At 36.3% G+C, this 68538-nt stretch overlaps 2 protein-coding genes and 3 long non-coding RNA genes across 7 annotated transcripts; 4 read left to right on the forward strand and 1 right to left on the reverse strand.

Annotated features, from left to right (window-relative positions):
• The first annotated feature begins 24899 nt into the window (after positions 1-24899).
• LOC147517943 (uncharacterized) lies at positions 24900-26669 on the forward strand. The gene is made up of 3 exons (XM_086593758.1): positions 24900-25143; positions 25204-25478; positions 25542-26669. Exons 1-3 carry the CDS (start codon positions 24900-24902, stop codon positions 26667-26669), a joined length of 1647 nt encoding a protein of 548 aa, XP_086449884.1.
• A 12201-nt stretch (positions 26670-38870) lies between these two features.
• Positions 38871-41324, forward strand: SAUR21 (ARM repeat superfamily protein). The gene has a single exon (XM_086589975.1). The coding sequence runs from the start codon at positions 39206-39208 to the stop codon at positions 41219-41221; it is 2016 nt and encodes a 671-aa protein (XP_086446101.1). The 5' UTR covers positions 38871-39205; the 3' UTR covers positions 41222-41324.
• Positions 41325-41894: 570 nt separating this feature from the next.
• Positions 41895-52425, forward strand: LOC147517945 (uncharacterized). 3 transcript variants are annotated; one of them, XR_015211642.1, is made up of 4 exons: positions 41895-43378; positions 43465-44246; positions 51730-51933; positions 52060-52425. It is a non-coding gene; the product is annotated as an uncharacterized LOC147517945 (long non-coding RNA). The 3 variants fall into 3 exon arrangements; XR_015211643.1 differs by having other exon boundaries at positions 41897-43378; positions 43567-44246; XR_015211641.1 differs by having other exon boundaries at positions 41913-44246.
• On the forward strand, positions 45234-45608 carry LOC147517946 (uncharacterized). Its single transcript, XR_015211644.1, has 2 exons — positions 45234-45402; positions 45529-45608. It is a non-coding gene; the product is annotated as an uncharacterized LOC147517946 (long non-coding RNA).
• Positions 52426-57010: 4585 nt separating the features above from the next.
• Positions 57011-59971, reverse strand: LOC147517947 (uncharacterized). The gene is made up of 4 exons (XR_015211645.1): positions 59811-59971; positions 58790-59019; positions 57389-57491; positions 57011-57227 (listed from the first exon to the last, which is right to left on the reverse strand). It is a non-coding gene; the product is annotated as an uncharacterized LOC147517947 (long non-coding RNA).
• Between the last annotated feature and the right edge of the window lie 8567 nt (positions 59972-68538).

The raw sequence follows: 68538 nt of genomic DNA on the forward strand, positions 1-68538 counted from the left end.
ACCTCTCCACAAACGCGAGACCAACACAAGATCCCGATGCTCAGTATACACCTAAGACCCAGAGCACATAAGCCGGTCCTTTGAAGCTCCACGTGAAAAGTAGAACGGTCGAACACTCTCCGATGATGATATTCCATTGTACCAACTTGTTTAGGTGCCCATGGCACTTCAACACCCCTCGCCCGCCTAAAACAACAAAAACTTAGTATTAATGTATGCACAAGTTTCAGTAATACAAAATTTAAATACTAATAGACACTATATGATAATATTACCCCCCTCCCAAACATCGCGAGAGCCACGCACACTACATAGTCATACAACGGATGTGACACACAAGGGCCACCTCCATAAACACCTCTCTTGAACTCCAAGTCATTGTTAGACTTTCTCACAATATTCACCGGAGGTGCAGTACATGGACTTCCTCGTCATTCTCCTCCTCCTCCTCCTCCGTCCTCTTCCTCCTCGTCGGGTCTCCTCTTACGCATCATCAACACCCTCTTCTTCACTATCATCATGACTTAGAACTACACTCTTCCCACGATCCATATGTACGTCATCGTCATCGTCATCGTCATCTACATCTACATCTACATCACTCAGAATTGTCCTCTTTCTTCTCTTTTGATTTCCTAACTCTACACCACTTACAACATTACTGGGATCATCCGCTTTCCGATCCCCTCTACGAACTGATGCCGAAGTGGTTGTTCTCCTTCCTCTCTTTTTCTCAGGCTCCTCATCACGACCCGAACTACTACTCCCCCCACCTAACAACTTCTTAGCACCCGTGAAAACACTTTTTGCTGCATTTTTCACATTCACATTCTTTGTTCGAGGCATTGCTACAAAATAAATAGGAGTTAAAAATAAGATATTCAACTAATTCAAATTGTTGCAATACCAACGTGAAAAAACAAAGAACGAAATAAGGTGGTGTGCATGCTATCTAGGCAAACTATACTCTATTAAATCCCCCCTCCACACACTAACAAAAAAAACCCAATCTAATTCAAGCATGCGAAATCGACTAGGAAAACTTTGCGAGAACGACTCATGTAAAACTTTAAAGCCGCCATGGAGATAATGAACATCGAAAAAAGAAGCACATTTGTAAAACGAAAATAGTTGACGCGGCATAAGAGAAAGACAATATAAGAGCTGAAGCTCGATGGGGAAAATGAAAGGGCCATAATCTCACGAGTGGAGGAACGAAGAAAGATCAACATCAAAGGGGAACAACTGTCGATACTCGATCTTAAGTCTCTAACTCAAAAACTAATGAATATGAACTGAGTGTAGAAGCTATTAAAGTCACAGTTGTATACATAGCACATCAAGATCAAGAAGTCAGAGAAAACTGTAGAGTCGAATGCATCTACTTTGCATATATATATATAGCAGGAGGCATTATAGAAAAATTGCTATCAGTTATTAAGTTGGATTCGAGTATATGGCATAGATGCAAGTTAAATGCAGCCACGTGGTCTTGAGTTTGAGGCAAGTACAGTGTCGGCGATACACATTAATGAATTTTGGCGTCTTTCTTGCTAGTTTGGGACGTCCAACATAAACTAAAATGTCAAAAACTTTTAATCTTTTAGTTAAGCGTCACACTCCTACTATGATTTGCATGTACAAAATGGGTGTCTAGAATTCAAAAGAATTAAATCAAACATAACATTATATAAAAAAAAAAAAGATAGAAAGATAGAACAGTTACCTAAAACAGAGCTATATATTTATTTTGAATCAAGCAAGCAGTACTCCAGTCGATATGGCCTCAAATAAAAATCTAGTGATATCAACAAGAGAGACAATAAGTTCATAACTTCATTGCTTGATTTAATGATTTATTTATTTTGAACTTGGATAAACATAACATTGATGTCTCTGTCTCCATTTCTATAAATCGAAAAAATTAAAAATATAAATAACTTAAACAGTCAAAAATCCCAATGTACATAAACAATGTAAATAACTTAAACATCAAAACTCTGACAGAGTTCAAAACTCTGATAGAGTTCAAAACTCTGACAGAGTTCACCGAATATGCTACTTCACCGAACTCTGAAAGAGTTCAAAACTCTGATAGAGTTCACTGAATATGTGTTTGTCACCGAACTCTGATAGAGTTCACAGAATATGTGTTTGTCACCGAACTCTGATAGAGTTCACCAAATATGTGTTTGTCACCGAACTCTGATAGAGTTCACCGAACTCTGACAGAATTCACCGAATATGCTACTTCACCGAACTCTGATAGAGTTCACCGAATATGTATTTGTCACCGAACTCTGATAGAGTTCACCGAACTCTGACAGAGTTGACCGAATATGCTAGTTCACCGAACTCTGATAGAATTCAAAACTCTGACAGAGTTCACCGAATATGCTACTTCACCGAGTTTTCAATGTTACAAAAGCAATTTTGTCAATAGTGTTAAACTCTTAATGGATCATCGAGTAAAACCTCTAGCGATCATCAAGGTAGTAGTAAGTCACTACCTTCTATATTTCTAGCCTAGCAGGTGTCGTTGAAAATTGGCATGGGATTGATGATTTTATTCACAACCAATAGAAATGGCATTTAGAGATTGGCTATAAACACCCCACGGTATAGAAGAACATATTGGAGTTTTAAACAAGCAAATTGAGGGAGATGACATTACTTGTTCTGCTATAAACACCTCTAAGTTGTCGAATGGCTTCAACTTCAACTAGAAGTTGAGAATTTGCATAGGAAATCAGAAGCAACTTCCACGGTTAAATGCACGGCTTATTCATACCGCTTCTATTGCCTTGAGTTCTTGGAAAATGATGAGATCATTCCTCCGTAACTGTAAAGCTAGGCATTACATGCCCATAATAATTCCTTAGTACCCCCTCTATAGCCCACACTATGTGAGTTTACAAAACCATCGGTGTTTTATGCGACACCACATAAAATGAGCAAATGCAATAGCATCTTTTGAAGGAGGAAACCATGTGTTGCTCACCGATCTATTATATAAACCACGGATCATCACTAAAATCATTCTTCGTCATTTCGGGCCGATAAAGAAAAAACATGTGCACTTTCAACATTTGAGATCCTAACCGATGTGATCAAGTCTAGGAGTAGGACCCAAAACGGTGCTATTGCCATACCAAACTTGTACATATAAAGAGTAAAAGGAATATGAATAAACCATAAGCTTAGGCAGGTAGGACAGAGAGAAAGAGAGAGAGAGAGATTGAGTGAGTTAAGGTTTGGTTAAAATGATAACTTATAATGAAAGCGAATGAGTACATATTTCTAAGCGATTGATATCATAGATTAGTAGCGAGACTAGCAAAGATTGATATCATAGATTATCACCGAACTCGGCGAATCACGGCATGAAGAATAATAACGAGTTGAAAGCTCGACAAAGTTCACGAACTCGACATAGTTCAAAACTCTGACAGAATACGGCATGAAGAATACGACAGAGTTCAAAACTCTGACAGAGTTCACCAAACTCTGATAGAGTTCAAAGCTCTGACAGAGTTCAAAACTTTGACAGAATACGGCATGAAGAATACGGCAATGAAAATACCATTAAAGCAAAGTTTACCTCAAACACAGAAACTTGTTTACTTCCAAGTTTCGCGTTTTAAACAACAATATAAACAATTTCATACCCAATTCATACTTGTTTACTTGTCTAAGTTCATAAACAGTTGAACCAAGCGTTTTAAACTTGTTTACTTGTCTAAGTTCATACCCAATTTCGTGTTTTAAACAACAATATAAACAACATCCAAGAATAAAGTTTACTACTAGGTTAGTTCATACCCAATTTCGTTTTAAACAACAATATAAACAACATCCAAGAATAAAGTTTACTAGGTTTATTTCAAACGAATCCAAGCTAATTAAATAAAAAATCAAACGAATTAAAAGAGGAAAAATACCTTAATCCAGAAGCTTGGTTCAAACTGGAGAAGAAGAAGCTGAGAGAGAGAGAGAACCCAATTTCGTGATTTTTGTGATTTTCATTTTTTTTATTTTTATTTTGAAATACCTCTAAATTTTAAAATATCGGTTTTATCAGTGGTTTAGATCTTCAGATCTTGAGGGCGAGATCGGACGGCTGAGGAGAAGAGTGAGATAAGAGTGTCACTATAAGAGTGGCACTCTGAAGACAAACCGTGATATATATATATATATATATATATATATATATATATATATATAAATATATCCCCTTTAAATTTCCTATAAATAAAACTCCCCACCGGGACAAATTAGGAAACGAAAAAATCAAATGAAAACGTAACTGTTATGTTTCCATTGACTGGATTTTTTCGTTTCCTAATTTGTCCTGGTTGCTCTTATCTAATTACATCAACCAAGACAAAATATAATACATAAATTGTTGTCTAACAAGGACATATGTATCATTCAATACGTTAATGATTATTTATTATAGTAGGCCCAAAAAATAAAACTCAAATAGCAACTTTCGTAGACGTTGGATAATTGTTGTTTATCTTTATCAAACTACCTTTAATTCACATTCATAATTACCAGATGTGCCTTCTCTTCTCTTTTTCATTTGCAGTTCATAGGGACACACGTGCACTATTATTGGGATTCCAAACTTTCCTTACGGCTCTGTTTGGCAGTGTGAATAGAGAGTCCATATTCAGAAATTGGTGACGTGGCAGTCATGTTTATCTTGTATAGGTGTTTTTGGTCCGTCAAAATGTGGATACTCTAGTAAGCCTTGAATTGCAGGAACACAAAAGTGTGGATAAAAGCAAATCCAAAGGAAAAGTCCAGATTCACTAAAAACGTGTTTTTCTATCCATGAAAGAGAAAAAAAATAAAAATAATAAAACACATAAAGAATGTTTTTCCCATCTCTTTCTCCTCCTCCTCTCTCTCTTTTCATGGGAATCTTATTAATGGAACTATAAATCTTATGTTTTTTTTCTCCACCTTTTTTATTTTCTCACATTAAAACTTTTTTTTCCTCCAAAAGTAGTGTTTAAATCTTCACATTATTAATCAAATTGGGATTTTTTTTTTTTTTTGAGATGTTTTTGTATAAATCAATTGGGTGCTTATGTATTCAATATTTAATTAGAGTTTTTTTTTTTTTTTTTTTTCTTTATTTTGTTTATTAGTTTTTAAGTTTTATTTTGCAAATTTTGTATATGATTTTTTTTTTAGTTTTTCTTTTGTATGATATAAAAAATGAGTATATAGGTGTGAATGTCAACCAAACAGTAGCCAAGTAAAACATGTGATAGGATAAGAGGCAGACACACAAGTACTCCATCTCATGACTTGTATCACCTAATCATAGTTACGTAATACAATATCTCTTGCAGCCAAACAGAGCCTACACCAACTCCACCATTTATCAATCTCATAACCTCATTCATTGGTTGATGGGTTTAGGGCCGGTTACTTTTCTATTTTATATCCGCCTAAAATTTTTGGAAGGTTTTATGGACTTGTTTTGTTGAGGAGGTTTATGGGCTTGGCTAATTGAATTGGGAACTGCCATTACTAAATTTGGATCGACAAACCCAACTACCAATTCCAAACTCTTCCACAGCCTATTTTTTCATCTCTAATCACACAAGTCACTTTGACTGATAACAATAAAAAAATTGTTTCCCACCATTATATAGATAGATATATATATATTTTTTATTTTGGAAGTACAATATATTGTCTTTGCTTACATTGTACACTATTCTCCTTTTTTTTAATTTGATTAGTTCGGTAAGAAAAGTATAGAGATACACGTAATCTATGTGGGTATTAACAGCTCATGGTTAATTTCACGCTCATCAAGCGTGCACAAAATGCTAGTAGTAATAATATACCGTCCGTAGTACTGTACATAGAGTATAAACATGGGCTCAACTACATATAGTAGAGACAGGCAGACAGTCAACTTTATTGTTTCGTTGTTGTCAGCAGTGTACAACCTATGGCAGTTCATAATTCATACACATGTGAAGACGCACGTAGCCAAGCCAACCACAGTATGCGCGCCCCGTATGCGCGGGATGTTGTCTTCAGAAGTTTCATCCTTGCAGCGTAGCTTTATACACGTTTTGCATTTTCCGCGCCTTCCAACTTTTTCCACTTTTCCGCACTGGGTTCTTTATTCTTTAATAAACATCTACAATTCTACATTATATACACTGGTTGTTGCTGTTTAGGCGTTTAGCATTATATATGGTGCAAGTGTGCAACGTCCCTTGCTGTACACCAAATAAAATAATCCTCATTCCGATCCTCTAGAGATTTTTGTACGCATGCACTAACTAGTAACCACAATATGCTTTTGGAACAGCGAACAGATTACCGAATATGATTTGCGTCCAACATCCTAAATCCACACCTCACAATTAATAATTTGGTGGAACATGTATCCACACCTCGCAAATCCATGTCCATGTATTTTGATGAGTAACTGAATTTGAAGTGGGATGGATATTGTTCAATGCCCTCTGGGGAAATGGAATGGGTTTAAATACATTGTAACTTGTGATTTTGTTGGAACGGGATTTTGCATCATATGTACAATATCTAGAGATAAATCAGACTTAAGTAGCTGCCGTGATTGATTCTGAGGATAAGCAACAATATTGGGACAACAAGCACTTGGGCGGCATTCATAATGTACCTAAAGTAGTGTTTTCTAATTATACATAAATGATAAATCAATAATTTTCATTCTGTCTTCGACACCCTTTAATGGAGATACGAAAATATATGGAACCCAAGCTGGGAACCTCATGAAGCAACTAAATAGGTAATGTAACTAAGTACTGATCCTAATACAAGCTATAACCAACGCTCAGCTGGTACGCTGAAGACTAAGGTATAGAAACTCGGAAAGAAATTCACACTAATAATTGAACACCTAAGGCATGTACAACTTGTTCCCACATTTGCATCTCCAGGCTTCTGGATAGTACTCGGTGGGGGCAGATGTTCCTGGGGGGACTGGGACATGAACAGGTTTGCATGGAGTGCATCTCCCGCATTTCGACGTACATCGAGGAGGATAGGATCCAAGCCCATTCAAATGCCTCCTGCTCGTCCTCAATGTGTTGAACCAATTCCTTCGGCTTATAGATCTTGAGCTTGAAATCACCTCTTTTTCTCCTGATTTCTTCGTAGACTTCTCTGTTCCCTGCATCATATTTCATATATATGATTTCTTTAATAATCAGTCAGGGTCACAATGCGTAGTATACCAATATATGTTGGCAGTGCAATGCTCAATGTCCAAATGAATTTGAGAAATAAATAACTATGAGGTTACAAAAGCTTCCGAAAATTTGCTTTACACTAGTATAGAACTGTAAATGATCATACATGTATCAAAAAATGTATATCAGTCGCGTTAAAGAAATACATCATATACACAATTCATCTTGCAACATAGACTCCATCATAAAGCATAAAACGATAATTGGGCATGACAATTTCCATGAATTTTTGTCAGATTCCTATTGGATTATCCAAAATGCCACTGCGTACTTCTTTCGCACTTCCATGGTCCATGGACGATTCATAGACACCCCTAAAACAAAAACAAAGCTTCCAATAATGTTTTATTTTATTTCTTCTTTTTGCACTAAAATTTTGTCCATTTCGTCAAACCACCCTTACTAATCCAATGACTATAAGTACTAAGAAAAGTGTATGATATGCTGCACTTGTTTTCACTGTTTTATCTGATAAAACAGTAATTTAGTTCAGTTTAACAGTTAAAACTAGCTATACTTCTACAGTTCAACTTCACGGGTTTGGAATTTGATTAAACACAGTTCCGGTCAAACCGCTGACTATGTAATCCGTAAAACTACCGGTGCCAAGACCCCACGTACGAAAAAACTCGAAATTGCAAGAACCACCTTATCGTTTCCAACAGTGAACCCGGCACATTGTAGCATGAACTAATATTCATTTCGAAACGAAAATTTGGAATTTAAGCTATACCTTGATATAGCCATGTGAGTCTTTAAGAGATGAACTTAAGATATCTGCAATAGATAAGAGAGAAAGTGAGAAAGAAAGAAACGAGAAAATGATGTGAAATTTTGCATTGAAATCTGCTAAATATTGCTGAAAATCAAGATGGGAAATCTTACATTTGCTTATAAATGACTAAACTTAGCAGAAGCAATAAATGGAAAAATAAGATATTTTGAACTTACCAAGACGCACAGTTCTGGAACCAATAGTGCAGAGTAGAAGAACAGAGATAGTCAATAACAGACATGTGGATAATACACAGTAGAAAAAAGGTGTTCTAGAAATGAAACGCCTTCTAATTCTTTTCCACTCCATGAACAAGTAAGAGAAAGAGAGTTGAAACAGAAGAACAAGTGTTGATCAGGTTATGAGCTATGTTTTGCCTTTTTTAGCTTGAGTTCTCGAGATCTACGTTTTGGGTTTTATTCCAACCCCCCATGCAAGTGTCAGTGCTAACCATCCCTTCACAACTCACTTCTTCTCCAAACCCAAAACCCAAAACCCAGTCCTTTTTTTACACTTTTTGGTTTGGGGAAATTTCGTTTGATGAATAAAGAAAGAAGAGAACAAGTACTAGAGTTTTTTGTGAAAAGAACCTTTCAAAGGGTTACAGATATAGAAGACAAAGGAAAGAATTTAATAAATATTGTTGCAGTGGAACCTATCCTTCTCTCTTCCCCTGCTTCTGCTTCTGCTGCTGCTGCTTCTTCTTGGCGTCTAACTTCTCTGTTGTATGGAGTTGTCTGTCACCAAGTGAAGAAAATATACGTAACTTTCTTGGTCATTGGCTTATAAACCTGATTGGCTTATTAACTGACGAAACTGCCCTCAGGTTCTGTAAAATAAAGTGTGAAGGTGTGATGTCAAAAGAGAATTGGCAAATTCTTTCTAATATCATTTTATACAATTTTCTATCATTGATTGATGAGATCAATTATTCACCTCGAAACTTAATTTTGAGCCGAAAAACTTCGACAAACTGACCAATGTGAGCATTTTAACTTATATAATAAATAATCAATGGAAAAAAAAAATAGTAATAGTAATAATAACAATAATAATCTGAGCCCTAATTGATTTTAGAGCTCGTGAAATTATAATCATGTATGCCTAGTGATGCTACAACTTTTATTGTCCTATCAAGCAAAAGATGAAGAGTTCTCAAATTATATGAGATAATGCAGAGTTTTCTTTTTTGAAAGGTTTGCTTTTATTTTCTAATTACATGCTTGAAAAAAAAAACAAGGAAAAAGTGCAACTTTCTATTGCCGCGATATGAGTAATAAATTATTGAAGCTTTATATTTGGCTTGTACTAGTTCATTTAAAACCACTTTTATGTTATGCGCATGCATGCGACACTAAAATACTAAATGGGCCAAAGGATCACGGTTCTTCTATCTTCACGTCTTCTAACTTAATTGAAGTACACCAAGCCAATAACCCAATCACTCGATGTACTATGTGATCTAAATTTTGGCCCACACTAGTCTTAAATTAAACAAGATAATTATGTATGGTACCATGTACAAGTTCATCAATGTGATGTTGCATTCATTTTATATATTTTGGTCAAGAGGGGTAGCATATTTTCTTAATGTCTTATTTAATTGGCTCTTTGCTGCTACAGGAACCAAATTTTGTGCCATTTTTACGGGCGAAAAGGATTCAAAGCTCACCAAATTCGGCCTTTGTTTTAGGAGATGAAACATATGATGGAGAAAGCTTATAAAACTAGAGTGATTTAAGGAACTTGTAAGGAAGAATGTATCCAATTATGAAGAAATAATTGAGTACGTGAAGGAGAGAACAGACACATTGTTTACTGCTGGAAAACATGTAGAAGTTCTGAAGTCTGGAGCATCTCTAGGCAGCTTGTCGGAAACATGTCCTCTACTATTTCCCTGAATTCATCTACATGGACATCGTCAGCTGTGACTTGATCAAATATTTTACCCTCATCGAACAACTTATCGTCTTATACTGGGTCGATCTAAAACAGATGCCTAAGAGCACCGATCAGCATTATGAATTTATGATTAAGACCGTCAAATTATAATTTGGTAATGAAATTGGACCACTATTGTTTTTTTCTCTTTTTTTGCGGCATTGGAAAGGGATATATATTTTTCCCTCGTTCTGAAAGGCCCTTTTAACATTGTGCTGAATAGCATTGTTAAATTTCACCATGCATGAAAATTAAAGTGTCCTCACAGCAGTTTTAATATTGTACGGTTATGTAGTCGTTCTTTAAATTCTAAATGTAACTTGCGTAGTGTTTTTTGCTATTTCGGAATTCAGACATCTACTCGATCGGTCTTGTACAAGCTACACTAGCATCTGGTCGACTGATTTTGTAAATGCCAAAACTGATACTAGCTAGTGCTAGTCCTATTATTATTATTATTATTATTATTATTATTATTTTTTCCTGTTTTTTGGCCTGGTGAAGGTGGTGAAGGCTAGTCCTACTCAAGAAATTAAATTTTGTTTTTGGTTATTGTTTTAGTGACCACAGAAAACAAAAATATAAATTTTTTCACAAAAAGTAAGAGAGAAAATTAAATATGCGAATACATCAACAAAAATAAAAAATACTAGCTTGTAGGCCCGTGCATACGCACCGGTTCTTTTGAAAACATTTAGATTTTTTTTAGAAAATTGGGACTACTGTTTTAGTTGCTAATCCGTTTTAATTTTCTAACAAATTGTTTTAAATGAAGTTTTAATTAAATTTTAAAAACCCGTTTTTTCAATTGGGAGAGAGATCCTGTTTTAATAGGAGAATAATTTCTATTTTAATTAGATATGTTAGATTTTCTCTTTTCAATAGGGGATCAATTCTTATTTTAATTGGAGAATGATTACCGCTTTAATTAGAAGTGTTAGGATTTGTTTTAATAGGAGAAGAATTCCCGTTATAATAGAAAATGAATTCCCGTTGTAAAAAAAAATTATCGTTTTTCAAATATGAGAGAAATTCTCATTTTAATAGGAGATGACGTGGAATTTTAATAGAGCTCGAAAAATACCCCTTGTGGGAGCTTTAATATTAAGATATAAATAGGTAGCAACTATTTTTTCAAATTTAAATGTCTATACACAAAAAATGACCAAAATAAGACATATATGATATATCCATAGTCACTTTCTCAAAATTAACAATCTTATCAAATATAGACATATATAATATAATATATCTTAATAATCAAATGTCCATCAATAAAAAAATAAAATTAAAAAATTAAAAGGAAAATACAAAAAAGATAGCAAGGTGGACACTAAATTCTAAATGTTTGTTTGAGAAAAATTAGGTCTTTAATATTTAGTAACTAGTAAATACTAAATACTAAATGCTAAATTGACAAAAGTAAACTATATTTAAATTATTTATTGCACTTGGTACAATTTAAAATTTTATGTAAATTTCGTGAAAAACTGCATATTACTATACAAAATGAACTAAATCGAAAAAATAGTTGAAATTTTCGTGAAATTACTTTGAAAACTTGCAAACATAAAATGTAGGGTTCAAAATATTTCTATACCCACCAAAAACGAAAATTTTTGTGAAAATTTCACAAATTTTTTCGAAATTTAGTTCCTTGGCCCTACTTGATCAAACAAAATCCACAAACTTGCCACAAGCTAGAGTGCCAAAGTATATCCGCTGAAACTCAACATCTTTTTGATACATTTTCGTACTTTTCAATAGCTTTCTCGGAAACTAGAGTGAAATTTTATATATTATTGCTAATGGAGAAGAAAGTTGAGAAAGAAGAGAGTTTGACTTGGTTAATCTTAGACCTCCTATTTCTTTTCTTATATAGGAAAATACAAAATAGTATGTTAGTTTACAATATAAAAAGCCCAAGTCCCACCTGACCTGGCACGGCTTACATTAACTCTAACAACTAGAAAAGCTAAAAATTTCAAGCTAATTATATAATGATGGGACCTAGATTGGATTAATTATAGATGAGAAATGGGCTCTCGATCTCAATCTCTCTCTCTTTTGGAGGGTTTGCAGGGGAACACTACCTAGCTCACAAGCTGTCAAACAGATATGGTCATATATTTTGATCCAAAGAGTACAACTGTACAAGTTGTTGCAGGAATGGGTGGTGAAAAACTTGAAAGTTAGTCATTCCTAGTAGCACGGTTGATCAGGGGAGTGGGTCGTGCAATGTCTCTTCCAAGCATTCCTCCGGTTTACTATGTTTGAGTCCCCTGCTGTAATGTAGCTTTGTTGTGTCTTTCATTTCTTTCCATACCTAATAAAGCTTGAACCTAGCTCATACAGTACTACTACAACTCCACCCTTACATGATGTAACTATATGTAAGCATCTAAGCATCTTATCAAATCTATATGGTGTTTGAGGACTTGAGGCCCTTATGGCTGGATGTATATGGCTTTGGAAGTTTGGTGGATGGCCAATGTTAATTAGTGGGAAAATAAAAAAGGAAAGGTAGGGACTTGGCTTCTACGACCAAGATTCAACTATGGGGTATTTTAGTCTAATGAGAAAAAACAGGAAGGTTAAAGTACGCCAAAGCTTCTTGAATTGAAAGAAGAAATTTGAAAGAGATTGATAGAGAAAGATGAGCTTACTACGCTCTTTACTTCATGTGGGGAACAAAGCTAAGCATATTACAGTAGCACTTACAAGCCTTGTTATGCCAATTTGTAGCAAAGAAAATGATACATCTAACCTATTCACTTGTTTGTTGGCTCTTGTTTGTATATTCCCTTGGCATGACACATACACACCTAATCCATCCTCGACCTCTTTATTCACATAGCATATTACATACAGAATCAACTGTTGTAGTGTTCTGGCGATAAACCCACTTCCACTTTGAATTTTGACAATGATGTTGTGGTGCTTTGAAATAGAACCGCACATGGTGCATGAAGCAGATCGAAGTAAGCCTCGAAATAATATGTTGTTGGTTTGTTTTTGTTTTCTCCTACTACTATTATTATTATTATTATTTTAATTTTAATTTTTAATTAAATATTTAATATGACAAGATTATTACAAGGCTTGAAAAGGAATTTAAGTTATCACTATTCAGAAAACTGTTATTAGTTGCTTCTAGTATGGACACTACTCCAAAGAGACTTACTCCTCACTATTCCTAATTCCCTAGGGAAGGCCACTCTTCGCCAGCGTATGTCATCAGTTCAGTATCATGCCACTCTCTCCGTCCAGAATATAAATCCAGAGTCTTAAAAGTGAGTTTAGAGGTTATAGATAAAGAATCCTGTCAGTTGGTAATACACTAGTACTATCTGTTTTAGTTATTTGGGGGACATGTGGAGCTCACATTCTCAATCAATGCTCTAATGAAGATGGCGCACCTTGGGTCAAGTGTACTTATAAAACGTCATTTTGAAACTATGGCCACACTTTAGACTATGAATGTCGTTTCATTGTTGGTGTCCTTATCATATTGATACTGTATAAATGTTTTGTCTCTATCGAATTTGAGTTTAAAGGTTCGAAAACACTGTATTTATACTTCTGCTATACGTTGATATTTGGTTTTGAAGATCTAGCAGAATTGGATGTAGCTATTGACCAATTGCGCCATTGTGAGGTTGTGCCGTTGTGGGTGCGGATATTGCATTATAAGTTCAATACCTCATGTCTGTCAGTGCATTTGAATCTGAGATCACATGAACTAATTTGTATGTAAGTGTGTAACCCATACGCACATGGTCTTAAGAGTCCAACTATAGTTCTTTGCAAAATTTACTGTACTGACGGACGTGTTTTGATCACAACACCAGGCCCATAGCCTTGTCAAGGCAATTTTTTTTTATAACAATGTATGCAAGATCCCCATTATGTAGATTGTTTCAGAGGTTGCTGCTAAAACTGATTGCTACCTCTATTTCTTAGTAATTCGGAATAGGAAAATTATTCGGTACGGAAATAATTTGAGTTTCATTTATTTATATATTAGAAAATTTTGGTTAATAATTCGGTCAAAAATTCGCAATATGTTAATAATATATAGTATGTTTTATACGAGTATTAATCATTTTGAAATAAAAAATTTGGATTTCAAAAATTCGGTACACTTAAGGAAAAATTATAATATACTAGGGGTTGTCCGTGCCTACGGCCCGACGATGAACAATCAAGGCACAGACCCTTTAAACCTTTTACCTAGAGGCCCAAAACCCAACAGCCTTTGTTAACTTGTAAGTCTGATCCATTGTCACCCAACAGTAAGGTTGGTCATCGAGTCGAGTTGTTCGTGAATAACTTGAGCTCGGCTCGACTCAAACTCGCTCATTCAATAATATGAGTCGAGTTTGAGCACATTTTAAAACTCGAACTCGAGACGCTCACGAACTACTCGCAATTCGCACTTTACATAGTTATGTTAACGTTTATTTGGGATAATTATTTATGTTAGTGTATTAGATTATAATTACTTAACACATATTGATTGTATTTATACTGTGCACACCTTGAAATAGTTGTTTGATAGTGGTTATTGTAGTATTAGTGAATTGTGATTGCATTTTAGTATTTTATTTAGTTGAGTTTAGCAAATTATTTTGGTCTTGAGGTAAAATTTAGAGTCTATTTGTGTTTAATTATCTCTAATTTGTGGTTGAAGTCGAGCCTATACATAATACAAGTCAAATCAAACTCTAGAGCCTATGATCGAATTCAAATTTGTAGTCTAGAAGAATATGAATCTAGGCTCATTGAGCTACTCGAATACTCGATGAGTCGAGCTTGAGCACAAAATAAAGCTCGAACAAAATTTGAGCTCGACTCAAGCTCGGCTCGTGTGACTCGAGAGATACACGAGTCGAGCTTGCATTGAGCACCCTAGTACTTGACATGAGTAGCTCGATGACTAGCCCTACCCAATAACCTTTAGCTAACCATCATATCACACTACTTGAGCTCACTTGAAAGTGTCATGTCACAAGTCACAACTTGTGAAATACAATGTTAGCAGTCATATGGGGCCCTACATGGCCCCACATGCACCAAGCCTTTTTATTTGATAGATATTTGTCAATATAATTAAAATGTTCTACTGATTTTACTCAACTTATTATAATTTTACTCTAACTATATATAATATATATTATAATGTTCTACTTATAATTTTACTTATAATTATATATTATAATGTTCCACTAATTTTACTCTAGTATAATTATAATATGGGTTATTTAGGCTTTGGTCCTACTTATTATGGGGTATTTAGGTTTTAGTCATAAAATTATCGATTATTAGGTTTTAGTCCTATTTCTATCTATTGACCGTGAGTCATCTCAGTTGACCGTGGTCACACCGTTTTCTAATAATATATTTTTCAATTTTTTTTGCAAATGGCCAAACGACCTTTGAGCATGCTTGATACGTGTCCTTCAAACTAGAAGACGGTGACTGAAAATGTGCTGACAATAAGTGGGCAAGTCCCTGTTGTTAAATCAACATCTATTTCTATGCCGAGAACCTTAAATGTTCTTAACGCCTCATACATTTTCTCTAAACTGGTGAATAAGAAAAACAAAATTAGAAAATAATGCAAATTAAAATAACTACTTAACATCTCAAAATTAATAATTAAAAACCTTTGAAGGAAAGATCTAGTGTTGTTGAAAACTTGTAATGCATCAGATCGATAGATTTGATTTGTAATAGGTTGATGATCCGATTACAAGAAATGATGATCCGATTATTAGATGATGATAAAATAATCACAACAACTATCATTAATGAAATCAATGTATTAGCTTGGTTCAAACTTAATATCCGGAACAATTTCGAAAGGTTTGAATAATTGTACTAAGTTGACTTACTTGGATCTTTCTATGAATTCATTTAGTGGAGTGGTGCTAGATTTTCCTTCTCTTACTGGACTGACTTTCTTGAATATGAATAATACTGGATTTTTTGGCGTTTTTCCATGGAAATCACTTGAAAATATCACGGGTCTCCAGTTTTTAATCGTTAGGGATAATTTGTTCAAGAATAGTTCGTTTCCTGTGGAGATTCTAAAGCTTGAAAGGCTTTACTGGCTTTATCTCACAAACTGTAGTCTAGAAGGGAGAATTCCACCAGAGATTGGAAATTTGATGGAGTTTACCAATCTAGAGCTCTCTGATAATACTTTATCTGGACCGATACCACCTGAAATCAACAAACTCAACAAACTGTTGCAGCTTGAACTTTACGACAACTATCTCACCGGAGACTTCCCTGTGGGTTTTGGAAATCTTTCTAGCCTTATAAAATTTGATGCTTCGAATAACAATCTTAAAGGAGATCTCTCGGAGTTGAAATCCTTTACACAATTGGTCTCTCTGTAGTTGTTTGAGAACAAGTTTTCTGGACAAATGCCAGTGGAATTCGGTGATTTCAAGTTCCTACTTAATCTCTCGCTGTATACCAACATGCTCACAGGTAATTTGCCTCCATTGTTTAACTTGGTGTTCCAACAGTCCAATATAAAGTCACATGCCAAGCACGCTCAAGGGTAGTTTGGCCATTTGCAAAAAAATCAAAAAATATATTATTAGAAAAGGGTTTGACTACGATCAACTGAGACGACCCAGTGTCAATAGATGGAAGTAGGACTAAAATCTAATAATTGATAATTTTAGGACTAAAACCTAAATACCCCATAAGAAGTAGGATCAAAGCCTAAATAACCCTTATAATATATATTTGTCAATATTTATCTCTATTCTATATTTACATCTCTTTTAGAATGTAGATTTGTTAATTGTATAGGAAAATAAGAATTAGAAACAAAACATTCATGTCTTTATGTTAGTTTACTCGATCATTTGATTTGCAAAAAGAAAAAATAATGCTCTTCACATAGATATACAAAAGTTTTTAAGTCAAGGTAATAATCCCATATCTCTTTTCCCTTCTATTTTTTGTTTCTTATTTATGTTTATTCTTGTTACTCATCCTTATAAGATTTTTTTTTTATGAAGTATTTTTTAAATGAATTTTTAAATAATTTGGTAATTCGTGTTTTATACGTTAATAGTGAAAAAAACGTGAATTATTGAAAGGTTTAGAACGAAGCATTAAACGTTTAGGCCTTAAAATTTTCGATTCGTGAATTATATGCAAATTATTTGGAGTATTACTAACAAGGCTCACTGTTAATGTAGGAAGAAAGGCAAGCTCAAATGATAACTTGGTGGTGGATGTTTGTCCTTGATGGATGCATAATGATAATCTTAATGAAAGAAATGTTAGGGAAATTGCAAGTAGAATGTGCAATTATCGAAATAGTGACGACTTTCGGGATTGGATCAAATATATGGTTGTGCCTTTAGCAACCAACTTGGGGATATCATCAGGTTTGGAAGGTACTGGCATGGTCTTGAAATTTTTTTGGAAATTACATAGAAATAATGGAAAGAAGTGTGTTGGGGACAACGAAACCAATCAATCCCCACTACTAAGATAACTTGCTCTTGGACCAACTACAATCTCTAGAAAAAAAATCTAAACTTTCACTACAACTAACCTAGCTCTTGGACCAATTACTAAGTGCCCAAAGCAACCTCCCAGAGCAACAATTCCTTCAGTTGCTTTAAGAGTAACACCACCAACAGTACCAATGGGCAGGCAAGAAAGGACTAATAAGACTACTGTGGCTCAAGGTATGACAAGGGAGACTCAAGTTTGGCAGCAAGTGAGACAACATAGAGTTGATACTAATCCCTTTCCAGGCATCACGACAGCAGAGGCCCACCCAAATGTGGTTGTAGTAAACAATATGGAGGGATCATTGTCTATTGTTGATACTGCAAATGAGGAGACTGTGGTGACAACTATTAACTGTGCTCCAGTAAGCATTCCTTTAGAACCGGTTCATATCACACAAGGAACCTTTGAGATTTTACTTTCTCTTGAAGAAAATACCCAAGAACCAGTGCAACAACAAACATAAATTCATTCATGTGGTAATGAAGGACAGGTTCGAGAAGAGACCATTTTAACAGATGAAGTCCAAGGTACTGAGATGGTTTCGTTTATTCCACCTGAAGAGCATGTAACACCCTCATTTTATTAAATGTCCAAAATTAATTATTTTGCAAAATAATAATAATAATAATAATATAATATTAACTAAGTCTTAAGTTAAGTGGAGTGAATATGTATGTTTGACTTTTTGGGGAAAAAGAGGGAAAATAGTTTGTTTGGTTTGAAAATGATTTAATATGAAAGTTTTTAAGTTTTAAAATAATGTGTAGAGATTGTATTAATAAGGAAACAGAGAGAATAATTCCGAAATTTATGGGAGAAAATATGAAAAGTTTCTTAAAGTAAAATATGGCAGAATTCTTTAGAATGTGATGATTTTTAAAAATGGAGGTTTTTAAGAAAAACTAATTTTTCATTAGAACTAGACAAGTTAAAACAAAGAAGAACACATATTCTAGCTGGCGCGGAATCGATTTTTCTTTCATATTCTAGATACGTTTTTCGCGATATAGGTGAGTAGTTATTGTTTTGTTTTTATTCACCGAACCTAGAATTTTATGGGTATGAAGAAAACTTTACTGTCAAAAAGTCTCCGTTCAGTTTTTGTGTTATGTTTTCTTTTTCTCTGTCGTGATTTTTCTCATACTGTCGAATTTTCAAATTGGTTAGATATCTTTATATTCATTTGCTTAATTAGTGAAACTATGGAAATTTAATCTGTTGGAGCTCGGACGAGGCTGTTAATGGCGGCACTAAGAAATCGCCAGTAAAATTTATGTGAACTGTTATTGTTGTTTTTTTTGTTGATTGAAGATTGGTGGTAGTAAGGGAATGAATGTTGGGTTGTTGTGGTATATTGGTTGAGTGATGGAGATCGGGGGTTGTCGAACCTTTAAAAAAGGTTGTAATGGCATCGAGATCAATTGGTGTAGAGATCAATTGGTGAGGAGTGAGGATGTTTGGGTTTGATTAGAATTAGGTGTTTGGGTGGAGATCAAAACCCGAACCGATTGGTGGTGGTTGGAGGTTGGTAGTGGTGCGGATGAAGCTTCGACAGGCGTTAATGGCGGCGCGATTGAGTTTTGGAGCAGTGAGGGTTTTGAGTTTTGATGGTATCAAATTGTTGGGTTTTTCATCATGACCAAAACCGCTGGGATGAAAGGGGAGGCGGAGGAGAGTTGGTGGCCAAAATTCGAGCTGGTGGTGGAGGAGAGCGCTGGTGAGGTGAGGGAGACGACCTGTTGGTGTGGTTGGGCTTGGGCTTGGGCTTGGGCCGAAGCCAATGGGTTTTGTTTTGGTTGGGCTTTAGATCTGTTTGGTTTGGGCCGGACTAAGTTAGTTAGTTGTTTGGGCCACTTTCAGTTTAGTCTTTGGGCCAATTTTCTTTTATTTCTTTGGGCCGAACCAATTAAAGTTTTGGGCCAGTTTAAGTTTCATTTTTTTAGTTGGCTTGGGCCGAAACCTATTAGCTTTCTTTAGGCCAGTTTCAAGTTTGTTTTGAGGCTGGTCCATATAAATTAAATAGATCCAATTGGGTCTTTAAATGTTTAGACTTTTGGGCTTTGGTTTTGGGGCTTTATCTTGTTTAATTGGATTAGGACAACGGGTTGAACTGTTTTAGACATGGGTTTGGGTTAGGACCTGTTTGGAGAAACACTGGTTTAGGACTGGTGACTGTTGGGTTTGACCCTTTGACTGTCTATTTAATTGTGCTACGTTTTTTTATATTAAATTGTATGGACAAATCAAATGCTAAAATGGTGCGAAAGCCTACATAAATTGATTCGTCACTATCTAAGAAAGATTTGACATTGATATTGTGCAATTTTTGACACGTGACGAGATAGAAATCTTAGGAGACATAATATTCCTAAAACGCTATAAAAATGTTATGCGGTACGTTTGGAGAAATTGTGATATTATGTGGTATGTGAAAATTGTTGTTATGTTAAATGATATAATATGTTAGGATATCTATTAAATGCAATATCTTTGAGAAATTTATATAAACGCTCCATTATTATATATGTGAGATGCTACTATGAGGTAGTATAGTATTTGTAGATATTTTCCACGGATTGTGGCTTAGTACAATAATATATTTGGCACGTGAAAGAATGAAAGTTGTTATGAGATATATTGAGATATTTCCAAATATGGTGGCTTAGTACAATAATTTATTTGGCACGTGATAGAGTGAGATGGTTATGAGATACTAATGCATGACACCTGAATAAATTACGTAACGAAAATCCTAGAACCTAGCTACCACAACTGTAACGCCCGTATTTAAAATATGTAATTATTAATTAATTGATTAATTTAATTATTTATTTAAAATTGGTTGGATTGGATTTGAGATATGTGGGCCTGGTTTCTGGGCTCGAGTCTGTGTTGGGCTTGGGTTTCAAACCCAAGTATATAATCACATTGTTCTAGAGAATAGGGTTTTTAGAGAATAAAAAAATAATAAAAATGGAGGCAGAGCTAGAGCGTTGGAGCGCGACGATTTGGACTAGGAGGAATTCGTCGGGCTTTTAATACAGGTGAGGAGCTATTTTGCTATTTCACCAAATTTCTAGTTTTCCGTGTATCGGTGTATACTGTTAAAAGTCTCTGCTCCTGTTTTCGGTTCATTATTATGTTATTATCATTCGTCCTGTCATTGTTAAAATTGGGTAAACTGTCGAAACTCTGTTAAGGCTAGGAAATCCACATTTGACTGTCCAAGATTTATAAGCTAATGGCGTCCTGCAACAGAATGAACGAAATCCTATTGGCTTGTTTGAACTTTCTTTACTTGTTGGGGTATGGTTGGTTGTTGAGGTATGATGGAAATGTTATTGGATGGGGCTGTCGAAGCGTTGCATCCGGCACTAATGGCGTCGACTGTCGTTTTGATTGTTGTTAGATTTGTCGGCTTGAATGGGTTGTTGGTGAGGGGGTAGCTAGTGTAGGGTGTGAAGGTTGTTAAGGGGTGCTATTAAAGCTTGGGAAAAGCTTGGAAACAAGCTGTTAATGGCGGCGGTAATATTTCCAGATCTAGTTTTGGAGAAGATGGTGGATTTAAGAGTTGGGGTTTTAGCTTTTGTTAAAGTGGTGGGGGTTTTTACCCTCTCCATTTTCGGGTATGTTTGGAGGGGTGGCGATCGGAATAGATGGTGGCCGATTTTGGTGGCTGGAGGCAGAAGAAATTTGGAGAAGATAACTGTTGGTCGGTTTGGGCTTGGGCCTAGGTCGGTTTCAGTTCTTGGGCCTTAGCTTGTTTTGTTTGGGCCAGACCTATTTGGCTTAGTCTATGAGCCAGTTCATTTGTTGTTAGGCCCGATTCTATTTTGGTTTTGTTGGGCCAGTTTTGATTAAGTTGTGGGCCAGTTCAGTTTAAGTTTTTGGGCCTAAACATTTGTTAGTTATTGGGCCGGATTAATCCTTCGTTTCGGACCAGTTTAGTTTAAGTTGTGGACTAGTTTTAGTTTAAGTGTTGGGCCGGTTTTAGTTAAATTCTCCGGGCCGAACCCAATGGTGTTTTGAGCCAGTTTCTAATTTTGGTTTTTGGGCTGGTCATATAACTTAAAATATATCTAATTGGGTCTTTAAATGTTTAAACTTTTGGGGCCGGGTTTTAAGGTTTGGGCTTGGCCAGTTGGGTCCGAACCATTTCCTTAGTCGTGAGCCCTTGAGCCAATGCACCTTTGCCCTTAGCCATGAACCATGGCTATGACCCTGAACTTGTCGAACATGGAAATGATAGTTTGACTTTGACAATGATGTGTTGACTTTGACTTTGACTTTGACCATTGACCATGGAATATTGACTTTTTCCAGTTTTTCATATATTTAAGAATATGGACAAATATAGTAATAAAATATTGTTGAAAATTATATAACGTTGTTTGTCATTATCTAATTAAGATTTGACGTGAGTAGTGTGTAAATCATATATATATTGGGCTTTGATTGTGGACTGTTGACTGTTTAATTGTGTTACGTTTTTATATATTAAATTGTATGGACAAATCAAATGCTAAAATGCTGTGGAAGATTGTATAACTTTAGTTGTCATTATCTAATTAAGATTTGACGTTGATATTGTGACCTTATATAATATGTTGGGATATATATATTAAAGGCAATAGTTTTGGAGAAATAAATGTATAAACACTCCATTATTATAAATGTGAGATGCTACTATGATGTAGTATAGTATTGGTGAATATTTGCCCACGGAATTGTGGCGTAGTGCAATAATATATGGGCACGTGAAAGAATGAAAGTGGTTATGAGATATAATTGAGATATTTCTAAATATTGTGGCTTAGTGCAATAAGGTATTTGACCTGCACATGATATAGTGGAATTATTATGAGTCATAAATGTATGACACCTGAATAAATTACGTAACGAAAATCCTAAAACCTGACTACCACAACTCATGTGATTTGCCCTGTGTGGGCGTATGTGATATGATTGACCCTTGTGTAGGGTGTATATATAAGATGTTGATTGACCCATGTGTTGGGCAATCGTAGCCGAATAGTGGCTTGATTATTCCGTTCGAAATATTAGAACGAGACTCGCGATATTTTATGCCGAATAGTGGCAGTACTTGCATAATGGCTTTCGTGTGAGGGTTACCTGGTGTGCGGCATCCCGCTCAGGGTAGTTACGCACGGAGTGGTTCATTATGTGAGGGGAGGCATGTGGATGTACATGTTCGGCGTTGGAAAGCGATTGTGGTAGCTAGGGAAACTAGGTAAGACATAGATACGACGTGATTTTAGGGACACGCAAAGAAAGCCTGAAATAATCTAATTATGGTAATATGTTGGTTATTGGTTTAGTTAGAACCTAAAAACTCGATGGAGGAACTATATGCCTTATTTATTATCGTATAGTTTGTTGTGTGGTTAGTGGGAAGTTAAAGGCTTCGATTGGAGGAACTACCTGCCTAAATTATTGTACTTAAGGATGTTGTATTAGTCGTTGAAAGTTAAGGCGCCTCGGTGGAGGAACTAACTGCCTTATGGATTGTGTATATATTTGTATAAGAATATGTTGTATTTTAGAGCTACTCACACCAGCATTTTTATAATGCTGACCTGATTTGCATGTTTGCTTATCGGGTGTGTTCATTAAATGAACATAGTTGATAAGTCTTGACAGGTTTAGTGTTGAAGAAGATTGGTTGCTGCTTGTGGTTTGCGTTAGCGTCGCATTTCAAGATAGGCTTTGTTTTCCTTTGAGGTGATATAGATTTTCAGTTGAAATAAGATTATTTGCATTTTCATTTGTTAAATTTTTGTAATGAAGAGGACTTTTGTTTAAGTTAAAATTTTTATTGGTTTTTAATTATCCGCATATTTAAAACTGTTTATGGGTTTTTGGAAGTGGAGAGTGCGTCACACCTCGGAGATCGAAGAGTCGGGAACAAATAATGTTTTTTCGAATTCTGTCGAAATTCGGGGTGTGACAACAACTTAGGTGATTTGGCCCTTGTGATGGGTGTATGTGATATGATTAGCCCTTCTAGCGTTTCAGTGAATCTGAATGACCCTTCTAGCGTAAGTAATTTGATTGGCCCTTCTGGTGTTTCAGTAAATCTGAATGGCCCTTCTGGCTGTAGTCGAATAGTGGCTTGATTATTCCGTTCGCAAAAATTAGAACGAGACGCGCGACATTTTATGTCGAATAGTGGTAGTACTCACATAATGGCTTTCGTGTGAGGGTTACCTGGTATGCGATATCCCGCTTAGGGTAGCTACGCACGGAGTGATTCATTATGTGAGGGGAGGCATGTGGATGTACATGTTCGGCGTTGGGTAGCAATTGTGGTAGCCAGGAAAACTAGGTAAGACATAGAGACGACATGATTCTAGAGACACTTGAAGAAACTATAAACAATCATTGTAATGATATATCAAAGTTTACGTTAAATCTATAATAAATAATTGATGGTGGTTGTGAAATTTGGTTCAATGAGATGATTGGAATTATGTATATGATATGTTTGTTTTATTGTAATTTATGTTGTATTCACAAAGGTTTTGTAGAAGGGTAGGTTGAATTGATTATTTATGCAGGTGTGACCCACTCTGTGATTTGGCTTACACCAGTGTAAGTATAGAGTGAATTTTAGTTTGGTTATTCTATTATTAGATACAGTTGATCTAGTACGGGTTGAAGTTAAGGCGCCTCAGTGAAGGAACTAAATGTCTTATTATTATTGAATTGGAAGCTAAGGCGCCTCAGTGGAGGAATTACCTGCCTTAATTATTGTACTTAAGGATGTTGTATTAGTCGTTGGAAGTTAAGGCGCCTCGGTGGATGGAATTAACTGCCTTATGGATTGTGTATATATTTGTATAAGTATATTTTGTATTTTAGGGCTACTCATACCAACATTGTTTATAATGCTAACTCAATTTGCATGTTTACTTATCGGGTGTGTTCATAAAATGAACCAAGTTGATAAGTCTTGACAGGATTAGTGTTGAAGACGGTTGGTTGCTGCTTGTGGTTTGCGCTAGCGTCTCATTTCAGGATATGTTTTGTTTTCCCTTGAGGTACAATAAATTTTCAATTGAGACAATGTGGTTTTGTATTTTCAGTTGTAATTATAATTAAAGAGTTATTGAAATGAGATTTGTAATTTAATCATATTTGTGAGTTTTTGGTAATGAAGAGGACTTTTGTTTATTTAAAATTTTTTATTGGTTTTTAATTATCCGCGTATTTAAATTGATTATGGGTTTTTGGAAGTTGAGAGTGCATTACACCTCAAAAATCGAAGAGTTGGGAACAAATATTGTTTTCTCGAATTCTGTCGAATTCGGGGTGTGACAGAGCAAGAGAGAGATCAAACAATGGCACTGTATGATGAAGAGCAAGCAATGTTTAAAGACATGGAGGAGAGTCTGATAACTGAGATTATCACAGAAACAGAGAGTAATCAAGTTTTCAATGATCATATTGAGAAAGTTGCTGGCCTATCACTTCCAGTTACTCATAATAAGAAGCAGACTCAAGAAGCAAGGTCTGAAGCTGGAAAGAGAGATAAACAAGTGGCAAAGTGTAACCAGCCACTGCAGAGTTCTTCAAAAGGAAGAGGTTCAGGACGAGGGACTCACAAGAAGCATTAACACTCACTTTATTCTATGTCAAAACTAGGAGTATGGAATGTTAGGGGAATAAATGAAGTAGTGAAAGCAAGGGAAGTTAATAAAGTTAGAAGTGAAAACAAGCTATACATGATGGGGATTCTCGACACCAAGGTCAAGATTGGTAGCTATGATCTTATTAGGAATACTTGTTGTCCTTTTTGGTCTCATATGAATAATTATAACTCTGATCCTTCGGGGAGGATATGGTTTTGTTGGGATCCAGGTATGATACAAGCAGTTTGCATCAAAGAGACATCCCAGTTGATTCACTGTGAGGTTAAGGTACTCCCTACCAATCATAGTTTTTACTTAACTATTATCTATGCAAGCAATTCTATTGTGTAGAGGCAGAATCTGTGGCATGATCTGGTTACACTAAGTGCAGGCATTACTTCACCTTGGTGTGTTAGTGGAGATTTCAACAACATTTTGCAGTCTTCAGAGAGAATTGGCAGTAATCTAGTGCTTCCGAGAAAATTAAGAGACTTCTCAAACTGTGTGAATTCAGTTGGGCTAGTAGACTTACAGTTCAAGGGCAGCTTCTTTACTTGGTCCAATAATTTAGACGGAGTAAGGAGAAAATGCTCTAAAATTGATAGGTGTATAGTGAATGTACATTGGAGTGCTCTGTTTCCTGCATCAGAAACTGAGTTTATACCTCAAGGTGTTTTAGATCATACTCCAATGATTCTCTCTTTGTACACTATGGTGAGACAAGCATCTCCTTTTAGGTTCTGTAATGCTTGGGCATTACATCCGAAGTTCAAAGAAACAGTGGCAACAACATGGGCAACCCCTATCATAGGTAATCCCATTTATATTCTTGCACAGAAACAAAAGATGTTAAAAGGTGTTATGAAGAATTGGTCGAGACTACATTTCTCAGACATAAGCAAAAGAACAGAAGAAGCAAGAATGAGAATGTTCTCAATACAACAACTGCTGAGTTCTGATGAAGGTAATACAAATCTCATATCACAAGAAAGACATGCAAGAAAGGAATATACTAATCTCATGAACATGGAGTATGAAGATGTTAGACAGAGAGCAAACAGTCAGTGGCTACAGGAAGCAGATAGGTGTATGACTTTCTTTCACAACATGGTGAATGAAAGAAAGCTAAGGAACAAAATTCGGTCTATTGTTGACCAAAATAGGGGAAAAATCACTGAATCATTTGAGGTGATTGAAGATATTGTTAAACACTATAAGAATTTGTTGGGAGAAAGTGACACTATCAATCAAGACATTCTGGAGGGTCAACAATTGCAAGCCACAGTTCAAGCACAAGAAGGCATAAATCTAGAACTGGATGTGACTCCGGAAGAGATTACGGAGGTCTTATTTGCTATAGATAGCTCCAAAACACCAGGACCAGATGGATATTATGTTTGTTTCTATAGGACTTGTTGGTCAGTGGTAGGAGAGGATTTAAATACAGAAATATGCAACAACGTACTTAGGCCATATTAACACTTGTATCAACATAATTTTTTTTTCACAAACGTATCAATGTACTGTGCCCGATTTCATAAAAATAGCAATTTGTTAGCATCCGTCAGTTAAGTGATGATGTGTCCATTTTTTTTTCAATTTCGTTTTTTTGTATTTTCCACTCGGCATACCACCTTAGCATGGCCCGAAACTAACCTATATAACCCGACCCATTTGTCCTTCTTCTTCACCCATTAAACCTGACGATGATATCATGGCTCGAAATACTCTTGTGCTTCTAGAATTGTAGTTGTTCTTAACCAAGTAATAATAATTCAAGTGACCCCAAACAAAGTGGAAGACAATTAAAGTTCCTAATTTATTATCACCCCCTTCACATCTACCAACTCATGTGCAACCGACCATCAATTGTTTAATTCACTTCAGTACATCTTCTTCAAACAATACCAAAAGCTTATTCACTCCTTCAACCTCCAATAGCAAACACACTTTCAGTCACAAGTTAAATATATATATATATATATATATATATATATATATATATATATATATATATATATATATATATATATATATATATATATATATATATATACATGAAGGACGTCATGTAGCCTTTACCTAGTTCTTTCTTCTATCCTGATTATATATATGTTACCATTTCCACCAAAAAACTAAATAAGAGCAAGAGAACCAATGAGCCTTGCCACCGATTACCAGCACCCACATGAACTAATGAACCAATGAGGTGTATTTCTTCACCCATTTGTGATTGTTGTTATTTTTAGATCTGGTCGTGTTCACTGATTAAAGAAGACGATGACATCATCATGTTTTAATTGTTGGGCCTTATAATAAGTAATTGTTAAAGCCCAAAAGTGTTATTATTTTTGGTCCATAAGAGTTATCAATCCAGCCCATTATATTAGGTGTATTATTTTCGCCACATCACGACTTAATATTATGCCGGGTGGAAAATGCAAAAAAACGAAATTGAAAAAAAAATGGACACATCATCACTTAATTGACGGATCTTAACGGATTGCTATTTTTGTTAAATCGTGCATAGTACATTAATACGTTTGTTAAAAAAAATTCTATGTTGATACAAGTGTTAAATGGACCTAAATACGTTGCATATTTATGTATTTAAGCCGGAAATATGGTGCCAGCGGGTTTAAATTCCACCTTCATTAGTCTCATACAAAATATTTATGTACCATCCAAGATAACAGACTTTCGCCCTATTGCACTTTGCAATATTACATACAAGTGCGTTGCCAAGGTTATCTCCAATAGACTCAAGCCTTTAATGTCTAATTTGGTGGATATTAACCAGTCAGAATTCATAGAAGGGAGATCGATTCAAGATAATCTCCTATTGTCACATGAGCTGCTTGATAAGAGCCAAAAGTTGTAGTTTCAACCCCTTAATAGTATTACATTTAGACCAATTATATGTATAATAAATAAGAGTTAGTACTGTTTACGTGCTTTTATGTATTTCAGGTATTATAGTCAAATATGTGAAGAAATATGTCACTTTTGCGAGATAAAGGAGCAAATGTTGGTTGCTAAGAAGTTCTATGATTAAAGGCCAAGATTCAAGGAGAAAAAGTCTTTTTAAATCCCAGTCAAAGCTGAAAAGTCAAAGTCAACGCGGGTAGAAATAGAGGGGAAAAGTCAACATAACTTCTGTAGACCATATCTTTGGACTCAGACCTCGGAATTGGGCCTATTATATGTTAAAACGATCGAATCGGAAAGAGCTTTCTAATGGTCTAGAACTTGACCCAATCAGAGGAGCAAAAAGGACAAAAATGTTGTTGCAGTAATTTTAGTAGAGAATCCCTTTTTGGACATATGTAATTAGGTTTTGGGCTTGATTTCATGGCCCAAAACATGGCTCCAAAGCTCATGCATGAAATTGTAGACCTAGCCTTCTCCTATATAAAGAGGACTAAGGTATAACTTTTAATAACTTAGTTATTAATTTATAGACTTAGATTTAGACTTAGTTTTAGTTTTTAGAATAAGTATGACCTAGGTTTTAATTCATATAGCTCTTTCATTAGTTTTAAGTTAGTTGATTATTCAATATTTAGTCTTTAATATAGTTTCAATTCTTAAACTCTCTTCCATTAGATTAATAAAATCCAAGTTATTGTTCTTCATTATGTCTTCTTCTTATTTCTATATTAATGAGAGTCTAATGGCTTCTAGATAAACCTCCATTAGAGGGGTTTGATGAAGCTTTAATGAGGACTTGATGTATTAGTTAGAATTATTGCATTTAAGAGTTTTACTCTAGTAGGTTAGTTGATTCACCATGAGAATAGGTTGAACTTCCTCACATGCTAATTATTAGTTGGTAGAGATTGCCATGAATAATTAGGGATCAATTATTTAATCTTTATTAGTTAGGATTACAATAATCTATACTAGCATATTAGGAATTTATCTAAGTGGAATAAAATCCCCCTAATTCCTTCTCCATATTCACATCTTAGTATTTAGATGCTATAGTATAAGTTAAAACATCTTAATTAGTTCAATCACCATATTAGTATAATTATAATCCATTACTCTCATTGGTTTTGTTAGAATAGATTAAACTAGTGAAACTTATGTCTAAGGAACTAAGAGTGGAACGAATTCTCTACTCCACATATTGCATGATAATCGAAAGTAGATAACTTTGATCATAGAGTAGTAAATAGCTTTAGTTTTACTTATTCATAGCATAACTAGTTAAAAGTAGGTAAAACTATTGTTTTACATTTAATCACTGCTCAGAAGCTATAATAGGAGTGAAATATCACCTAGATGTTCGTTGAATGTGGATATAAGGAAAGCTTATGATACTATGCATTAGATGGCTTTAGAAGTGATGATGAGGAGAATGGGGATTCTGTTAAAGCTCCAAACCTGGATTAAGATGTGCTATTACACACCTCAATACTCTATCTTGATCAATGGAAAACCTGAAAGTTATTTTCATGGCAAAAGGGGTTTTAGACAAGGAGATCCCCTTTCACCATATCTCTTTGTCATGGTCATGGAGAGTTTGAGTTATTTGTTGAAGGAGAAGTTATACTCTAACACCATTAAAGCCCATCCAAAATGCAAAAAAACACAAGTCATCAGTTTGTGTTTTGCAGATGATGTACTAATCTTCTTCAAAGGTGAACAACAGTCTGCAGAAGTAGTTATGAGTACCTTAACTAAGTTCTCAGAAGGAACTGGGTTGAGGATAAATGTGCAGAAAACTACCTTGATTACTGGAGGGCTCTAGGAAGATGAAAGCAAGCTCATGGCAGAAACCATAGGAGTTAAGCAAGCCTCTCTTCCTGTAACTTATTTGGGATTGCCTTTAACTTCGACAAGGCTTGGTATTAGGGATTGCCCCTAATAGAGAGAATAACAGCAAGGATACAAAATTGGAAAGCTAGATGCCTCTCTCACGCGGGAAGACTTCAACTCATCCATTCAGTTTTGTCTTCTTTTCATGTATATTGGGCTCGAACTTTTGTTCTACCTCTCACCGTCCTGAAGCAAGTTACTAAGATTTGCAACAAATTCCAATGGAGTGGAGCTGAAATGGGAAGTAAAATGCATCATGCTAGTAAAAGCTGCATAACACTCCAAAAACAAGAAGGTGGCTTAGGGATAATAGGCTTGAAGCTGTGGAATAAAGTCACATACTGTGGGTTACTATTCAAGGTGGTATCACGAGAAGAAAGCTTATGGGTGAAATGGGTTTGGAACCAACACAAGCACTAAGGACCCAAAGGATTTGCATGGGTATGGAGAAACATTCGTGGCAATTAATGCAAAAATTCACTAAATATGTTCATGGGTATGGAGAAACATTCCTATGGTATGATTTGTGGTTAATGCAAGAGAAATTCACTCATAAATATGTTATAATTGATCCAATGGAACAAAGTTAGTAAGAGAATTGACACTCAATGAATATGTAAATGGTATGATTTCTCCAAATGGTCTCTTTAGCTCTAAAGCCAGTGAGAATTCCAAGGAGGTGCAGTGGTGCAGTTTAGTTTGGGGGAAGTATGTGGTACCTAGGTACTCCTTTACCACATGGCAACTGCTCTCAAATAACCTCCCTACCCAAGACAGATTGGTTAAGAAGAAGGTGATACAACAATCTCTTTGTTGTTTTTGTAACCAGAGTAAGGAGAATTCATTGCACCTATTCTTTGAGTGTCAGTATAGCAAAGATATTTAGAATGGTGTTACGCAAGAATTGGGATTCTTCCTGAATTCGACTGATGGTAATGGAGTATGGCTAGAACTTATTCAGAGGTGTAACTCATATGTGCCACTGTCAGTTACATTTGGCAAGAAAGAAATTTCAGGAGATTTAGAAATTGCACACAACCAAGAGAAGTTGTTAGGAATAGAATAATCTCAGAAACAAAGACTTATCTTCAGGGTCAGTTATCTACAGTTCAAGCAGATCAGAGGGAAAGGGCTTTGTTAGAGAGACTTGAACTTATAGTGGAATATAAGATAAGTACACCAGTCCCGTGCGTGTGGACAAAACCAATTGATGGGGTTGTAAAATTGAATACTGATGGAGCAGTATTAGACACAAGATGTGGTACAGGGGGAGCAACCAGAGATTCCAATGGTGAGGTTTTATTTGCTTAAGTAGGAGGAGGAGATACCAATTCAGTAATATTTCAAGAGTTAAAAGCTATTATGCAAGGATTGAAGGGCTGCGTGGACTGTCAGTATATGAAGGTGTTAGTGGCCTCAGACTCATGCAATTAACATTCTTAAGAGAAAAGAGCAAGCTCTTTGGTTCTGTCAGAATATAGTAGGGGCTATAGAGTTGTTTTGATCTAAACTTTCTAGTGTTGATTTTATTCATGTGTATCGAGAAACTAATAGGGTAGCTAATCATTTGGCATCCTTAAAATAATGTAATGGTGTAGAATACTTTATACCTCCTCTGAGCAAGCAACTCATGCATTTTGTGGAGGAGGATAAAAGCAATGTATATTTGAGGATCTAGTGTAGGTAAGGGTTTGCTGACCCTAAAATTTGTTCAAAAATAAAAACAAACCTAGCATGCCCAACTCTCTAAATAACTATCATAATAAATAATAATGCAAATAAAATATAAAGCATACCACAACACAAAGATGTAACGTGGTTTGGCCAATGATGCCTACTTCCACAAGAACTAATCATTTTATAAGTATGAGAAGGAAGATTACAATCACTCCTCTAAAGTCTCCACCTTACTATTATTACTCTCTCCTTACAAACTTTTCTGGATGCAAGGGTTCTCTCTCAATTTTGATCTCTCTCAAAATTGGATTTCTGTTTCGTGATTTTTTGACTTCCTTGTGTGTATTAGGTTTTGCCAAAACCTCTTTTCTTATAATTTACAAACTCGGTTCTCAGAAATAGAATTTTTGACGAATTAGACTTGGAGCTGGCACGCCTCAAGCAAAGGCCATTTTGATGCCAAAAAAAAAAAAACACAGGAAATTCCAGTAGACATGTTTAGGAAAACAAGGTTGAAAAAAACTCCTTTTTCTCTCCAAGGCTCCCTTGGGTAAGACCATTTCCGAGCGTTCACTCGCTCAAACCTTTTCACGCAAACATCATTGGATTCTCTCTTTCTTTCTAATGTGAGGGATAACTCTAACAATCTCCCCTTTCTGAGCAGTGAGGGGGGATACCTCCATGTAATTTCCAAATCAATAGGAGGAGTGTGCTATCATTTCGGCGGTAGCACAACAAACATCAAACTTACCTTTTGGTACGACTTTGGTCATCATATCCGACCCGTTCTTGTCGGTATGGATCTTCTCAATACACAAATGTTTGTCTTCAAGTACATCTCTAATCCAATGATAACGCACATGTATGTTCTTGGATCTAGAATGAAAACTTGGATTCTTGCTCAAATGGATGGCGCTTTGACTGTCACATAGAACTACAAATAGTTTCTGCTTTAGCCCTAGTTCATCAAAGAACTTCTTCATCCATTGCAACTCTTTGCAACACTCAGTGGCTGCAATATACTCGGCTTCTGTAGTGGAGAGGGCAACACACTTTTGCAACTTCGATTGCCAAGAAACTGCTCCCCCTGCAAAAGTAACCAGATAACCGAAGTGGACTTTATCGAGTCAACATCACCTGCCATGCCTGCATCAGTGTAGTCTTCAAGTAAGAGCTTACTCCCACCAAAACACAAACACGCTTTGGAAGTGCCCTAGAGATATCTCAATATCCACTTAACACTTTCCCAATGCTTCTTACCCGGATTTGACAGATATCGGCTTATAACACCAACGACAAAAGCAATATCCGGTCTTGTACACACCATTGTATACATCAAGTTGCCCACTACGGATGCATAAGGAATATTTTTCATCTGACTCTACTCATGCTCACCCTTTGGACACATTTTTTTGGTCATGCGAATTGGCCACCAAGCGGACAACTGACTGGCTTTGCTTGATCCATGTTGAATCTCTTCAACACCTTCTCAATGTAGATTTCTTGAGAAAGCCACAATTTCCCACTCTTTCTGTCATGAGTGATCCGCATACTAAGTATCTGCTTTGCTTGACCCAAATTCTTCATCTCAAAGGACTTACTTAAGTCTTTCTTCAGCTTGGATATCTCGTTGATGTTCGGGCCAACTATCAGCATATCATCCACATATAACAAAAGCACTATGAAATCCCCATCTAGAAATTTCTGAACAAACACACAATGATCAGAAGTGGACTTCTTGTAGCCATGCTTCACCATAAAGGAATCAAACTTTATGTACCACTGTCTCAGTGCCTGTTTCAACCCATACAAACTCTTTATCAGCTTGTATACTAGGTGCTCCTTACCTTTGACCTCAAACCCCAATGGCTAGTCCATATAGACATCTTTTTCAAGGTCTCCATGAAGAAAATCTATCTTGACATCTAGTTGCTCAACCTCTAGGTTCATACTTACGGTCAGACCCAATACCACCCTGATAGAAGTCATCTTAACTACAGGAGAGAAAATTTCATTAAAGTCAATACCTTTTATTTAACCGAATCCCTTCACAACAAGGCGAGCTTTGTGCCTTGGGTGTGGATTATTCTCTTCATGCTTGACTTTATAGATCTACTTATTCTTGAGAACTTTTTTTCTTTTTAGTTTCTCAACTAACTCATAAGTGTGATTCTTATACAAAAAATCCATTTCATCATACATGCCCTTCAACCACTTCTCTTTGTTTGTACCTTCAGGAGTCTCTTGATAGTACATCTCCACTATCAGATAGTAAAATATATATATGTGGTGGATACCTGGTTGAAGCTAGTCTCTCTCTGTCAGACCTCCTTGCCCCATCTTCTTGTGGCTCAGGAGGATGCACTTCTGCTTGCTCAGGTGGTGGTTCATGCACTTTATCTGCATCTTCTATATCAATATGTTATATCTCATCATGAGCAATAGGATCATCATCATGAAATTCAAACCCATGGTTCTCTACATTCTCAATGCCTTCTGCACGTTCCACAGTAGGAACTTCTGGTTCTGAATCAATAAGATCATTAGTGAAAGCTTCTAGCTTCTCACCATCTTCAAATTCTGCTATGGTTTGGTCTTCCAAGAACACAACATCTCGACTTCTGATTACCTTCTTGTTAATCGGATCATAGAGTTTGTAGCCAAACTTCTCATCCCCATAACCCAGAAAAATGTACTGCTTGGCTTTGTCATCAAGCTTGAATCTCTCATCCTTGGGAATATGAACAAATGCCATGCACCCAAATACACTCAAATATCCATAATTAACATCTTTGCCTGACCATACTCTCTTTGGATAATCACTATTCAGAGGCTTCGAAGGCGATAGGTTGATCACATGCACGGCTGTGTGTATTGCTTCTACCCAGTAATTTCTCGGTAACTTAGAGTGAAACAACATGCATCTCATCCTCTCTACAATAGTCTGGTTCATCCTCTCGGCTATACCATTGTGTTGCGGAGTCTTGGGAACGGTCTGCTCATGAGGAATCCCATGACTCTTGCAATACTCTTCAAACGACCCTATGCACTCACCTCCATTATCTGAGTGAATACACTTCAACGGCTTCCCTGTCTCTCTTTTCACCATGTTATGGAAAGTCTTAAACACGCCAAGTACTTCATCCTTGGTCTTCAGACTATATGCCCATATCTTTCTTGACGCATCATCAATGAAAGTCAAGAAGTACAAAGCTCTCCCGTGGGACTTTACTTTCATAGGACCACATAAATTTGTGTGCACTAGCTCAAAGACATTATCCTTTCTGTGAGACAGAAATCTTTGGAAAGACACCTTGTGTTGCTTTCCTACCAAATAGTGAGTACATCTATTTAAATGCATACCTTTTATGTTTGGCAAGGCATTTTGCTTAGCAAGAACTTCCATGCATTTTTCTCCCATATGGCATAGTCTCTTATGCCATAGCTCGGAGGAAGCTTCTTCTTCTGCCATTTACTTCTGCCTTACATAAACTAGCATGTGTTTGTAAAGAGAGCAAGTTTTCTTTACTTAGGTTGCTACAATGGAATCTATGCTCAATTTCCATACCCTGTTACCAAATGAGTTTAGAAAACCATCATCATCTAACTTTCCAGCGGAAATTAGGCTTAGCTGAATGTCAGGGACATGTCTTACATCCTTAAGTGTCAAGGTGTAGCCGACATTGGTTTCTACATGAACATCACCAATGCCTACAATTTTTGAGATGCCACTGTTACCCATCTTTACCTCACCAAATTCACCACAGCTGTAGGTAGTGAAGAATCCCCTATGTGGTGTGACGTGATATGATGCTCATGTATCTATCACCCACTCTATATCCTGGCATGAGGTACTAAGATAGCACACACCACATTCTAACACGATTTTCACTAGACCATCATCGACTAGTGAGGTAGTATCTCTGCCTCTATTTCCGTTCCTCTTTACCATGTCTTCATGTACACAGTTATTATTCTCATCCCTCTTTACCAATTGTCGGGTAGAGAGTTTAATAGGAACAAAGTCTCAACTTCGTCTCCCATATCAATCTTCATCACGCAACTGATTGATGGTATTTTGTATTTTATTAAGATGCTCAGACATTGAAGAACCTTCTTTGTACTTCGTGTTAACAAACTTCTTAATGAGCAGTACTTTGTTTCTGGTCGACTTCCTCTCATAGAGGTCTATGAGTTTCTTCTACAAGCCAAAAGCAGTAGTCTTTTGGAATACATGGTGGAAGACATTGTCGTCAATCCACTGTCGAATATACCCAATTACTTTTCTGTCAAGCTTGCTCCACTCAGCCATAGCAATCGTTTTCAGTTTTTCTCCTCCATTTTTAATAGGTTGTGCCAAGTCCTTGCAATAGAGCAAGTTTTCCATCTTGGTTTTCCAAATAGTGTAGTTAGCTCTATTCAGACTAGTCATTCGAGTGTTCATAGAATAGTCCATCTCTACAAGCTATTTCAACTCAAACCTCCTCTCATGAATTTTATCAAATGCCTTCCGGGCAAAGTTTGGATAACAACCTAAGTTAATCTAATCTGGCTCTAATACCATTGTTGGGGACAGCGATACCAATCAATCCCCACTACTAAAATAACTTGCTCTTGGACCAACTACAATCTCCAGACAAAAATCTAAACTTTCACTACAACTAACCTAGCATGCCCAACTCTCTAAACAACTATCACAACAAATAATAATGCAAAGAAAATATAAAGCATACAACAACACAAAGATGTAACGTGGTTCGACCAATAATGCCTACTTTCACAAGAGCTAATCCTTTTATAAGTGTGGGAAGGAAGATTACAATCACTCCTCTCAAGTCTCTTAACCTTACTAGATTACTCATATCTCCTTACAAGCTTTTCTGGATGCAAGGGTTCTTTCTCAATTTTGATCTCTCTCAAAATTGGGTTTCTATTTCGTGACTTTTTGACTTCTTTGTGTGTGTTAGGTTTTGCTAAAAACCTCTTTCTTATATTGCAAACTCACGGTTCTGCAGAAATTGAATTCTGACGAAAATAGACTTGAGCGCGGGCACGCCCTCAGCAAGGCCATTTTGAGCGCGCGCGTGCCCTCAGCGAAAAAACACAAGAAATTCTAGTAGACGTGTTTGGGAAAACAAGATTGGAAAAAACTATCTTCTTTTTCTCTCCAAGGCTCCCTTGGACAAGACCATTTCCAAGCGTTCGCTCGCTCAAACCTCTTCACACAAACATCACCGGATTCTCTCTTTCTTCCTCATGTGAGGGATAACTCCAACAGTGTAGGATTGGGCAAACAATGAGGTTTGATTCAGACAATAATCAACCTATCACGGAGAGGGAACACGATGATAATCTTGTAGACTAACTGAATATATCGCTAGCAATGATGTATTAGTTAGAGATATGGATAAAAAGTGTGATCTCTCATCTAACTTTCGGATGTTGTTAATCGAGAACTTGTAATTGAGATATTGGGATCGTTATAGGGCGTAATCTTAGATTTTTAGAATGGGCATTAGGTCTCGAGAGGTATGTGGTTGTACCATGTAACTGATGTAAGTGAGTTTCTCTCTCACATTTGTACTCTTTTTACAGCCTAATCAATAAATTTTACTTATCAAAAAAAAAAAAAAAAAAAAAGAGGAAATTGAAACCTATAAGCGGGTCAACCTTCAATAGTAAAGTCCGGTCCAATTTCAATGCCCAAATGTACTAAACCCACGCCTCGATCCTTTTCTGGCATACTCCATTTTTTCCTTTGTGTTTAACATCGTGAAACTGTTGTTTTATTGATCACTGATTCACTGATTCACTCATTCATTGATATCTTAGTTTGGCCTGAGATGCCAAATTTGGACGTTCCACATCATATGTCGATGAGGGAGTCGAATCATAAAATAATCTTGCCCTTGGTTTTAAGAAAGTACCACTTGCAAGTGTCAATCAGTAGGAAATAGTTTAAACTTCGAAGTATAGAAGAGATAAGATAAATCATAAGCAAGTGTGTCTTGGCGTGGAGGGATAGAGATCGATTACAGATTACGTCATATCGATTTAGTCTAACCGTATGAGAAATATGCCCGTGTTTTTTTTCTCTGTGGAGGTTGCAAACTTAGCGTATATATACTTCTTGTCATTGTTGAAGTGGTTGCTTTTGTTAACCCAATCCATTTATTGCATTATATATCATCAGCATTGCATTTAAAAACAGTTTGGGTAACCAACCTGTCTTAATCATTTTAGTCATGTATGATACCTTGTTTTGTCAACTCATAATAATTCATAATTAGGTCTGTTGAAATAAAAAATTGATCAAATGAGCCCTAAAATACAAGCATCAAATCTATATAGCCATCTATATATAGGTTTTCATTTTCTACTGCATCTCTACTTCTCTAGAAAATTTGGCCGAAATTAATTAATATCCAAAACAGTTATCAGATTCTGGTAGGCGAGTGCTCAATATACATTATATTCCGTGCGAAATTCCTAGAAATGTTAAAGAATTTTTCAAAATTTAGAGCTCTTAAGTAATTCATATGGTTTGCCTTCAATTTGATGTAGATAAGTGATCCCATGTGAGTATGTGACTATATCCTAACTTTGACTTAATCACAGAAAGTTGCCCATCACTGCCTAGCGCCCACTCGACCCAGTTAGATGACTCTCCTGATCTCCTCTGGGCTCTTGCTGACTTCTTGGAGTCAAAAACATGGGGCATAAATAAACCTGTTTGTAATAACGCGGGTGTAACTATTGACGTTAGCCAGCACACAAACAAAACCAGATGCGTATGGACTGGTCAATCTAAATGCCGGATCCAACACAAATTTGTTAATAAAAAAATTACTATTTGCTTAGTCGTGTCCGTGTCGACACTCAGTTCTGTTTCGATTAATTTCACATGCGAAAAATAGTGCAATGTCTGTAGACTGTAGCCATTGCAATTTGCAAATGATATAATTGTGTTGCGACATTAGATTGAAGTTTAGCACGAAGCCATCGACATCGCACCCCCATGCAGCCAGCCAGCCAACAGCCCAATAGGTAGAAATCTTCCATGTGTTTGTAAACTAAAAGCCGGCAGAGGAAACAAACAATGAGAATATGAGAATGGGTCGGGTCAACATTACCAGCCGGATTAAAGCCGGTTAATTATTTAGTCTTCCACTAATTAAAATCAAAGCCTGTTTTTATTAATGCTTTTATTAAGCGACAAAACCAGCAAAACAAATAAAATTTCCAGGCTGCGGGTTTGGTTGTTGAATACATGAATTGATCCAATCCACTACTCTTTTTTCAAACTTTATTTCTCATTCTACTCACTTCATCACGGCCGCCAACTTATCATCTTTTAAAACCTTCTTTCACGGTTTCAACAAACTTCACTTTTCTTCTAAAAGAAAACAGACCCAACATTTTCTAAGTTCTCTGGAGGAATTCGTTTTCCTTTATATACTTGTTACATTTCTCAATTAAACTTTTGATACTTCACATCATAGCTTGTTATTCTCATGGCAAAAAAACAACTACAAGTTTTCCCGCCACGAAAACGTCGCCCGTCACCGGAAGCATTTGTTTCCCCGAAATTCTCGGATTTAAAACTCATTCAATCCGTTTTTCATCTCACACAAGAAATATCCGCTTTAACACCACTTAATACTATACTCAAACGTTATTCTTGTTCGATGATGGGCAAATCAAAGCTTCTTGCAGTATTATTTGAAGAAATCCTCCGTAACCGCGTAGTGTTTCTTCCGAAATCCGCAAAATTGTGTTTCGAAGAGATTCATATTGTATTACAAAGGATCAAATCTTTGCTTGAAGATTGTTGTAGTGGAAGCAAGATGTGGCTATTGATGCAGAATGAATCGATTTCCAATAGTTATCATGAACTCACTGTGGATTTATCCACACTTCTTGATATATTCCCCTTGAAAGAATTCAACTTAAATGAAGACGTGAAAGAGATTGTTGTATTGGTCAGAAAACAGTGCTGGGAGAAGAAAGCTTTCGTGGATCCAACTGACAAGAATCTCCGGTTGGAGGTATGTAAGTTGCTTGATCAAATCAAGAAGGAAATTGTTCCGGACTATTCAAAATTGAAAGGGATTTTTCTGAGGTTAGGATTACGCGATTCGAAAAGTTGCAAAGAAGAAATCGAGAATCTAGAAGAGGAAATTCGGAATCAATCATCGGATAAACTAGCGGACGAGATTATCAGTTTGATTGGCCTTGTTCGTTACGCCAAGTGCGTTCTCTATGGTGCATCAACACCGAGATTTGAGTCAAAATCTCGTTCCGAATTGGCAGACACGATAGTCCCTGCAGACTTCCGGTGTCCAATATCTCTCGATTTGATGACTGATCCAGTCGTCGTGGCTACGGGACAGACTTACGATAGAGCGTCTATCAATCACTGGATCGATTCCGGACACAAAACGTGCCCGAAAACTGGTCAAGAACTAGTTCACACGAACTTGATCACTAATCATGCATTGAAGAACCTGATTGCGATTTGGTGCCGGGAGCAGAACATTCCGTTCGAGGCAACTGAGACTAATTACAGACTCAACGGTTCCGTTCCAAACAAAGCTGCATTAGAGGCGACGAAGATGACAGCGTTATTTCTGGTCACCAAATTGTTGGCTACTCCATCAAATGAATTGGCTAATCGTCTTGTTTACGAGTTAAGATTGCTTACGAAGACAGATTCAGATAATCGGGCTTGCATCGCAGAAGCCGGAGCAATTTCTGCTCTTGTAATGTACTTGACGTCAAACGATAGTCAATTGCAGATCAATTCTGTTACGACTATTCTCAATCTTTCGATCCTTGATTCGAATAAAAAGCAGGTAATGGAAACACACGGTGTTGTTGACGGTATCATTGAGGTATTGAGATCAGGTGCAACGTGGGAAGCAAAAGAAAATGCAGCTGCAACAATCTTCAGTGTATGTGGTGTGCCTGAATATAGAAAAAAGCTTGGGAAGAAAACACGTGTTGTGAGAGGATTAGTTGAATTAGTTAAAGAAGGACCAACTAGTTCAAAAAGAGACGCATTGGTGGCAATTTTAAATTTGGCGGGAGATAGAGAATCAGTTGGGAGGCTAATTGAATGGGGAGTTGTGGAAATGGCTGTAGGGGCAGCCAAGGAATTTCCAGAGGAAGTAATGGCAATTCTTGCCGGGGTGGCAAAGCGCGGTGGAGTCATGGCGGTGGTAGCGGCATTTCGTGCCGTTCAAACAATAGCTGTAGTATTGAGAGATGGGCCGGAGAATGCTCGAGAGAATGCGGCGGCAGGGCTTGTGTCGGTTTGTCGAAGAGGCGGTGCGGAGGCCGTGGCAGAATTGGCTTCATTGGCGGGGATTGAAAGGGCTATTTGGGAATTAATGGCAACTGGGACAGTAAGAGCGAGAAGGAAGTCAGCGTCGTTGTTGCGCATTCTTAGACGTTGGGCTGCTGGAATGGATGATCACCCAGTGGGTTTTGTTACACATACATCAAGAACAGCTGCTGTGCACAGCTGATTTCTTTTTGCTTTTACACTTAGTTTTTTTTTTTTTTTTTTTGGAAAGTTTAAAGTGAAATTGTAAATAGGCCAAGCGAACCTAGAAAAGCAAGATTCTTTCATTTGGCTTTGTTTCTTTTTGTCTAAGAACATAATTCTAGGCCATTTGCCAATAAGCTGACAACACAGATAAAACAATGATTTTGAGTGTAGAAACTAATAACAACCACAACACTATCCTACCCATAGTACAAAATATCCCGATATATCCATCTATCCAGATTTCAAAAAAATATATAAAATATCATATATGTTAAGAGATATATATCATTTACATATCGGTGATATTTTGACGATATATTTACAATATTTGTGATATTTGGAGATATTTAGCCATATTTTGTGATATAACAATTTTATTTAAATTTACCATTATATTTTAAATAAATATAAATAATATATCATGATATATCCAAATATCCCAATATCCACTATATTTGTCTATTTTGGATATATCTATTTTTAATGTGAAAACAATGTCAAATATCTCCAAAGAGGGATATATCCACGATACATATCCGAAATTGAGTCGATAAATTATATCAAATTTTTGTAAACATTAATATCTATTTTTCTAGGATTCTCATAGTGAGCCACGTCAGCAATTTTTTTTAAAAAGTCCCTGTTTTCAGAATATATATTTTCTTTCTTACTGAAATACCCCTGAAATGGGTCTATTTCATAATTTCTTACAAGTCTATTTGGTCTTTTCAAATATTTTGTAAAAAAAAACTAAATACACGCCACTTTTTGAACTCTACGCCGGGGGTAATTAAGTAATTAAGAATCCAAAATAAACAAAAACCCAATCCTCTAATCATAGACTTCCAAGTTCCAATATCACCATTTTGTATACTTATTCTCAAATTAGAAAAGAGATAGAAAAGAGTCCAATCTCATTCAACTTCGGCATGGAGTTAGTAATTACATATTCGTAGGAATGATTCAGCTGTAGGAAGCATATCATAGTGATCAATCTGCTGGAAGTTGTGAAGATCAATCGGTTTCACCTCAAGTGCTTTAACAGTTGAAGAGCTTAGACATTTTTCGACAACTTACACACCAAGAATTAGAGCTGTTGGACTTACAAGGGCGGCCACAACCAGCAAAAATATAGAGCGGGAGAGGTATTTGTTAAGTGATATATGTAGGTTTGTGTGCTCCTTATAACGTATACTCTATGCGTCTTTTCACTCTTTTGGGTTTATCGGTTAAGAGAGTGAATTGGCATTCTACTCCGGCCTTTTGATACAAGGTTAGAGAAAGCTATGGAAAGAGGTGAGGCTGAAGCTTGCTACAGCTGGTAATATGTTTGAAACTGCAGTGAGTTGTCTTCTGCTTCTATCTTTAGTTTTTATGTTTCAGTGATTTGCTTTTGAACATCTTGTGAAGATCTGTTGAGAGTGTTTTATTATTTGATGGTTTTAGATTTATGTTTGTGGAATTAGTCAAGTGTTTTTGGGTGGTTGATATGGGTCTGCTACTATGTCAAACGTATACCGTGGTATCAATTTGTATTTGTCGATTTGGGATTATCGTTATAGAACTTATAATATGTTGGGGTAGCTTGGACTTGCAAAATTCTAGCATTCTGGCTGTGGAGTATATGCATGATAAAAGTGAGTTACTTTTTAGAAGAAGAAGAAGAAGAAATGTATGATTTTCTATCTCCGAGCTATTTATCGTTTCGCTTCTAATTTTCCAAGTTTGTAAGCAGATAAAGTAGGCGAAGTTCTATTTCAAATTGTTCGAATATAATATAAGCTTCAATCAGGAAAATATCATGTTCTTTTACCTCGGACTAAATGGTGTCATACCAATACCATATCTCATCCGCAACTTCGGGTGTACTATACGTTGGAACCGAGAAAACAGGTGGAGACTGGTCTATGTTCTGTTATCGCAAATGTGGGACATATATATGAGGTTCAGAGTGTCCGGAAGGACCTGATGGAGTGATGGGTCGATTATTTCTTGGTAATCTATAACCAGTTTTCTCTCTTCCTATGATCATTATGACTACTCCTAACTAATGAAGAGGACTGCAAACAGCCCTGCTTTCATACGACGTCGTGTGCTCCTGCTTTTTTCCACTTCTATGACAATCCATTAGAAGGTTAGTGCTACATGCCTTCTTATGTTCTATCAATCATTTGGAACCTAACACTTGATATTACATCTAATTCATCATCTTATATCAAGGTCCATATTATATCATCTTCACAGTCAACACAGTTTGTTCTGGAGGTCTCGATTATGGCAATCACTCTTCTAACAATCTGTTTTGTTGTTCTGTGGAAGAAGAGCAGTAACTTATTCCAGAGGACCGGTCTGTATGAGTGAATTTCAGATATGCCTGCCAGTTTGTCATACCATGAATTGTGTGTTGGCGTGGTGCAACTGGGAAATTTTCTGAAGGCTAGGAGGTGGAGGATTTGGAGATGTTTTTAAAGGTTCACTAAGTGATGGCACATTGGTTGCAGTAAAGAGGTTACCTAATATTGGGCAAAGGAATGAAGGAATTCATAGCAGAAGTAGAAACAATAGGCAAGATGCACCATATCAATTTGGTAAGGCTGATTGGTTTTTGCTCTGAAATGTCACATCATCGGCTTTCATACGCCCTCATTTATCTAATGACGGTGTATGAAAGCAGGCCTCATACTCAACATGAATAGAGATCCTGTTCTCAGTTGGAGTACGAGATACAAGACATTGCAAAAGGATTGGTTTATCTGCAAGAGCCATGAGGAGTGTAGACACAGAATTGTTCATTGGATATAAAGCCCCTATAGCATACTTATTGACAGTGGCTTTAAGGTTGTCTTGATGGAAGTTGTTAGTGGAAGAAAAATCTTAGACTACACCAGACCCGAGTCAGAGTTCATCTTCCAAGCCTTTTGCAAAAAGAAGCTCGAAGAGAATCTATTGGTTATGCATAGATGCTGATCAGACAAGGAGCATTGATGTCTACGGTGGTTAAGGTTAATTTTGATTAGTGTTTTTTATTGGTTTCGATTGGATGTTCAGTTTACATCTAGAGTTGCTTAATTTGACAATTTTTCGATTTTCTGCTACTTTTTTGTTGATTGAAGAGAAACATCCATAAACCTTCTTGATCGGTGGTGATATTGGTACCGTTCTATTTCTTTAATACCTCTAATTCTAGGCTACATGACACAATAGTTTTGATTTGCTAATGAGCTTTTGAGTTATTGATGCAATTTAGGCTTTTTATATCATATCTGCACATGAAGGTTCGTGAATTTAATTGATTCATTAAATGCAATTAACAACTCTGAAATCCCGTAGTTTTTATAGGATTTAATTGCATGTGTGAACTGAGTAATTTGTATACAATATTTGATTCAATGATATCATATATATTGAGAATCTAAAGCTGGCATTTTTTGGTGGGAGTGTTTGCCTGTTATGCATCTCAGATTGCAGTGATAATTTGAAACAATACCCCCCCACCCCCCTTCAAAAGAAATTATATTTTTTGCATGGTCAAATGATAGGAAATTGGATATATTTCGAGACTATTCAGTAGTTGTTATTAATCTTTTAGGATTCTTATATGATTGCATATGCTTCAACACTTATAGGGTAATCGAGGTGATGCAAAGGTTGTTGTCGTGTAATTCTTATGAACATGTTATATATATTTACTACCGATTATGCCGTGTAGAAGTTCATGACAACTTGGAAGGAAGCATGTCACCGGATCCGTTTGGATTGTGGTAATATATTTAGTTTGTTATGAACTTTTATGGCCTCGAGTTGCTTTAGTTATGTCAAAAACTCCAGTCAGGTTCTAATTGCAAGAACTTTGATCTCCCTCTCTTTATGGAAAACAAACCTTAAGGTCCCGCTTCTCTCTTGACCATGCTCAATGACTAATGAATTTCTTCCTTTTTATTTTTATGTCTTCAAAAATTTGTTCAAGTTTTGCTCAAGTTCTTTGAAACAAGAAAAATTTGTTGTAATGGCTGGGCATGGTAATACTCTTTGCATTGGTGGTAATGTGGTATTAAAGAAAGACAGAGATGCAATAAACAGATGATGTTGATGGTTCATGTTACTTAATTGGACCAATGTGGTGAACATGATGCAACATACCTATGAATTAAGTATAAGGTGAGTCTGACATTCCTTTCGACTTATTATCATTTTGTTTGTGTTTATCTGAAATTGTAATTTGTAGAGAGAATCATCTTTGATTCATGTTGATTCTTCACTGATCAAGAAGTTGTTGAAGGACAGGTTGTATATATGAATGGCTTGCATTCATTGGATATGTATTAGTTAATAGATATGGATATGAATTACTTATTGGATATGGATATGTTAAACTTCCAAGTGCTTCCCTTAAATATAGGCCCAGACATGATGGGTTTAAGAATAACAGGCCCGGCCACAGGTCGGGCTGCATGGCTAGTAGTAAAACAATAATTGGTTAAGATGCTCACGTGGCATTAATATAAAACAAAAATTGATTTTAAATACAGTACTAAAAATGAAGAATCCCACAAACTATGGAGCCAGTTTCAATGTACGTCGTGTATCACACATAACTCCTCACACAACATGGATCAACACCATCTTTTTCGTGGGCTCCTGTTGAGGACTTGAGCGCGTTTAAACCTTCCTATGATGGTCCATCAAATTAACATGAGTAATTGGGCTGAGAACCGAATTTTCTAATTTTTTTCGCCTCAAGTCCACCGTGAATTTAATTTTAATTACAGATTTAAAGAAAAAACACAGGCTGATGTCAGCAATGTCAATTTAATTTTACACAATATAACTATACAAATATAATTTTACAGACTTCTTGAATTGCGAAAAATACTGTGTAAATTTAAATTTTCATATGTAAATGTGCATTGTCATATGTAAATACAAATGTATATTGTATTAACCCCTTTTATACACACTAATCTTACATGTCTCTGATTTTACGTGGTCGTGGGTTCGGTCCCCACAGACGACGTCATTGTATTAACCCCTTTTATACACACTAATCTTACATGTCTCTGATTTCTCTTGATCAGTTGAACCCTTTTGGGTTGCCTACGTACCCCCGAGCCCTTATCGGAGGATCAAGCTATGCCGTAGTTCTATTCCTTTCTCTTTCTCTCTCCTCTCCTCTTTATAACTCCTTTTATCTTTTGTAACTTCTCTTTTCATCTGGTTCGTTGATCTCCCCTTTTATCCTGTGTCCACTACCTCTCCATGTGTCGCTCTCGTCCTCTGGCAATTAGGGTTCCGTGGACCTGATATACTGCAGTATGTTCTTTCTTTACTATTTCGCATCCGGTCCACTTGCCACATATAACTTCTCACGTCACGAATATGACCACTACATATATATGTAAAAATTATGTAATTTTATATTGTCATATGTAAACATGATGATGTCAGTCTTGTTTGTCTTTTAGCCGAAATGATTAATGAAGATTTATCCTAAAATCAAAATTATTAATGAAAATTATCTTGACGGGTTTTCTCAGAAATCTTAGGGTGGACTTGGGGCAAAACTATTATTGGGTTTTGTCTTTGGGCCGTAATCCTTGCGACTATAATGTGCTAAGTTACTTAAAAGTCTCGATTCATATAGTGATGAGTCTGAAAACGTCAACTGGATATTAGCTAATCCGAAGGCTTGTCCTGAATGCAAGAGACCTATTCAGAAAAATGACGGATGCATGCTTAGTAAGGAATGAATTAGGTCTCCACGGTTACCCTTATGCATTAATTAATACAATGTATTTATTCTGATAGAGGTGGCGAACACGATGATAAACTTTATCAGGAAACACAATCTTTTCTACCGCTTGTAGCAATGGAAAGGAACTAAAGGCTAAATATGAATCCATGTACCAGGAACTCAGGAAGAACCCCGACAAATAAAAAAGGTGATTCTACTTGTAAAAACACAATTAAGTAATGACTTAAATTTAAGTGCGTAGTCGGTGTAGACTATCTAAATACTTAATACAAAGTATTTTGCAAAGTGCTGCTAGGCATCATAACAAAAGCTAGTAGAAGTGATAATCTTATGCATAAAGTAAAGCTAAACTGATGAACTTGAGAGAGTAATTCAGACCTTTAGAAGAGGAATATGGTGATTCTTAACCTGCAAGACAATGATGCAGCGACATAAAAAATGTATACCAAGAATTTAACAAAGTAACAAACGATTGACCACAAAACATCCAAACCGTGACAGAAAACTTCAGCTGACACGGGATTCATCGGTCCTACCTGTGTTCAGAGAGTGGGCATTTGAGCATTTTGCAGCTTGGTGGGATCAATTACTCTTCTTTCTTTTGATACTCTTGTCACAATTGGAGGATTCATCGATCTTGTCTTCTTTTCTTTAGAGAGATAGATGTTCATAACAGAGGCCTGGCTACAGATAATTGCAGGTGTGTTCTCGAGTGAACCTACTACGCCTATGGATATTACGTACCTGAGTTATTGATGCAATTTAGGCTTTTTATATCATATCTGCACATGAAGGTTCGTGAATTTAATTGATTCATTAAATGCAATTAACAACTCTGAAATCCCGTAGTTTTTATAGGATTTAATTGCATGTGTGAACTGAAAGTAATTTGTATACAATATTTGATTCAATGATATCATATATATTGAGAATCTAAAGCTGGCATTTTTGGTGGGAGTGTTTGCACATTATGCATCTCGATTAGGTGATAATTTGAAACAATACCCCCCACCCCCTTCAAAAGAAATTATATTTTTTGCATGGTCAAATGATAGGAAATTGGATATATTTCGAGACTATTCAGTAGTTGTTATTAATCTTTTAGGATTCTTATATGATTGCATATGCTTCAACACTTATAGGGTAATCAGGTGATGCAAAGGTTGTTGTCGTGTAATTCTTATGAACATGTTATATATATTTACTGATTATGCCGTGTAGAAGTTCATGACAACTTGGAAGGAAGCATGTCAGCTGGATCCGTTTGGATTGTGGTAATATATTTAGTTTGTTATGAACTTTTATGGCCTCGGAGTTGCTTTAGTTATGTCAAAAACTCCAGTCAGGTTCTAATTGCAAGAACTTTGATCTCCCTCTCTCTTATGGAAAACAAACCTTAAGGTCCCGCTTCTCTCTTGACCATGCTCAATGACTAATGAATTTCTTCCTTTTTATTTTTTGCGTCTTCAAAAATTTGTTCAAGTTTTTGCTCAAGTTACTGAAACAAGAAAAATTTGTTGTAATGGCTGGGCATGGTAATACTCTTTGCATTGGTGGTAATGTGGTATTAAAGAAAGACAGAGATGCAATAAACAGATGATGTTGATGGTTCATGTTACTTAATTGGACCAATGTGGTGAACATGATGCAACATACCTATGAATTAAGTATAAGGTGAGTCTGACATTCCTTTCGACTTATTATCATTTTGTTTGTGTTTATCTGAAATTGTAATTTGTAGAGAGAATCATCTTTGATTCATGTTGATTCTTCACTGATCAAGAAGTTGTTGAAGGACAGGTTGTATATATGAATGGCTTGCATTCATTGGATATGTATTAGTTAATAGATATGGATATGAATTACTTATTGGATATGGATATGTTAAACTTCCAAGTGCTTCCCTTAAATATAGGCCCGGACATGATGGGTTTAAGAATAATGAGGCCGACCCGCAGTCGGGCTGCATGGCTAATAGTAAAACAATAATTGGTTAAGATGCTCACGTGGCATTAATATAAAACAAAAATTGATTTTAAATACAATTACTAAAATGAAGAATCCCACAAACTATGGAGCCAGTTTCAATGTACGTCGTGTATCACACATAACTCCTCACACAACATGGATCAACACCATCTTTTTCGTGGGCTCCTGTTGAGGACTTGAGCGCGTTTAAACCTTCCTATGATGGTCCATCAAATTAACATGAGTAATTGGGCTGAGAACCGAATTTTCTAATTTTTTTCGCCTCAAGTCCACCGTGAATTTAATTTTAATTACAGATTTAAAGAAAAAACACAGGCTGATGTCAGCAATGTCAATTTAATTTTACACAATATAACTATACAAATATAATTTTACAGACTTCTTGAATTGCGAAAAATACTGTGTAAATTTAAATTTTCATATGTAAATGTGCATTGTCATATGTAAATACAAATGTATATTGTATTAACCCCTTTTATACACACTAATCTTACATGTCTCTGATTTTCACGTGGTCGTGGGTTCGGTCCCCACAGACGACGTCATTGTATTAACCCCTTTTATACACACTAATCTTACATGTCTCTGATTTCTCTTGATCAGTTGAACCCTTTTGGGTTGCCTACGTACCCCCGAGCCCTTATCGGAGGATCAAGCTATGCCGTAGTTCTTTCTATTCTCTTTCTCTCTCTCTCCCTCTTTATAACTCCTTTTATCTTTTGTAACTTCTCTTTTCATCTGGTTCGTTGATCTCCCCTTTTATCCTGTGTCCACTACCTCTCCATGTGTCGCTCTCGTCCTCTGGCAATTAGGGTTCCGTGGACCTGATATACTGCAGTATGTTCTTTCTTTACTATTTCGCATCCGGTCCACTTGCCACATATAACTTCTCACGTCACGAATATGACCACTACATATATATGTAAAAATTATGTAATTTTATATTGTCATATGTAAACATGATGATGTCAGTCTTGTTTGTCTTTTAGCCGAAATGATTAATGAAGATTTATCCTAAAATCAAAATTATTAATGAAAATTACTGACCGGTTTTCTGTAAATCTTAGGGTGGACTTGGGGCAAAACTATTATTGGGTTTTGTCTTTGGGCCGTAATCCTTGCGACTATAATGTGCTAAGTTACTTAAAAGTCTCGATTCATATAGTGATGAGTCTGAAAACGTCAACTGGATATTAGCTAATCCGAAGGCTTGTCCTGAATGCAAGAGACCTATTCAGAAAAATGACGGATGCATGCTTAGTAAGGAATGAATTAGGTCTCCACGGTTACCCTTATGCATTAATTAATACAATGTATTTATTCTGATAGAGGTGGCGAACACGATGATAAACTTTATCAGGAAACACAATCTTTTCTACCGCTTGTAGCAATGGAAAGGAACTAAAGGCTAAATATGAATCCATGTACCAGGAACTCAGGAAGAACCCCGACAAATAAAAAAGGTGATTCTACTTGTAAAAACACAATTAAGTAATGACTTAAATTTAAGTGCGTAGTCGGTGTAGACTATCTAAATACTTAATACAAAGTATTTTGCAAAGTGCTGCTAGGCATCATAACAAAAGCTAGTAGAAGTGATAATCTTATGCATAAAGTAAAGCTAAACTGATGAACTTGAGAGAGTAATTCAGACCTTTAGAAGAGGAATATGGTGATTCTTAACCTGCAAGACAATGATGCAAATGACATAAAAATGTATACCAAGAATTTAACAAAGTAACAAACGATTGACCACAAAACATCCAAACCGTGACGAAAAACTTCAACACGGGATTCATCGGGTCCTACCTGTGTTCGAGAGAGGGCATTTGAGCATTTTGCAGCTTGGTGGGATCAATTACTCTTCTTTCTTTTGATACTCTTGTCACAATTGGAGGATTCATCGATCTTGTCTTCTTTTCTTTAGAGAGATAGATGTTCATAACAGAGGCCTGGCTACAGATAATTGCAGGTGTGTTCTCGAGTGAACCTACTACGCCTATGGATATTACGTACCTGAGTTATTGATGCAATTTAGGCTTTTTATATCATATCTGCACATGAAGGTTCGTGAATTTAATTGATTCATTAAATGCAATTAACAACTCTGAAATCCCGTAGTTTTTATAGGATTTAATTGCATGTGTGAACTGAGTAATTTGTATACAATATTTGATTCAATGATATCATATATATTGAGAATCTAAAGCTGGCATTTTTTGGTGGGAGTGTTTGCCTGTTATGCATCTCAGATTGCAGTGATAATTTGAAACAATACCCCCCCACCCCCCTTCAAAAGAAATTATATTTTTTGCATGGTCAAATGATAGGAAATTGGATATATTTCGAGACTATTCAGTAGTTGTTATTAATCTTTTAGGATTCTTATATGATTGCATATGCTTCAACACTTATAGGGTAATCAGGTGATGCAAAGGTTGTTGTCGTGTAATTCTTATGAACATGTTATATATATTTACTGATTATGCCGTGTAGAAGTTCATGACAACTTGGAAGGAAGCATGTCAGCTGGATCCGTTTGGATTGTGGTAATATATTTAGTTTGTTATGAACTTTTATGGCCTCGGAGTTGCTTTAGTTATGTCAAAAACTCGGTCGGGTTCTAATTGCAAGAACTTTGATCTCCCTCTCTCTTATGGAAAACAAACCTTAAGGTCCCGCTTCTCTCTTGACCATGCTCAATGACTAATGAATTTCTTCCTTTTTATTTTTTGCGTCTTCAGAAATTTGTTCAAGTTTTTGCTCAAGTTACTGAAACAAGAAAAATTTGTTGTAATGGCTGGGCATGGTAATACTCTTTGCATTGGTGGTAATGTGGTATTAAAGAAAGACAGAGATGCAATAAACAGATGATGTTGATGGTTCATGTTACTTAATTGGACCAATGTGGTGAACATGATGCAACATACCTATGAATTAAGTATAAGGTGAGTCTGACATTCCTTTTGACTTATTATCATTTTGTTTGTGTTTATCTGAAATTGTAATTTGTAGAGAGAATCATCTTTGATTCATGTTGATTCTTCACTGATCAAGAAGTTGTTGAAGGACAGGTTGTATATATGAATGGCTTGCATTCATTGTCCATGAAGTTGTATGAATGGTTTGCATTCATTGTTGAAGGACCATGTATTCTGAAGGATGAAGGCCAAAGACTTATCCATTTGGCGGCAGCTCTTGGATTTGAATGGGTACGGGTCAAATAATTGTTGCAGGCGTAACTCCCAGTTTCAGAGATGGACACGAAAGGACATCACTTCATTGGGCAACATATTATGGGAGGTTACTTTACTAATCTATAGGTTCATTTACTTAAACCTTTTTTGGTATTATTAGCTGTTAATTTATCTATGTGAAAGGATTATATTATGTTTCCAGTTACACTGAACTTCTAAGTGGGTATGTTGACAGTTCCTATATTGGTTAAGTTTTTTACCATAATGTTATCTTATTATTCTATAAAAATTGTAACAAAATTTTCTGATGGTTACATTTAAGAGTTGGCCAAGTTTGCTGTAATTGTTGAATTATAGTGAAATAGTCTAAACAATTTTTCTGATGATTTCTAAATAATAATAAATAAGTATTTGATTGTAGAGAAGCCATTTAAGAATCGGCTTCTGAATTATAGTAAAGTGAAGTTCACTCTTTGGATTGGATGTTCATTGTTGCATGTAAATTCCACTATTGGCAGGTGGGCTTTTCGAGTGCACAATCCAGACATGAGACATTTTAACACTGTAATTTTAACAACTCTGTATAGCAACCTGTCAAGAGGAAACAATCAAAATAAACACCTCTTGATCGCTATGTGGAACCTGGATTTTTGGATATGAAAAGGGGTGAATGAAATGGTTTATATAATTGGAACAATAGAGATCATACATCACTGAAAAACATTTAAGTGAAATACTGAAATGCAATTCTTTGTTCTTTTCACCAAAATTAATTAACGCGCACAAAAACTTTGTGGTCGCTAACTTTTAAGACGAAAAATAATATGGTATCTTTCTTCAACACAAACTTTTAATCCCAATAAACAAGCATATCCCAAATATGTATTTGCTAACCTGGTATGTTCTAACTTCTAAGAACGACTGAATGAAGACGGGCAGATTAGCTAGTAGAGTTTGAAGTTGAGAATGGATGTGAAATGAAATCCAAACACGTAGAAATGTAATCTAGACTAGCGTGGGTGCCTTTATAAATGGGTCGAACTAGCATTTCGGGTTTAAAGTGCTCACTCAGTGTATGGACATAAATTTGAAGACCAATGGGGCCTATATCCGGCCCGTTTTATGAATTTTATGTCAAACAATGAATACATGAAATACAAATGTTCAAATTTGAAGACCAAATACAGAAATGGGTTTCACAGACCCTATATCCGGCCCATTTCATGAATTTTATGTCAAACAATGAATACATGAAATACAAATGTTTGCTGGAGAGTCGAACTCAAAACCTACCCACCACTCCCAAACTTACTCAAGACACAACATTTGCCACCAATCAAATGGAACTTGTTTTGATAGTCTCTCAAGATTTTAATCTTAACTTTAGAGATTGCATTGTAGAACCTCTCATTTAGAGTCATTCATATTATGTTTTTTTCCTTTATCCTAACCTTTAAAATGCTGATGTGGCCCTCTATTTTAAGGACTTGCATTGGTGATGCCCTAACGAGTTAAATTGGTTGCAAACATTATAAAAATCTTATTAGGAGAATTTGTTTGCTCACATCTAGCAGTGCTCTCGATCACAAATGTTACAGGCTGAATGTACTTAGAATCACGAGGTGTAACCAATGGCGGACTGAGGATTTTTCCAAGGGTATTCAACAAGTAATCCATAGATCTAAAACCGACTTGTACCAAGATATTTAAGCTTTTATATCGTTAAAAAACATGATAAGTTGATAACAAAAATATATACTTGATTATCGAAACGTTAACTTTTTGCTGTTAAAAAAACAAGACAACCCAAATAGGAGGTATACAATTTCTAGTCTGAAGTGGTAACTGGAATGAGAAAGAACCTGATAATACTTATAGCTTTTGTGGAATAACAATATGCAAGATTTCAAACGCTACCTGGGTCCGTCCGTGGGTATAATAAAGAATTGGTTTGAATCTCGTGCATAGTGTAGATGTTTGGGTTTCTACCTACGACCTGATGTTGAGGTTGAGAGGGAATGGATGCACTCTTGCTTGAGATAAGAGTTGCCTACGTATCAAGTTTCTTTGGTGAACTTGAATCAAGTCTTACGTAGTTCATCTCTCTCTACTTATAGATGTTTGGTTTGACTTTTTTTTATTTGCTTCAGGCCGTTGTCAACTATAGATTCATATTTTTGTGCTCTCTTGATAATTTGTCATTACTCCTACTGTTACAAAGTAAATGTTTTCTTCATTGGTGCCTTGACTGAGTTTCAAGATCGCGGTAGATCATTTGTTTCTATGTATGGCTGTATTTGATATTTGGGACGACCTGAGTTTGGATCGTGATTATGTCTTTGTGGTGCAATACGATCTGGTGGTATACGAGCTGTGAGGATACGATCTGATGGATTGGACATGTATGATGTAGTGAACGTATGAGAACATAGAGTACTTACACAACCCCCTTTATTATTGACAGGTTGTTTGACTCGTTAGGATAAAATGGTTCGAAAAGAATAAAGTTGAAAACAATGAACACGTGTCGCACAGCTAGTGGGCTTTCGAAAATCAAATTTTTTGGGAATTATGCGGGAAAAAGAGGGATTGTGGCTTCTAATTCGTGGGCCCAAGTCACGCTATTTTTGTTGGCGTTGTCAGTATATGTAATGATTTTGGGTTTTTGGGTACGATAATGTTTTCTTTTGGGTTTTGTGCAATTATAAGTCAGTTCGTTTGCCAAGATCGACTCTTCATTTGCCATCAGTTGTGAAGAAAGAAACTTAAACTAGCCATCTTCTTTTCCAAAATAGGTGCGTGCTTTTGTCTTTCCTTTCTTGTTTGTGATTTTGATTTTTTTAAAACGAAAATTTCAATGTCTATTAGTTCTGATAGCATGAGTGGTGAGGTAGGAATGTTTAAATCAAGGGAAATGGAAAGAAGTGGTGACAGTGGTGTTGTATAGTCCCCCACTTTGTGGCTCATTAAGCCCACAAATCCAGCCAAAATAAATTAAGCCCAAGGGCTTAATCCTAGCTGCACCCAATAACTGGTTTATTTAAAAATATGTCCAGGTTCATTATTAGAGAAAGATAAGGATAAAAGTTCAAAGAGATAACAATTCTTTTGACAAACAAACACAGTCCTCTTAGGACTCAATCTTTACCAATTCATAAAAAACATTCTCTCTCACAACAAGGAACTACGTTGAAACTTGATCCATGGAGAATAGATCTTGGGTACGTAGGCAGCCATTATTTGGTTCAGTTTCATCTCCCCAAACATCAAATTCTTATGTTTCTTAGTGCGTTATTTACCATTGCTCTTGTTGTGTTGAAGCAGGTTACTGTCGAAACATAATTGGCGCCGTCTGTAGGTTTTTTAGAATCCATTATCACATGAAGCAATCAAGATGGTAAGCACAAGAAGCAGACCGAACTATTAACATATTCCTCCTGTTAATAGGAATCGCAACCGTCGAAATTCAACTCAGCCAATGCAAAAACTGTTGAACAATTGAGTTGCTCCTAGTGGTAGGATTAATTTTCAACATCCAACTGCAGCACCGCCACCACCATCCCTAACAGTCTTGCAATAAGAAAAACTACAAGTAGGTAATTCTCTACTTGGTCCACCATCCATCTATGTTGATCCTTCAGTTGACATGAATATGGACATGGACATTACTCTCACACCAACTAACGGAATAGGTGATGGTAACAGCAAATACACCCCTAATACGGTTGAGCGTGAGTTATGACGAGTCAACATTTTGAATAGGAACTTGAGAAAAAAGCTCGCAAAAAGACAAAGACCGGTGGACGATGTTGTCAATTCAACTACATCAAGGCAACCACGCAGGGATGTAGGCCATTCACTACTAAAAGAAGGGCTTTTTGTGTCACTTTTTAAGTGACACAAGAAGTCACTTGTGTCACTTTTGAAACTAATTCTGAAGTGACCTATAAACCCCCGACACATAAAAGTTCTACCAAAAGTGACACAAAAACCTTACTAAATGTGTCACTTTTTATTAATAAAAGTGACACTTAAGAATAGCCTCTTGTGTCACTTTTTTTAAGAAAAGAATGTCCGCGATGCTTGTCAAAAGTGACACTAGTTGTATCAATTTTGGACCGTGTGAAACATAATTTCATCAAAAGTGACACATTAAGTATATACTAGTTGTGTCGCTTTTGGACCGAAGGTGAGACATAAATGCGTCAAAAGTGACACATTAAATATACTAGTTGTGTCACTTTTAGACCGTGAGTGAGACATAAAGACGTCAAAAGTGACACATTAAGTATACTAGTTGTGTCACTTTTAGACCAGAGCGAGACATAAACGCGTCAAAAGTGACACATTAAGTATACTAGTTGTGTCACTTTTGGACCGTAATGAGATATAAGTACGCGTCAAAAGTGACACATTAAGTATACTAGTTGTGTCACTTTTTAACCAGTGAAACACAAGAACGCGTCAAAGCGACACGAAAAACCCCTTTACTTCTTGTGTCACTTTTGGAAATCAACCCCATGTAACTCGTATGAAAAAGAAAGCGACACATAAGAGTGGTCAGTTGTGTCACTTTTAATAGATATTATGTCACTTTTTCCAAAAGCGAGACAAATGAAAATAATTATTTTTTAAAACTTTTTCTCATTTTGTATTCGATCGTATTCATTTCTCAACCTGCATCCTATACATCATAACCAAAATCCCATTAACCTGCTTTATGACAGAAACAACATCTACATACATTTATCAAAACATCACAACCAAAATCACTTTAACCTGCTTTATGATATGGAAACAACATCCACTCGAGAAGAAAGAAACAACATTCAAAACAATTAACTTTTATTGATTTCATCGATCAAACCAAGTATTTATCATGTAGTTTGACTCCCAATAAAATAAGTCATTCCAATACAAAAAAAAAAAAAACTAACTACTACATAGCGCCAATACTATCCTAACAATATCTTAGCTTGTTGTGCGCACTTCCAATACCAAAAAATCTAACTGCCATCTATTCATCTGTTAATCAATCCATGCACCTGCATCATATCATGAAGTCGTCATTACACTATGACTAGTATATAAAATTAAAAAGCAAGTGAATCAAGAATGATATATTGTAGAAGCTTAAGTAAGAAAAAAAAATCGATAAGAAAAATATATATACATAAAGAAAGGGAAAATATAGAAGCCCACTTACCCAAATTAACTACTCAGATAAATTGTTAGATAAAGTTGATGAATTCAAAATGAAGTTCATCTATTTCAATGGTGTAACTCTTCTTGCTAAAGAACTCCAATACCTGTTTGACGAAAAATATATTATAAATATTATGAAAATGAATAATGCCGGGTCAACCTAAACCAAAACCACATAATAGATCTGAAGCCAAGAAGTGAATGCATAAACAAATACAAATCACACCATGCAAAACATTTTGACACGCAAAAACTAGGCAAGCACCTTATAAATCATTTTCACTTACCAGCAAAACAAGCGAAGTATAACACCAGAGTAAAAAGAATTGGGATATTCTTAAGTAAACTCAATGTAAGTTTGTAACAAAAAACTGGATATGGTGGCCTACTTTAAGGCTAAAATAGTAGTTATGGTTTGTGGATATACAATACAAGGATAAGATCATGCTACATGTGGGAAGCGTGAGGCGACCCCTAAAGGCCTCAAAGTCAGAACAGACTATAATAAGGTAACTATTAGTTCGATCAATTATTAAAATAAGCGTTGTATAACCTAAAATAGGAGTAACTACCATGGTCTGTGCATAATGGAGTTCATGATATATAACAACTAATGATTAGCCAAAAATGAAAAAACCACCACACATATAAAAGTCACCAAAAAGAACAGTTATATCAAATGAAATAGAGGATGGACAACTACTTTGTCATTCAAAATGTACAACCATACCAATTTGCCCCATTAATGGAAGTCTTAAATACCAAGAACCATATGCAATCAAGTTCAAGCGTGAACAAAACAAAGCAGTGCCTAATTAGGCCTAACTCCATTACCCAAAAGACATTGTTATCCATTTGTTAGTCCATCCACCAAAACTTCTCGTTCAAAATGTAACGCCCCAAAACCCTATAACTTTGTTAGACACCTTGACAAAAGACATAAAAATTTCAGCAGAGTCTCCTCTGTATTTTCAATAATTCATAGACATAAATCCTGTCATAGCCTAAAAATCAAATAATATACTTCCATAACATATATTAAAACCTCAGACCTCGGTCGTAAACCCAACTAGTCAAATATATATTGATTCGTAGAACCAGCTACTTAACCATCTCGACCAATGCCAGTTAAGTCAAATAATCAATCCTCGAATCAAAAGGACACTATAAATTATATACAAAAATTAAAATGAAAACAACATATACATCACTTCCACTTATATCAATGTTATACACCTCTATTAGTTCTAACCAGAGATACCACACTTCGAATATATATACACCATACCTTCACACTACTCACATGTAAGAACCCATCTTCCAAAACAAAACTCATGAATATTCCAACATCTGTATACAATTGTCACATATGAAACGAAAGAAAACTACACAAGGACCTTACCTTTCATTAACTGTTAGGTCTCCTGTTGCTGCTCTCCATCTACGTTCCAACACGGATCTCACTCGAAGGCATTTTAGTTCCTTATTCCCCTAACAAAATAACTGAAGTAACATATACGCGATTATACAAAATAACTATATTTAACTTTACTTTTACCTTTACCCGAGTTAGTTTCATAGGGTAGACACGCCCTGCACAAAGAGTTAGTAGGGTCTACCCTCCTGAAAACACTGTTCAATTGAGCGAAAATAATTAATACTTAAGACATTTATAACTTAACTATATCATCATATTTTATTCATAACTAACATTACAAACAAATATCTAATATAAAAGCTACACTTTATTACAAAGCTGCCTACGTATCCAAATCCTTTAAGATTTGGAATCAAATATACGTAGCTCTTAAATTATCCCATACCACAACTCCATCAATAATCAAATTTCAACAAATCCAATCTAAATGTAAACCCAACTCTCGGGTTTAACAAACCATGGGTAGCAAAGAAAAATCAATAAATATAATGGAAATAACCACTCACAAATAATACTTTACCATTCTTACTTTGTCACTACTTTAAAGTTTTCATGTGGCTAAACAAATAACCATACATAAACCATATGACCCTATTGCACAAACCATGTCAAATCCTCAATTAACAGTAAATGAGTAACCACTAACATTATACAAATATAAAATCAAATAAGCACACAACCATTCTACCAATTTTGACAAATAATAATAAAACTAAGAAAACCGATAGTGACGAATAGCAAAATGAACATTTAATTTATCTAGCAATCATATACTTGAAGGTCATGTTGAACAACTAGAAGAATCAATAAATGTGCATATCCCGTTGTTTTCTTCCAAGAAGATTATATGCTTGGATGAATATAGTAAGAAGTAGTAAGAGATGGAAATTAGTGTCTTGATCCTAAATTCTTAAGATAGTAACATGTGTTTATATGATACTATCCTACAATTATACAAATGCTTGAGGAGACAAATAATTACTACCTGTATTTTCAGCTCATATTGATTGGTGGACAAAACACTTTCGATTACAAACAGGTGCACATCTATAAGCTAACCAATATTAAGCTCAAAGTGTGCTCGAGCTATACTTGATGTTGCGAGCATAGCAGCTGGTATTACAGCCCCATCTTCTCTTTGCTTTCCTTGTGCAAGCAACAAAATCAGTTAGAGCTTAGTTAGCATGGAGAAGCCTCTACACTTAATGTAAGCTTTAGAGGACTTGAGGTAGAAGAAGTTTTGCTAGCTAGCTGCTATACGTATACTAGTAAACCAAGAAATGAAACACTTAAAAACTTCAACCACGTCTTTCCGTCTCCCACGAAGGGTTCTAATAATAGGCACAAAACCAAAGTCCCCAACATAAACCCAAAGAAAATTATAAAGAAGTAAACTTCCCATAACAAACCCAGAATTGCTGTAAATCACTAGTTTGTACAGGAAAACCGCACTTCGCTTAAATAGGAAAAGTACACACTAGACGAACCACACTATATGTCGATTACCATGGAAAATGGATTGTATTCAACCTTATCTCAATGCACAAGCACAGACAAATAACCACAAAAAAACCATAGCGACATATACTCAAACAGTTGGTGGAATTCATAACTTACCAAGCTCAAACTCAGCTACAAGAAACGTAAGTGTTATAACCGCGGGTTTTTGTTCTACCGTGCTTGTAGCAATAAGAAGGTTCTGAATGCGTCATTGGCTCCGAACAAAAGCAAGCCTTGTCACGTGTGTGATACATGCTTTAATAAATTGACAAAATATGCATATTCATATTGGCTAATAAAGAATGACGAACCATGTCCAAGACAACCCTTGATATCACGGAACTCATTTCCAGATTTAAAAATACAAAGATGAGAAGCAACACTTACCCAAAGTTCGTTATTTTCTCCCAAACTATCTAGCCATGAAGTAACAAAAATCATTGGAGAACAAACCTTGAACAAGGAACGAAGAAAGCAGCAAACACTAGACCATGTCTTGCCTTTGTCAAACAGACCAACTTGGTGGACATACCATACATGGGAAAAGAGAAAATGTCAAACTTGTCACTTCTAGCTGAAAAGCAGCCACCACCTTCATCGTACAGACCAACATCAAGCAGCCTCTCTGAGAAATCGAGTAAAAGACTATTAAGACAATGGATTTTCATGTTGCTTTTGTCTGATTCCTCTTTGTAAAAACAAACTACCTAGAAAAATTAAATCATACAGACCAAAATGTGAGTTAAAAAGCAAATCTTTTAGAAAAATTCTAATAATTGCAAATAGAAAAACACTAATGAAAAAAAGTTATTGTACGTAGTGCAATAAAAACAATAAAGGAAAAAAAAATCTATAACTTAATTTCGACTAACCCTAACAATTTAAATTTTTTTTTAAAAACGAAAAAAAAATACCTTAAATTAAACTTCTTGTGCGCGAAAGAGAGAGGGTTGGGAGGGAGAACGAGGGAAGGAGATAGCTCTGCCAGGGAGAAAGAGAGAGCACTGGGAGGAAGCCAGCAGCCGGTGAGAAAAATGACAGAGTTAATTGGGAGAAAGAGAGAGCGCTGGGGAACGCGGTCAGGTCTTTTTTTTTCTCTCTCTCTTTATTTCCTTTTCTTTTATTTTCATTTTTTATTTTTTTTTTTTTTTATCTTTCTCAGTTAGTTGATTCTTTTGGAGGGCTAAAAAAACATAGCACCCAAATCACTTTGAGCAGTACGTTTTGTGTTTTGTAGGTCCATGTGTCGTTTTTTTAAATTTGATTGTAGTTTTCTTTTGTTTTTGTTTTCTCTTAGTAAAAAGTGACACAAGAAGGCAAACCACTAGTGTCATTTTCAAATAATGTGATACAAAAAATTAAGTTAGTTGTGTCATTTTTCCTATAAGCAACACGTCAACCTTCATTCCATCAAAAAAAACTAGGTGTCACTTTTTTGTAGAAAGTGACACGAGGCCTAAAAAATAAGTGACACAAAAAGCCCTTTTTTTAGTAGTGATTCCAGTGTATGGGACCGTCTTGAAGATCCACTTCTAGTCCTCAACAACGTGCTACTTCTCAAGCACAATCAACAGTGCACTCTCTAAGAGTAATGACCCTATTACCCGAATTTATGGGGAGATTTAGATTGGCAGGGATAACTACTACCCTAGACATGTCTCATTGCAGACAAGAGCAACAAAACATGGAGGAGCGGTATAATTAAATCAACCATCCTGCCAAAGGTGACTACTGGCCTAGACAGGCTGGTTACAGGAATAGAGAAAGGCAATCACCGGTCGGAGCTAATTGTGAGTACCGTCAAAGATCTCTAACTCCAATAAGAGACAATGGAAGGTATCCTTCTCTACATGGGCATGACCGAGGGGGTCGATCTAGCTGTTCAAGAAAATACTTTAATTCTGACGGAACAACAATTGAAATAGTTGATTGCAAAAGAACTTAATGATAGAGAGTCAAGGGATGCCAGAATTTAAATTTTGATGGTCAAGGAAGGGTACTTGGTAAGTTATGAAAACGTCATCCCAGACAGGTTTGACCTGACAAGGAAGACCGACATCCCAGATAGGTCCGACCTGACAGGGAAGGCCGACCTCGCTGATTTGAGGAAAATCGTCATCCCAGACAGGTCCGACCTAACAAAAAAAAATAGCATCACAGAAAAAAACTATAAAGAAGACCATCATTCTAGACCGGACGGACCTGACAGGGAAGGCCGACCTCGCAGATTTGAGGAAAATCGTCATCCCAGACAGGTCTGACCTAACAAAAAAAAAATAGCATCACAGAAAAAACTATAAAGAAGACCATCATCCTAGACCGGATGGACCTGACAAGGAAGGCCGACATTGTAGATTTGAGGAAAATCGCCATCCTAGACAGGTCCGACCAGACAGGGAAAGAAGGTGTCACGGAAGAAAGTATAAGGAAAACCGTCATCCCAGACTGGACCGACCTGACAGGGAAAGTCGATCTCGCAGATTTAAGAAAAATTGCCATCCCAGACAGGGAAAAAATGCATCACAAAAGAAAATATAAGGAAAACCAATATCCCAAACGAGACTGACCTGGCAGGGAAGGCCGACCTCGTTAACCTGAGGAAAATCGGCATCCTAGATAGGTCTGATCCGATATGGAAGGAAGGTGTCACAGAAGCAACTAGAGGGAAGACCATGATCCCAGACAAGCTACTGGCCTAGATAGGCTAGTTACACGCAAAGAAAAAGACAATCTCCAGTCGGACCCGAACGTGTGTACCGCCTAAAATCTCAAACTCTTGTAAGAGATAATGGCAGGTGTCATCCTCCATATAGGCTCGATCGGGAGCGTCTGTCTGTTTAAATCTTTTGGATGAAATGGATTTCACCTTGCTTAGCACGAAGTCCCTTTGATGTAACTTCCACAAATAATGGTCACGGGCATGAAGAGCTTTGTCGTTTCTCAAGGGGAATTGGGTAAAGGAGTTACCTGTAATTTTGCAGGCTTATTGTAACGCCCGTATTTAAAATACGTATTTATTTTATTTATTTATTAATTAATTAAATTATTTATTTAAAAATCGGCTGGATTGGATTTGGGATACGCGGGCCTGATTTATGGGCCCGAGTCTGTGTTGGGCTTGGGTTTCAGACCCAAGTATATAAACACATTGTTATAGAGAATAGGGTTCTTGGAGAATAAAAAAATAAAAAAAATAGAGGCTCGAGCGTTGGAGCGCGACGACTCGGACTCGGAGAAATTCGTAGGAGCTGTGAATACAGGTGAGTAGATTTTTTTTATACACCGTATAATTTTCACAAGTTTAAAAATAATACGTAAATTGTCGTTTGTATGTATATAAATATATATTATTTTCGGTGATGTTTGGAATCAAGTTTACTGGTATAATTGCAAAAACAGCAAAAGTTATAAAAAAATAAATAAATAGGATACAGAGATTTGGTTCGGCAGGCAAGAACTCACTATAGATCCAATTGTTTGAGGATCGTAATATATCATGTTTTTCACTCATTATACTTTGGTTTCCTTGGATACATATCAGGGGTTGTGTAGTTATTGTAAATGGTGGAGTTTTTGGGAGAGATGGGAGGTTGATCTTCGGATTGGAATCACTGGCAGTCGGGTTTTTATTTGTTAAACAATTTGGATTGGGCGAATTGGTTTTGTTTTGGGTTGGTTGTTGTATATAGTTTGGTGTGCTGTTGAAGGTCTGTCGAAAAGCGACAGACGTTAATGGCGTCGGCTGTCGTTTGATTGTTTTTAAATTTGTCTATTTGAATGGGTTGTTGGTGTTGGGATTATGAGGATTGATTGAGGGGATGATGGGCTGTCGAATGAGGGTTGTAATGGGAGCTGCTGAAGCTCCGATGAAGCTCTGTTAATGGCGGTCGACAGTAAATCGCCCACTGGCATTCAAACTTTGTTGTTGGGTTTGGTTGTGTTTTTGAATGGGTTGTGGGTGATGGGTAGCTAGTGAGGGTGCGCGAGGGCTGTTGATAGGTTGTGGAAGCCATTAATGGAGGTCGAAAACTTTGAGATCTAGGTTTGATGAAGATGAGGGATTAAGGAGGTGAGGTTTTTGGCTTTGTTAATGTTGTGGGGGTTTTTCCCCTGAGTATTTTCGATCTGGTTTGGAAGAGTGGAGATTAGTGGTGGCTGGTGGTGGCCGATTTGGTGGCTGCTGGAGGGAGAAGATGACCGGCTGGGCCTTAGGCGGTTTTAGGTTTTGGGCCTTAGGTGGGTTAGTTGTTGGGCCGGTTTCATTCATATTGTCTTGGGCCTAAACATGAGTTAGTGGTTGGGCCGGTTTAAAAGGTTTATGTGGGCTGGTCCCTAAAATTTGAAATGGATCGCAGGAGATCTATTTAGTTTTGAATTTTCAAGTTGAGCCAGATAAGTTTATGGGCGGGGTTAAACCGGGTCAGTTTAGCCCAGTCGTTTAGGACCAGGGTTTGAACTCTTTTTAAATATGGGTCTTTCAACGTTTAGACTTTTGGGGCGGGTTTTAAGGTTTGGGCTTGGCCAGTTGGGTCCGAACCATTACCTTGGTCATGAGCCCATGAGCCATGCACATTGCCCTTAGCCATGAACCATGGCTATGACCCTGAACCTGTCGAACATGGAAACGACAGTTTGACTTTGACAATGACAGTTTGACTTCGACCATGATGTGTTGACTTTGACCATGACGTGTTGACTTTGAATTTGACAATGACAGTTTGACTTCGACCATGATGTGTTGACTTTGACCATGACGTGTTGACTTTGACCTTTGACCGTTGACTGTGAAATGTTGACTTTTTCCAGTTTTTCACCTATTTGATTATATGGACAAATATAGTAATAAAATATTGTAAAAATTATATAATGTTGTTTGTCATTATCTAATTAAGATTTGACGTGAGTAGTGTGTAAATCATATATATATTGGGCTTTGATTGTGGACTGTTGACTGTTTAATTGTGTTATGTTTTTATATATTAAATTATATAGACAAATCCAATGCTAAAATGCTGTGGAAGCTTGTATAAATTGGGTGGTCATTATCTAATTAAGATTTGACGTTGATATTGTGACACTATGTAATATGTGGGATATATATATTGAATGCAATAGTTTTGGAGAAATAAATGTATAAGCACTCCATTATTATATATGTGAGATGCTACTATGAGGTAGTATAGTATGTGTGGATATTTTCCCACGGGATTGTGGCTTAGTGCAATAATATATGGGCACGTGAAAGAATGAAAATTGTTATGAGATATGATTGAGATATTTCTAAATATTGTGGTTTAGTGCAATAAGGTATTTGACCTGCACGTGCTATAGTGGAATTATTATGAGTCGTAAATGTATGACACTTGAATAAATTACGTAACGAAAATCCTAGAACCTAGCTACCACAACTCTTAAGTAATGTGATTGGCCCTTCTGGCGTTTCAGTGAATCTGAATGTCCTTCGGGCGTAAGTAATATGATTGGCCCTTCCGGGCGTTTAATGAATCTGAATGGCCCTTCTGGCCGTAACGAATAGTGGCTTGATTATTCCGTTCGCAAAATAGAACGAGACGCGATATTTTATGCGAATAGTGGCGATTTACATAATGGCTTCCGTGTGAGGGTTACCGGTGTTGGCATCCATCCCGGGGTGTAGTAGTTACGCATACGAGTGGTACATTATATAAGGGGAGGCATGTAGATGTACATGTTCGGCGTTGGGTAGCGATTGTGGTAGCCAGGGAAACTAGGTAAGACATAGATACTACGTGATTTTAGGGACACACAAAGAAAGCCTTAAATAATATAATTATGGTAATATGTTGGTTATTTGTTTAGTTAGAACCTAAGGCGCCTCGATGGAGGAACTACATGGCTTATTTATTATGCGTATAGTTTGTTATGTGGTTAGTGGGAAGTTAAGGCGCCTCAGTGGAGGAACTACCTGCCTTAGTTATTGAACTTAAGGATGTTGTATTAATGTCGTGGAAAGTTAAGGCGCCTCGGTGGAGGAACTAACTGCCTTATGGATTGTGTATATATTTGTATAAGAATATGTTGTATTTTAGAGCTACTCATGTTATAACTCAAATGATATCTGCAAACACTGTTCACTCACAAATGTTATAACTCAAATGACATCTGCAAACACTGTTCACTCTCTCTCCCTCTAGGCAGTATTCCCACTCCCCTCTTCTGCCTCTCTTTCTCCCTTCTTTTTTCTCTCCTATCTCTTCTCTTTTATATCCTCTCCATCTCTCATCTCAACCCTCCACCTGTCCCTCTATCTCGCGGTCCCCTCCCCTCCAAGTGTAGGGTTTCCGTCAAGTCTCATCATGATCAGTTTAGTGTTGTGTGTGTTATGTTAAGTCCGGCCCCTTTTCCCCGTGATATTACGGGACGGCATCATGCCACTACAACTCACACCAGCATTTTTATAATGCTGACCCGATTTGCATGTTTGCTTATCGGGTGTGTTCATTAAATGAACACAGTTGATAAGTCTTGACGAGTTTAGTGTTGAAGAAGATTGGTTCTTTGTTTGGTTTTGCATTAGCGTCGCATTTCAGGATAGGCTTTGTTTTCCTTTGAGGTGATATAGATTTTCAGTTGAGATAAGGTTATTTGCATTTTCATTTTGTAAATTTTTGTAATGAAGATGACTTTTGTTTAAGTTTAAAATTTTTATTGGTTTTTATTTATCCGCATATTTGAACTGTTTATGGGTTTTGGAAGTTGAGAGTGCGTCACACCTCGGAGATCGAAGAGTCGGGAACAAATAATGTTTATCCAAATTCTGTCGAAATTTGGGGTGTGACACTTATAGTACAATGCCAAAGTATTCAACTACGTTACCACCTTTCAACCTTGAATATGGTGCTGAATCAGTTTCATCCACAGAGCTGATTTCCAATACATCTTGATGGTTGCTGTTGAAACAGACTCAAACGACATTTTTACCATATCGTTACAAAGTTCTTTTACATTTTTTCATTACTCTATTCTTCTGTACTCCTCCTTTAAACAATATTGTCATTCATTAGCATTAATTCCAAAGAGGCCATCCATATTATGTCTTCTTCGGTCCAAGTATGTTGCAGTCATGCCTTCTTGAAGAAAATCCGAGTCAATAAGATGGTTGTTCTTGCTCGGTACGGTTATTGGAATACTCTCAAATTTTAATATCCGTGTGAATTCCACTAAAAAGGCCGGCGTTGTGTTTTAGTTTGGTCGAAGTGCAAAATTGACAACCTTGCACCTGTGGAAAATTCCAGACCTTGCCTCACGTTTGGTACATGTGTTGTTACACCTGAATAACTAAGGTTATTAAGGACCACCATGGCCCCTTTGCCTTAGTTTTTTCAATGACAACAATTGGGGCAAGACTTACACTTTCTTACACTGATTTTATATTAGGGGTGTCTGTATTCCCCCATTATATCGCCATCATATTTTTCTATCAATATTACCTATCAACATGCAGCGAATAACACAAGATAAAAAACAAGAAGTGATGTTGCATTTCCATTAAAGGTTGGTATTATTTTTCCTACTTTTATTACACAATCAACGTTCTATTACTTTCCCTCTAGAAAAGGCACACCTTCCGGAACAACTTTTAACAGTATCCATATACAAACTTTCGCTAATTATTTCCGCCACTAACTTCTGCCCTTCCGCTAATAAACTTCCGCCAATAATTTTCGCTAATTACTTTCGCCAATAACTTCTGCCCTTCCGACAATAACTTTCTCCACTAACTTCCGTTAATAATTTTCGCAAATTATTTCCACCAATAACTTTCGCCCTTCTGCCAATAACTTTCGCCAATAATTTCCGCCCTTTCGCCAATAACTTCCGCCCTTTCGCCAATAATTTTCGCCAATAACTTCCATCAATAAACTTCCGCCAATTATTTCCGCTAATTACTTCAGCCGATAATTTTCACCAATTATTTCCGCCAATAAACTTCCGCCAATAATTTTCGCTATTTACTTCCCAATTATTTCCGCCAATAATTTTCGCTAATTATTTCCGCCTTTTGTTGCCAATAATTTTCGTCTCCTGTCATCGCCTACTGTCGCCTTTGACAATGAGATTACGCACGCTAATACTTGGTAACATTTATCATTTTTTTCTTTTTTTCTTTTAAATCAAATGTTCTTTCATTCTTTTTTCTATATTAACTTCTTTGCCACATGGGCTTTGCCCAT

Source organism: Coptis chinensis, chromosome 2 (assembly GCF_015680905.1).
Source record: "Coptis chinensis isolate HL-2020 chromosome 2, ASM1568090v1, whole genome shotgun sequence".
Taxonomy (NCBI): Eukaryota; Viridiplantae; Streptophyta; class Magnoliopsida; order Ranunculales; family Ranunculaceae; genus Coptis; species Coptis chinensis.

Coding starts and splice junctions, on each gene's coding strand:
- LOC147517943 (XM_086593758.1), top strand. CDS start 24,900: ATGGCACTGTATGATGAAGAGCAAGCAATGTTTAAAGACATGGAGGAG. Junction 25,144..25,203: donor GAGTTCTTCAAAAGGAAGAG/GTTCAGGACGAG, acceptor TGTCAAAACTAG/GAGTATGGAATGTTAGGGGA. Junction 25,479..25,541: donor TGATTCACTGTGAGGTTAAG/GTACTCCCTACC, acceptor TCTATTGTGTAG/AGGCAGAATCTGTGGCATGA.
- SAUR21 (XM_086589975.1), top strand. CDS start 39,206: ATGGCAAAAAAACAACTACAAGTTTTCCCGCCACGAAAACGTCGCCCG.